Source organism: Panicum virgatum, chromosome 5N (genome assembly GCF_016808335.1).
Source record: "Panicum virgatum strain AP13 chromosome 5N, P.virgatum_v5, whole genome shotgun sequence".
Classification (NCBI taxonomy): Eukaryota; Viridiplantae; Streptophyta; class Magnoliopsida; order Poales; family Poaceae; genus Panicum; species Panicum virgatum.
This window is the reverse complement of record NC_053149.1, coordinates 72,178,943-72,233,470: the sequence shown is the minus strand read 5'-3', so window position 1 is coordinate 72,233,470 and position 54,528 is coordinate 72,178,943. Positions and strand designations below refer to the sequence as shown.

The 54,528-nt window shown below is 50.0% G+C and overlaps 3 protein-coding genes and 1 non-coding gene across 11 annotated transcripts; 2 read left to right on the top strand and 2 right to left on the bottom strand.

Moving 5' to 3' along the window:
* The first annotated feature begins 12,282 nt into the window (after positions 1–12,282).
* On the top strand, positions 12,283–16,198 carry LOC120673832 (dnaJ protein P58IPK homolog B). Of its 3 annotated transcripts, none has more exons than XM_039954853.1 (9): positions 12,283–12,450; positions 12,852–12,915; positions 13,576–13,777; positions 13,851–14,011; positions 14,093–14,186; positions 14,264–14,476; positions 14,879–14,959; positions 15,350–15,568; positions 15,782–16,198. In XM_039954853.1, exons 1-9 carry the CDS (start codon positions 12,360–12,362, stop codon positions 15,971–15,973), a joined length of 1,317 nt encoding a protein of 438 aa, XP_039810787.1. In that variant the 5' UTR covers positions 12,283–12,359; the 3' UTR covers positions 15,974–16,198. The 3 variants fall into 3 exon arrangements, with proteins under 3 accessions (XP_039810787.1, XP_039810786.1, XP_039810788.1); XM_039954852.1 differs by having other exon boundaries at positions 12,284–12,450; positions 12,852–13,017; XM_039954854.1 differs by lacking the exons at positions 12,283–12,450; positions 12,852–12,915 and adding an exon at positions 13,052–13,208.
* An 8,558-nt stretch (positions 16,199–24,756) lies between these two features.
* On the top strand, positions 24,757–45,257 carry LOC120674341 (uncharacterized protein At4g28440-like). Of its 6 annotated transcripts, none has more exons than XM_039955511.1 (4): positions 24,757–24,912; positions 25,129–25,257; positions 44,087–44,216; positions 44,983–45,257. In XM_039955511.1, the coding sequence occupies exons 2-4, from the start codon at positions 25,165–25,167 to the stop codon at positions 45,240–45,242; spliced, it is 483 nt and encodes a 160-aa protein (XP_039811445.1). In that variant the 5' UTR covers positions 24,757–24,912; positions 25,129–25,164; the 3' UTR covers positions 45,243–45,257. The 6 variants fall into 6 exon arrangements, with proteins under 6 accessions (XP_039811445.1, XP_039811446.1, XP_039811447.1 ...); XM_039955512.1 differs by having other exon boundaries at positions 25,123–25,257; XM_039955513.1 differs by having other exon boundaries at positions 25,030–25,257.
* Positions 45,258–45,872: 615 nt separating this feature from the next.
* LOC120674429 (tetraspanin-6-like) lies at positions 45,873–49,037 on the bottom strand. Its single transcript, XM_039955613.1, has 2 exons — positions 48,048–49,037; positions 45,873–46,142 (listed from the first exon to the last, which is right to left on the bottom strand). The coding sequence occupies exons 1-2, from the start codon at positions 48,908–48,910 to the stop codon at positions 46,064–46,066; spliced, it is 942 nt and encodes a 313-aa protein (XP_039811547.1). The 5' UTR covers positions 48,911–49,037; the 3' UTR covers positions 45,873–46,063.
* A 4,881-nt stretch (positions 49,038–53,918) lies between these two features.
* On the bottom strand, positions 53,919–54,025 carry LOC120677159. The gene has a single exon (XR_005676221.1). It is a non-coding gene; the product is annotated as a small nucleolar RNA R71 (small nucleolar RNA).
* Positions 54,026–54,528: the final 503 nt, after the last annotated feature.

The window sequence follows — 54,528 nt, the reverse complement described above, 5'->3', positions numbered from 1 at the left end:
TATCAACTTTGCAAACCTGTACCCCGTGTGCCAAAATGCATACCCGCACCCGTGCCCACAACCCGCAATGGATAGGAAATGATACTCGTACCCGCTATCCGCGGATACCCACATACCCGCGGGCAAGCCCATATACCTGCAAGCTTTAGAATATCAAGCACACAAACACATTTTAATAGCATGTGAATATTAATATATCGATGAATGCATCTATATATCTTAGCACTAATGAATTATAACCCAACAAGCAACATGTCAACACCATTTATTTGAGAAAACAAATAAGTCTAATCAAATAAATGAACTAGACTCATACATGATACATCACAAAAGTCAATGTTTGCAGGTTTGCGAATTGGGATATCAATTTTTCAAACCCGTTAGAAGATATTCATTGGGTTTAGAGTTGTACTTGCGGCCGTACCCGCGGGTACAAACTTAAACCCTTATCCGCGCCCATCGAGTTTGGTATCCGCATGTACGCGGATACTCCCGTTGCCATCCGTATCCGGTCACCCTGGGCACGAAAAACCGAAAACCGAACCGATTTTAGGTACCAAATTTACCGAGGTACTTTCGATTCTGGGCCTCGGTAAACCGAAGTACCGAGATATTACCAAAATTATCCAGCAGCCTAGCAGCCCACGAAGCCCATCAACAAAATAACAAGCCCACAGCCCACTCACTCGCTGACTGAAACCCTAGCCCCTCGCGTCTCTCACGGTCTCACCCAGTCACCCCACCCCCCGTAGTCCCGCACGGACGCACCATAGCCGCCGCCCACCGACGCCGCCTCTCTCGCGGACTCGCGCACGCGCAGGCACGCCGACCGACCAGCGACCACCCGGCGCCCGCCCCCCGCCCGCCCGTCTCCACCTCCATGGCTCCACGGTCTGCGGCGCGGCGTCCGCCCCTCTCCCAAGCGGCCAAGCCCCAAGCGGCCAGGTCCCAGCCCCAACGGGCCGCGCCGTCTGGCGTCCCCCACGCGGGCACGAGTCGTCCGGCATCCGGCGTCCCCGACACGGCCGCGCTGTCGTCGAGTTGCTGCCTGGTCGAGCAAGGACCCGCGAAGACGGCTGTAACACCCAGGTGTTAGTCCTCGGTAATTGAGATAATTATGGTCATTAATTTCAAACTCACACGGCAAAGCATAAAACCAAAACTCCTCCTTTCAGCCTGGGCCAGACCGGTCTGACCGGTAGTGGCGACCGGTCTGACCGGTCTAACTGGACTGAATTGGACTGAATTATGGACTGAATAGTGAATCCTAATAATTTAAATTATGATTCACTATGTATATGTTATCTATTACTTGTGCATTACGTATTAGGATTTGATTGAAACCCTAGCTGCATGATCCCTAGGTTTCCCTAAGTTTTTACTAGTATGTCTAGGTCGATAGTGGTGCTAGGCTAAAATAATCCGGTAGAAGTCGGGTGACTTAGTGTCACTCGCGTGACACAGGAAACTTTAGAAGCCGAGTAATTGCCGGTTACTCGTGAGATACATTATTATCTTTGTACATCAGTATTGTTGAAGTGGTTTGAAATGGTTATGGAGATGTGAGACCGGGCGGGGATGATGGTATTAGGTATGGCAGCAGGACAGGGTTCCTGGGTGTCTTAGCCCCGTCCATGTCGATTAAGGACCGGTCGTTGTGGCAGTGCTGATCGGGGATTGAATTGTACTAACTGCATGCCGGGAGTAGGAGGTAGTCGAAACCGGTAAGCCGAGTACTGCCTTGCTTCGAAAGTACAGGAACCCGCACCCAACTCCTGGGGCGAGTCAAGTAGTCGCGAAGAATTGGGATGCATATGTTTACTTTTGGTGGTCTCACGTTGAGCTCGGCTGACCATATGTCGTTGGGCTGGTTCCTGTAGTTCGAGGCGGGAAGGGGAATGGTTGGCATGTATAGTCCGACGGGGCAAATACGTGCCGTGTTGGTTAGGTCCACCTTGCAAGGTTAAATCGAATCGATTCGCCATGTCTCGCGGATATGAGGGCCTTGGTCTCTTTGTCACACCGTAGCGAATGAGTTAGGGTATTAGAGATATAAAAATGGATATAAATTCTGAATCTTATTGGATGCTCCACATGTGTGTGTAGACAGGCAAACTTTAGGGAGAGTCTAGCTATATAAAATATGCGGCTAAAATGTTGAAAGTAAGGATACACCTCTAGTTGCTATTTCTGCAAGAACAAACCACTAGCCAAAAGCCTTGCATGTCTAGATATGTGGGCTAAGTTATACTCACTGGACGGGTAAGCCTTGCGGAGTATTAGAATACTCAGGATTTGTTGCCACCTTTATTATTACAGGTCACCCGGACATCGATTTCAGCCCCTGTTGTGTCAAGTTCACCCGCCGGGATGCAGAGGGGTGGCAGGTCGAGGAGCGGGACCCTCAGGTTAGGACGCTGTCGGGTTGTGCACTTGTGGGCTGAGTGTGCAGCCCTTCTGTTTTGTGCAGACCGGTCTGACCGGTCCGTGGGATATCACGTAGACACTGATGAGAAGAAGCAGGCTTGCTTCAGGCAGGGGCTTAGTAGCAAGCTCCAGGATCGCCTGGCCATGATCAAGTTTGACACTTTCAGTGAGCTAGTCAATGGGGCTATCATTCAGGAGGACGCCCATCTGGCTCACAAGGCGGAGAAGAAGAGAAAGGCGCCGGCAGCGAGATCTTCTAGCAGCGCCCCTCAGAGGTTTCGCTTGGTGCAGTCGGGACCACAGCGAGCCCCCTTTCAGCACCAGCCACAGCAGCAGTGGGGATACAGGCCCCCTCAGTACACTCAGCCACAGGGGACAGTCAATCCTCCTGCTCCTCAGCAGAATGAGCAGAAGGGCTGGGTGCAGCAGCCGGGGGTACGCCCCAATTTGTTTCTGTGCTACAACTGTGGACAGCTTGGTCACTTTGCATGGAACTATCCAATGCCACCCAAGCAAGGCCAGCAATCGAGCCAGCAGGGTCAGAAGCAGCAAGTGGCCCACTTCAAGCCAGGACAGGTGCATTACACCACCCTCGAGGGTATTCCTGAGGGAGCTCCAGTGATGGCGGGTACGTTCTTAGTAAATGAACAACCCGTTACAGTGTTATTTGATTCAGGGGCGTCTCATACTTTTATTAGCAAGGGGTGTGTTGATAGACTGGGATTAAAAATAGAAAGCATGCCCAAGCCATACCATATTCATTCGCCTGGGGGAAAGTTAATCACCAATCAGTTTGTTAAGCAAGTACTCCTACAGTTGCAAGGAAAAAAATTTCCTACGGCCCTGATAATGTTACCGACCCAAAGGATAGATATTATATTGGGTATGAACTGGATGGAGGGCCAGGGAGTTAGTCTGGACACGACCCTCACAATCTGTGCACATCAAATCTTCCATTCATGGGTGTATGACTTTACATTTGAAAGATCATATGTCCTTGACATCTACGGTGAATCAGGTTGAGGGTAAAAAGCTAGCAGATATACCAGTGGTGTGTGAATATCCGGATGTCTTTCCGGATGAATTGCCTGGAATGCCGCCTGATCGTGACGTGGAGTTTACCATTGAATTACAACCGGGTACGGCACCGATTTCTAGGAGGCCTTACCGGATGCCACCTAATGAACTGGCGGAGTTAAAGAAACAACTGCAGGAATTGCTTGATAAGGGCTATATCCGTCCTAGCACGTCACCTTGGGGCTGTCCTGCACTCTTTGTGAAAAAGAAAGATGAAAGCCTCAGGTTGTGTGTGGACTATAGACTTTTGAATGCCGTCACCATCAAGAATAAGTACCCACTTCCCCGGATTGACATCCTGTTTGATCAGCTATTCGGGGCCAAAGTATTTTCCAAGATTGATCTCCGCTCTAGCTATTATCAGATAAAGATTAGAGCTGAGGATATTCCCAAGAAGGCTTTTTCCACCAGATACGGACTTTTTGAATATCTGGTCATGTCTTTCGGGCTAACGAATGCCCCTGCTCATTTCATGTATCTCATGAACTCGGTGTTCATGCCCGAGCTAGATAAGTTCGTCGTGATTTTCATTGACGACATCCTGATATTTTCCAGGAATGAAGAAGAACATGCAGAGCATCTCCGCATTGTGCTTCAGCGCCTGCGGGAGCACAAGCTGTATGCCAAATTCAGCAAGTGTGATTTCTGGCTCAAGGAAGTCCAGTTCCTGGGCCACATCATCTCAGATAAGGGGATTTCTGTTGATCCTAGCAAGATTCAGGATGTCCTGAATTGGAAGACTCCAGAGTATGTTTTAGAGATCCGGAGTTTCCTTGGGCTAGCACAGTATTACTGGCGGTTTGTTCCGGAATTCTCAAAAATTGCTAGACCCATGACTGAACTACTCAAGAAAGGGGTAAGATTTTATTGGAACGACAAATGTGAGCAGGCCTTTCAGACTTTGAGGAAACTTCTGACGTCTGCCCCTGTCCTTGCTCTGCCAGACATCACCCAGCCTTTTGATGTGTATTGTGATGCATCAGGTACGGGTCTTGGCTACGCTCTCATCCCTGTTTATCTTCGCCGAATTTTAATCGGTCATTAATACTTGTTGTAATGCATCAGGTACGGGCCTAGGCTGCGTCCTTATGCAGGATCAGCGTGTGATTGCTTATGCCTCCAGAGCCCTAAGACGGCACAAAGAAAATTATGCTACTCATGATCTGGAGCTGGCAGCAGTCGTGCATGCATTAAAGATCTGGTGCCATTACCTTCTGGGCAATCCTGTTCATATATACTCAGACCACAAGAGTCTTATGTATATTTTCACCTAGAATGAGTTGAATTTGCGCCAGATACGGTGGTTGGAGCTGATTAAAGATTATGATATGGAGATTCATTATCACCCGGGCAAGGCTAATGTTGTAGCCGATGCATTGAGTCATAAAGCCAGTTGCAGTTGCATCTCAGCTATAGCAGTGCATGACTCTTTGTGTCAAGAAATGGAGAAGATGAACTTGACTATGATGTCTGAGGGTACTCTTGCTAATCTCACTCTCACTCCAACACTGCGAGATTATATTATGGCGGCTCAGAAAAATGATATTGGCATGGAAAAGATTAGGCAAAGGCTAAGAGAAAGTGACCCTCGTGTGGCATGCTTCTAGCTGGATAGCGAGGGTGTTTTATGGTTTAAGAACCGGTTGGTAGTACCTAAGAATTGGGAACTTCGAAAACAAATTCTTAATGAAGCTCATCTCTCTAGGTACTCAATCCACCCGGGCAGTAATAAAATGTACCAAGACCTGAGGCAGCATTTCTGGTGGACAAGGATGAAGCGGGAGATTGCTAGGTATGTGTCCGAATGTGACACCTGTCGGAGGGTTAAGGCGAGCCACTTGAGACCAGCCGGCCCATTGCAGCCCCTGAGTATTCCCTCCTGGAAGTGGGAAGACATCAGTATGGATTTTATTGTCGGTTTACCCAGAACTTCTAAAGGATTTGACTCGATATGGGTTATTGTGGATCGTCTCACCAAGACCGCGCATTTTCTACTGGTAAAGACCACACATATGGCGAAGCAATACGCTCAGCTGTATATGGACCGTATTGTGAGTCTTCATGGAATTCCAAAGACAATCATTTCAGACCAGGGTGCTCAGTTCATTGCCCGGTTTTGGGAGCACTTTCACGCCGCCCTCGGCACTCAGCTCCTCCGCAGTTCGTCTTATCATCCCCAGACTAACGGCCAGACAGAAAGAATAAATCAAATCTTAGAAGACATGCTTCGTGCATGTGTACTCACCTATGGTCAAAAATGGGATGAGTGCGAAGCATGTGTACTCACCTATGGTCAAAAATGGGATGAGTGCTTGCCATTGGCCGAGTTTGCATATAACAATAGCTATCAAGAGAGCATCAGAATGGCTCCCTTTGAGGCCTTATATGGACGGAAATGCAGAATGCCGTTGAATTGATCCGAAGCGGGGGAGAGGACGTTCTTTGGACCCGATATGGTAAATGAAGCCGAAGAGCAGGTTTGGGTTATTCAAGAAAATTTGAAAATTTCCCAATCCAGACAAAAGAGTTACGCGGACCAGAAGCGTCAATCTATCCAGTTTCAAGTGGGGGATCATGTCTATCTACGGGTATCTCCAATGAAAGAGGTTCAACGATTCGGTGTGAAGGGAAAGCTTGCACCTCGCTATGTCGGGCCTTTTCTCATTGTTGAGCAATGTGGGCCTGTGGCATACCGCCTGGAACTTCCTGCTCACTTATCTGCGGTCCATAATATATTCCATGTCTCCTAGCTCCGGAAGTGCCTCCGTGTTCCAGAAAAGATAATTGACATTGAGAAATTGCAACTGGAGCCCGATCTTGTCTATCCGGAGCAACCAATAAAAATTATTGATTTCAAGACCCGGGTTACTCGCAATCAAACCAGCAATTTTTATAAGGTTCAGTGGAGCAATCACTCCGAGCGAGAAGCCACATGGGAAACCGAAGAGTTTCTTAAATCCAAATATCCGGAGTTGTTACAAACTTACCAAGGTACCTACCCTTCTATATTCCTTGCAATTTAACACCTCCATTAAATCTCGGGACGAGATTTCTTTTAGGGGGTAGGATTGTAACACCCAGGTGTTAGTCCTCGGTAATTGAGATAATTAAGGTCATTAATTTCAAACTCACACGGCAAAGCACAAAACCAAAACTCCTCCTTTCAGCCTGGGCCGGACCGGTCTGATCGGTAGTGGCGACCGGTCTGACCGGTCTAACTGGACTGAATTGGGTTGAGGGGCCCCACATCATTTAAACCTCTCTCTCTCCCTCACTAACTCCCTCAGTGTTACCCCGTCGCCCAGACCCTCTCCCTCACTCTCCCGTGCTCTCCCCACTCTCCCAAACCCTCCATCTCAAATCCCTCACCTCTAATCAAATCTAAGGCATGGGAAGCTTCGAATCGGAGTCAAGGAATCGACTCTGGCATGGACTTCTTCCCGGGGTGAGGTGGAATCCCAGTTCGTCGTGGGGGAGGGCTCACCTCAAGGTAAATAAGGATTTGGTTCGATCTCTCGTTCTAAATGGTTGTAGTCGATTTCCTCCGGTCAAATACATCCTAGTGTAACCCATGAACTAGTTACTAGTCAGGTTTTAGAGTTGGTGGGCGATTTTCGCCGCGCCAAGGTTTCTGGTTCCTGGCTGGGTAGGACCGGTCTGACCGGTCGGAGGGACCGGTCTGACCGGTGGCTCGCTGCGAGAAGTAGGACCGGTCTGACCGGTGTTATAGACCGGTCTGACCGGTGTAGCTGGGCTGAGCAGGGGTAAATAGGTGGTTGTTAATACAATTAGTTGGAAGTTTGATTGGGTATCGATTACTTGTAATTTTTATAAATCATGCATGCATTCTCATGTCATATGCATATGCATCCGTGTAGCAGCCGCGGCAGAGGAGGTCGTTTACACGGTGGTTGCGGAGCCACCGGAGCCACAGGGGCCAGCCCCGCAGCAGGAGGTCCGCGGGGAGTCGGCCCAAGGCCCAACTCACCCCAGTGCCGAGCAGCAGACACAAGGCAAGCCCCGGTGCATATCCTAATAATTTAAATTATGATTCACTATGTATATGTTATCTATTACTTGTGCATTACATATTAGGATTTGATTGAAACCCTAGCTGCATGATCCCTAGGTTTCTCTGAGTTTTTACTAGTATGTCTAGGTTGATAGTGGTGCTAGGCTAAAATAGTCCGGCAGAAGTCGGGTGACTTAGTGTCACTCGCGAGACACAGGAAACATTAGAAGCAGTGTAATTGCCGGTTACTCGCGAGATACATTATTATCTTTGTACATCAGTATTGTTGAAGTGGTTTGAAATGGTTATGGAGATGTGAGACCGGGCGGGGATGATGGTATTAGGTATGGCAGCAGGACAGGGTTCCTGGGTGTCTTAGCCCCGTCCGTGTCGATTAAGGACCGGTCGTTGTGGCAGTGCTGATCGGGGATTGAATTGTACTAACTGCATGCCGGGAGTAGGATGTAGTCGAAACCGGTAAGCCGAGTACTGCCTTGCTTCGAAAGTACAGGAACCCGCACCCAACTCCCGGGGCGAGTTGAGTAGTCGCGGAGAATTGGGATGCATATGTTTACTTTTGGTGGTCTCACGTTGAGCTCGGCTGACCATATGTCGTTGGGCTGGTTCCTGTAGTTCGAGGCAGGGAGGGGAATGGTTGGCATGTATAGTCCGACGGGGCAAATACGTGCCGTGTTGGTTAGGTCCACCTTGCAAGGTTAAATCGAATCGATTCGCCGTGTCTCGCGGATATGAGGGCCTTGGTCTCTTTGTCACACCGTAGCGAATGAGTTAGGGTATTAGAGATATAAAAATGGATATAAATTCTGAATCTTATTGGATGCTCCACATGTGTGTGTAGACAGGCAAAATTTAGGGAGAGTTTAGTTATATAAAATATGTGGCTAAAATGTTGAAAGTAAGGATACACCTCTAGTTGCTATTTCTGCAAGAACAAACCACTAGCCAAAAGCCTTGCATGTCTAGATATCTGGGCTAAGTTATACTCACTGGACGGGTAAGCCTTGCTGAGTATTAGAATACCCAGGGTTTGTTGCCACCTTTATTATTACAGGTCACCCGGACGTCGATTTCTGCCCCTGTTGTGTCAAGTTCATCCGCCGGGATGCAGAGGGGTGGCAGGTCGAGGAGCGGGACCCTTAGGTTAGGACGCTGTCGGGTTGTGCACTTGTGGGCTGAGTGTGCAGCCCTTCTGTTTTGTGCAGACCGGTCTGACCGGTCCGTGGGACCGGTCTGACCGATGGAGTCAGCAGGCAGTGCCGACCGGTCCGACCGGTTGGTAGAACCGGTTTGACCGGTCTTGAAGGAGCAGAACTGATGGAAGCTAAAGTAGATGTAGGATCTTTTATATTCGAACTTCAGGCACATCTATTGTAAAGTTTTGTAAATTATTTATGTATTTGAACTCAGCTTGTAAAACTTAATGTTCGTGTCGTGCTCGCTCTTGTATTTTCAAGTATTTTGTCGTGCTTGTACCATCTGCGCCCACCATCGTGTGGGACTACCGGTGTTGTTTCGATCGGACCGTGTGTTGAGAAAGGATCGTCAAATTAAGCCGTTAAGCTAATGCGCCCGATGTGTTCAAATGACGGCCATTAAGCTTAATTAGAGTTTTAATTTGGCGGTTCCGTCACAACGGCTACTTCCATTGATTCCTGCAATGTAAGTCAGATTTAGCAATTTCAGTGTTTGATTGATTTTTGACAGAGCAATTTGGTCCTCTTTATTTTGACTTCACTTCCAATATTCCACAGATGTCTCAGTCTGAGGAAGACAATGACCAAGTCATTGATTGGTCACTCGAGGTCGAGGAGCAAAGGAATCAAGACTGCAGTGATGGCGGGGCTGCAGGTGTTGATGGTGATGGGAAGGATTCGAAGGATGCTGCTGCTGATGGAGAGAAACATAAGGAGGTTATCGATGTAGATGCTGAGGAGGGGAAGAAGAGAAAGGAGATGGCAGCTAGATCAAAAATTTGGGAACACTTCATCAAAATCACAGAAAAGGGTGTGGTGGTTAAGGGAAAGTGCAAGTATTGCTCTGCTGAGATCAAAGCACATCCAGTGCTTAATGGTACGTCAGGTATGCATAAGCATTTTGGCATTTGTAGGCGTAATCCTCATAGATGTAGTGATGATGCATCACAAGGTGTTTTGCAAGTTACTGAAGGAAATAGTGTATCCACTTGGAAGTTTGATCCTAAGTTGCTTAGGTCTGCCTTTGCTGAAATGATAATAGAAGATGAGGAGCCTTTTGGATTTGGTGAAAAACCTGGTTTTAGGAAGTTCATGTCTGTTGCTTGCCCTCGTTTTGAAATACCATCTAGAAGGACATGTACTAGATACACTGTGCAATTATATTTTGAGCAGAAAGCTAAATTGAAAATGTTTTTTCAAGAACAATGCAATAGTGTTTGCCTCACAACCGATGGCTGGACATCAGAGCAACAAGATAGTTACGTGACTGTAACAGCCCATTTTATTGATAATGATTGGTGCTTGCATAAAAAAGATAATTAGTTTTTTCAAGGTAAAAGGGAAAAAGGGTGATGATATTGGGAAACACCTACAAGAAGTCTTGCTTGATTGGGGATAACATTGTGAAGAGAATGAAGCTGAATAGTGGAATGGGCAGTAGCAGTAGGGGCAACAGGACTGAATTGGATAGGTATTTGGCTGAAGAGTGTGAAGAAGATGCCAAAAGATTTGATATTCTTGCTTGGTGGAAGGGTCAGGCCTCTAGATTTCCCATACTTTCTAAATTAGCTCGTGATGTGCTCGCCATCCAAATCTTTACTGTTGCTAGTGAATCTGCCTTTAGCACTGGTGGGCGCGTACTGGACGATTTTAGGACTTCACTCACTCCATTTATGGTTGAAGCTCTTGTTTGTACTCAAGATTGGCTTAGAAGGGCAACTCCAATTGATCTTTCAGAAAATACATAACAGTTAGCTAAATATGAAGAAGGTGATAACTTCATAACTCTATCTCTATGTCATTTATTTTGCTTGCTGTTTTCATTACAGAACTAAAATTAATTACATCATCTTTTTTATTACATTTCAGAGTTAATTCAAGAGTTCAAGGACTTAGCCATTATTGACGGCCATGCTGCCAAGTCATCCATTCAAGGCAGCAAAAGCAGGATGGTTACCTCCACCAACATCAAGTCCCAACTAACAAAATCCTCCAACACCAAAGCAAGCAAGATCAAGTCGTCGTCCTCCAAGCCTACATCTACACCAAAGCCTGCATAATGTTTTGATGTTGCTTGCTGTGCATGTGCATGTGCTTGCTGTTGGCTGTGACCTGTGAGTGACCGAGTGAATGGAGACATGGAGTCTATGTTACACGGATACTGGTATGGGTATCAGATACGCGGATACACACTTTCCCAAAAAACACTGATACGGAGATACGGCTAGGATAATTAATAATTATATATAAATATCACATAGATATTCAGCAAGTGAGATTTTACTCTTGAGTAACTTCCCCTACACTCAGATGTGCAATACTTGCATGTCCATATAACATTACCTCTATAACTAGCATTCTCTAAAAGCACAACTGATTCCACAAGGGGTTCTTCAGTTGCTGCTCATCTAGTTCTACAGTTCTATTGCAGCAAGTTCATCATTTTGTATCATCTCTTACTACCAAAACAGCATTTGGGTGAGTTGATTACTGCTTTGGGCTGTATCCCATCTGGCCCAAAAGTATCAGATACGCGTATCCAAGCAAATACGTATCCGTTTTTTCAAGATACAGCTAGAAACGTATCCGAGGTGTATCCGGGGCGTATCCGTATCCGATACGTATCGGATACGGATACGCCACCTCCTAGGAGTATCCGCGTAACAGAGCATGGAGTGATGCTTCCTGTTGGCTGTTGGCCTGTTGCTTGCTGCGTACCTGTGTGGCTGTGCTGTTTTTTTCCTTGCTGTTGGCTTCCTGTGTGTGAGCTTGCCCACTTTTATTATTTGAATAACATGTTGTATTTGTGAGTTGTGACGTTTTTGTAGGAATCGATCGGTACCTACATGTTCAGAAACCGAATTTGTATGGGTACCGAAGAACCGAACCGATCGGTTCGGTAATACCGAATGCCCAGGGTGACTATCCGGCCGTCGGGACAACGGTGGTGCACAAGAGCGGAGCTCGGGCGATGCGGCGGAGAAGGACCTAGTCGGACGGGCACACGCATCGTCGGGAAGGCGGCAATCAGGAGCGGCGGCGGCGCACGCAAGCTCGGAGGGGAGAGGGGGCGAGGTGCTAAAGGAAGCAATGAAAGAATGGGCAGTGCATGGGAGTGGGCCCGTAGGTTGATTTTTTTTTTAAAGTTGGAGTGCTTTTTTTTTGGGCAAAACAGTCATGGCCAAACGACGGACGAATAAGTATTATTTTGAATATATCAAGTAGAAGAGAACCGCTTTAACAGCTCGTAACATGAATGTCAATTGAGGACAAGAAGATTAGACATAGTAGTAAAAAATAAAATTGTATATAATAATAAGGAAGTTCATTAAGAAATTCACTCTCTCTCCTCACAAGCACTTTTTTCTTTTTAAGAAATCTCTGATGCAAGTGATCCGGATTGAGTTTGGGCTGGAGTAGATTGGGTTGGACAGACAACATAATGCTGGCCCGGCCCGTTTGTGGCCGCGAGTCCACGCGTCGCCGCCGTATTGGCCAGGCTACGTGTTCCGTCCCAACACTGTGTCTGTTCCCTTAAAAAAAAACGCGGTGTCTGTCAAGAGCTAGGACGGAACGGAAACCAGGGGAGGAAGACGAGAAGCCTGCGCAGGGAGCGCGAGACGGAGACCATGGTGCGGGCATGGGGGCGGACGGCGCTGCCTCCGCTCCTCATCCTCTGCCTTCTCCACCTGCAGTACTCCCCGCTGGTCTTCGCTCAAGGTGCGCTTCCCTTCCGACTTCCCACCATCACAAGTTAACCGTAGCATTGCGTAGAGTTGGATTGGATCTCCGAACATCCCGCAAGGGGAAGCCTTCCCCTCTTCACATTGATTTGATTGGTTGGATCTCGGAGCGAGCGAGACCCAGTGCTCTTACTAAATCTTCAGTTGCACCTTGTTCTGTCACCCTCATAATATGTTTTAGCAGCATCTCATCAGATCAAGGGAATATGCAATCTATCTCCTGACTTGTGCTACGCATTTGCGGATTTCATCTTGGCTCTTTCTGGATACTGTTAGGCCAGCCATTTCCAGTCTATACAGCCACAGCACAATTGGGTCCACCGCTTTCGATACTACTAGTCACTAATCAAATATCGTCTTCTTTTTCTGTAATTCCAGAAGGTCAAGAAAAGGAACCTGCTACTCTGTTCGCACGAGCATCGGAGATGATGAACCTGAGGAGGTATGATGGGGCACTTGGCCTGCTAAATGCTGTGTTGGAAGTTGACCCAAATCATTCTGAAGCTTACAGGCAGCGTGCATCAGTGCTCCGCCATAAGTGCAGGTGAATTTTGCTCGTGGACTGATTGGCAACCCATTGTTTTTTCTCGAGAATATCGGGGGCGCGAGGACTCCCACCTAATGCATTAATCGAAAAGATTGACCGAGAATTACAGAGTACCGCGGGGGTGGGGTGGGGGGTTGTTAAGCTAAAGTGCATGGTAGGATGCAGCATGCAAGCTCATCAGGGATGAGGTGAGGTTACAAGCCTCAAAACAGATTTGCAATCCATTGTTTTTGTGTGTCACGCTCCTACTTGAATACAATGCTAAACCAGTATACTTTCAACTTCTTCTGTTTTCAAACTTGCAAGTAGCTGATTTTTTCATTTTGGTTTGACCTCATAAACAAGAAAAAAAATGGACTTGATACCTATTAAATATAATGGGTATTCTAATCCTGGTTTTGCATCATTGCCTCAATATCTGAAAGAGGAGTCCCATATAATGAAATGGCAAGAGAACATGGCTACTAAAATACTTGTCATCCTGCACATGATATCTTGTTTTGCTGTTCCTTATTCCTTGCTTGTCTTATGTGCATTATGTTTTTTCAAGTCCAGATACAAGGAAGCTGAGATCGACTATAACAAATACCTGGAGTTAAATCCTGGGACTGCTACAGTGGAAAAGGAATTATCTCAGCTTCTGCAGGCTCAAAGTTCATTACAGTCTGCTTATGGCCAGTTTGATTCCGGAGACTTTTCAAAAGTCCTGGAATACATCAACAAAATTGTACTTGTTTTTTCTCCAGGTTGCTTGAAGGTGTGACCACGGACAAGCAAATTCCTTATAATCCTGTCTCCTTGAGCTGTAGTACTAAGGATTAAATTTGCAGGCAAAGCTTCTCAAGGCTAAAGCATTGTTAGCACAGAAAGACTACTCAAGTGTTATTTCAGAGACAGGATTTATTCTAAAGGAAGATGAAGACAACTTGGATGCACTGCTACTACGTGGTCAGGCTTATTATTACCTTGCTGATCATGATGTGGCCTCCAGGTATTTTGGAAAAAGAGTGTGCATTTGCTTTATACGCACCCAAATGCCCTCTAGACAATATCCAATAATACCTTTTTTTAGGCACTACCAGAAAGGGCTTCGTCTTGACCCAGAGCATTCAGATTTGAAGAAAGCATATTTCGGGTTGAAGAATCTTTTGAAGAAGTCTAAGAGTGTGAGTGTCATTTCTTCTTATCGGTCAATTTGGAAGGTACAAAATTGTAACAGCTAAATCAAATGGTGTCCATGCAGGCTGAAGATAATGCTGCCAAGGGTAAGCTACGTTTGTCTGCTGAGGACTACAAGAAAGCTCTAGCAATGGATCCTGACCATACTGCATATAATGTACATCTTTATCTCGGGTTATGTAAAACTCTGGTTATACTTGGGAGAGGTAAGGAGGCCATCAGCAGTTGTACTGAAGCACTCAACATAGACAGTGATCTTGTTGATGCGCTTATACAGGTAACACTGCCTGTCTGGAATCACATCGAACATCAATGTGAATGCAGAAGGCATGTCTAGCATTTCGAAGACCTTACCTTACAACTTTGACACTGGTTTCTAAAAAACTAGGATTTCATTGTGTTTAGGTACCCCGCCATTAAGATTGGAATCAATGCTATAAACCAGCTGGCACTTATAATAAATATTGCAATGGTTCCGCATGTCTAAGATCTTCAGTTTAATATGCACTGTTAGTGTGTTTGAGTGCATGGCTAGGTTACATGGACATTGTAAGATTTATCTGCTAATTTCATAATAATTGAGTTGTGTGTTTGCACAAACTTTTTTCTAGCATAACAATCTTATCGGTTTGTTCATTTCTTGGCATATCTGGTGATATTTTCATTCTTCTTACCACAGAGAGGTGAAGCTAAACTTCTCTCAGAAGATTGGGAAGGAGCGGTTCAGGATCTAAAAGAGGCCGCCCAGAAATCCCCACAGGTAAAATCGTATTTGGTCTGAAAATGCAGAATTTGGATGGTGTAGATGGCAACAGTTCTTGCATTTTATCCACCTAAGGTTTCCCTGACACTATCACTCCCAAAGCAATACCCAAGGGCCCAACCCACCCATCCCTCTCCTGCTGGGACCTTAAATTCACTGATATGGTATCTAGGGTTGCTGTGTAAGCTGTTCTCTGTGTCCAGTTTCTGTGGATCCTGCAGTAGAATCCATAGTGAAAAGGTATATGCAATTGTAATTTGCAACATAAGGTTGATGCTCTAGTTTTGTCAGGACACAGAAACATTCTGTATCTATGGCCATGTAAATTTGGTAGACCACAACGTTTAATTTTAGCTTATGTGTTAACTTACTATCTTTGACAACCAGGACATGGGCATCCGTGAAGCACTTATGAGAGCCGAAAAGCAGCTTAAGTTGAGCAAAAGAAAAGACTGGTACAAAATCCTTGGTATTTCAAAGACAGCATCAGCTGCTGAGATAAAGCGTGCCTACAAAAAGCTGGCCTTGCAGTGGCATCCAGATAAAAACGTGGATAACCGGGAGGAAGCAGAAAACATGTTCCGAGAAATTGCTGCTGCTTATGAGGTATGGTGATAGAAAAAGGACAGGAGCCTGTATTGTTCTGTGGAATGCTTCTTCTCTTTAGGAAAACAGAACACACTCCAAAACTTTATTAAATAACCCCAGTTCTCGCATACATGGCACTGGGTCAATCTATCGATATCAGTTCTCTGAATGATTCATTGGAATGAGTTGTGCGATTGACATGTTGCACACATGCTCACTCTGCATCTTCAGGTGCTTGGTGATGAAGACAAACGTGTGAGATATGACCGAGGAGAGGATGTCGACGAGATGAACATGGGAGGAGGCGGGGGTGGCTTCAATCCTTTCGGGGGAGGAGGCCAGCAATACACGTTTCATTTCGATGGTGGATTCCCGGGTGGTGGCTTCCCTGGAGGTGGAGGCTTTCAGTTCAACTTTGGATGATATTGCCATACCCATGTGGAATCGTCATAGGAATTCTTAGCGGCAGCTGATAACTATTCATAGGAAAGGAAGAATGCTGAGACCATTCCTATTACTGTACAAGTGTTTAAGGGCAGCTACGATTTTTCCTTGGCATTTTCTTCCTGCATTGAACCTCACTCTATCATACAACAGTTTGATTGGGAAAATGGAAATAATAAAGTACGACATCTTTTCTCTGTGTGAGATGTCCGTGCTGCCCTCCTCAAATTTCAGCCACGTGAAAGCAGTTCGGATGTGCCACGCAGTTTTAAAATTTAAGATCGAAATATTTATAAATCGCTGTGTTCGCTTGACTTGTTAGCCAACAATACTATTCTCTCATACTAAATCAGCACTAGCCACCAGCTAGTCAGCAGTATTGTTCTTATAATAAATCAGCCATCAGCCACAGCCAAGCGAACACAGCGAATACATTGAATGAGAGGCATTTGACACCACGACATTTTAATATAGTGGCAATGAGGGATTGAGCAAGGGCTAGCTAAGGCTGATCCACAGCGGCAGGCATTTGACACCACGACATTTTAATATAGTGGCAATGAGGGATTGAGCTAGGGCTAGCTAAGGCTGATCCACAGCGGCCGAGGCTCTCGGCGCAGAGGAATTGGCGGAGGAAGAGGTGTGGCGGCGGGGCTCACCGTCGGGCTCGTGGACGACGGCCCTTAGTGCAGGGGGTCAGGTGGAGCTGTGGTGTGCAGCGCTGCAACGGCGAGTGGAGCTGTGGCGTGCAGCGCTGCAACGGCGAGGTCGACGGATCGAGGCATGTGGAGCTCCGGCGGCCTGGCGGCGTCCTCGCGGAGCTCCCCTTCTTCTTCTCCCTCCTTCGCTTCTCCCCTCTTCAACGAATTTGGCGGTGGCGGAAGGTGGATACCCCAATTGGGCTAGGGTTTCGACTGGGAGCTGCAGGGCTTTATAGGCGACAGCTAGGGCACCGCGTGGAGTTCGGATGTCGAGGCAGCGGTGTGGATTATAGATGGAAACGGGTAAAATCCGCGCGGATATCAACTTCAAAAACCCGTACCCGCGTGCTAAAATTCATACTCGCACCCGTGCCCACAACCAGCAACAAGTAGGAAACGATACTCATACCCGCTATCCGCGGATACCCGCATACCCGCAGGAAAACCCGTATACCCGCAAGCTTTAGAAAATCAAGCACACAAACACATTTTAACAGCATTTGAATATTAATATATCAATGAATGCATCTCTATATCTTAGCACTAATAAATTGTAACCCGACAAGCAACATGTCAACAGTATTTCTTTGAGAAAACAAATAAGTCTAATCAAATAAATGAACTAGTCTCATACATAATACATCACAAAAGTCAACCTTTGCGGGTTTGTGGGTTTGCGGATTCGAATATCAATTTTACAAACCCGTTAGAAGATATCCGTTGGGTTTAGAGTTGTACCGTGCCCGTACCCGCGGGCACAAACTTAAACCCGTATCTGCGCCCATAGTGTTTGGTATCCGCAGGTACGCGCATATATTGTACCCGTTGCCATCCGTAGTGTGGATGGGACGGCTGCAAGGCGCAGGGGGGGGGGTACGTGGTGTCCTTTCGGGGCGTCTCCGGCCCGGATTGGGGTCATGGCGCAGGTGGTGGCCGACTGGTGTGTAGGCGGCAAGTGGTGGTGTCAGCGGGGGCAGGCGGAGCCGGCGCAAAGCGCGGCGTGCTCGGTGGGGAGCGGCACGGGGCGCGTGAGTGAGAGCGGGAGGAAGGGGCAAGCCGATAGGTGGGGCCCACCTGTCAGCGGCTCGAGTGAGCGAAGGGAGCGGGCGAGCGGGCTAAGGGACACGACGTTGTTGGGCCGGCTTGGGCTGGTCGGGGCGCTGCGCGCGCGCGTTAGCGGGCTGGGCTGATCGGAGGGTTAGCGGGATAGGCTAGGTGCGTTGGGTTAGGTAGGTTAGCGGGTTTCGGCCGGGTTAGGTTTAGAGTTTAGGCTAGTTTTTTGTATTTGATTTGAATGGTTTATTCAAATCAAATACCACCCAATTTCAAACAAAACTTGCCCAAATAAATTTAAACAAGGTAGAAGCATAAATCCAAATAACATTCAAATTGTTTTCACTCTAGCATTTAAATCCTTATATTTAATTTGATTTTATCTCTTCTAAAAGAAGGGTGAGTAGCATTATCCTTAAATTGACCTAATTATTTGCACTCCACACAATTTTTTTGAAAATTGACATTTTTGCGCATATAAACACTATATAAAATTATGGGGTGTTACATTGGCGGTGCCCCAATCGGACATGCACCGGCTGTCGCAACCTATCAATCACAGGTCCACTGGAGCTCCCTTCACCCTGGAACTGTGGCGGGCACGACATCAGGTAACATTGGATCCAAAACCCTCCATGATCCCATGAAGGAAACAGAGAATCTGACGCCGGCGTCGCCCATGGCATGGTAGCATAGACCTTCTGTGGAGGGAACAGAGCTGTCACATCAGCCCTGCGCTTGCTGGACTCCCCTCTAGGAGATGATGGTGCGCCTTGCCACAGAGGTGACCTTGGTTTCTTTTTTAGCGGCCGATTGTTTCGAATGGCCTTTGAGTACTTGTTCAGCTGCTGGCCAAAGCTAGGTTTCTGAATTGCAAGTCGCCCTTGCACCTGTGCTGATTAGTCTTCCTGGTACCCACTTTTGGACGCTTTGGCTTGAATGTCCAAGACTGGCCACCAGACCGGTCTGACCGGTGAACAGATTCGGTCCGACCGGTCGAACCGGTCCGACCGGTGGTGGCAACCATTCTGACTGATCTTTCCTGATGTAAGCATCTAGGCCCTCTAGGTATGTTTCGGTGATTAATGACAACTATTATTGTGACTAATGAGTTTGTGCAGCTTAGTGAATTATTATCGCTCATTTGGTCATATGTCAAAGAGGCCCCTAAATCTCATTGTTCAAAAAGGCGATCTCGGTATTCAACTCAAGCATGTAACAAGACTAAGGATCTTTCTAGTCCTAAGTGTCACAAGGTTGAGAAGGACACTTAGGTTAGTATAGGTTTTATAGTTTTGTAAAGATCGCACTATTAAGAGGGGTTAAGGCCAAGTAACTTGAGCATGGACATGGTCAGTCAAAAATGGATGCACACTATGGTCACTCAGGTTCTAAAGAAGTTCAAATAAATGGTTTTCAACTTATATCTCAAGAATATTTGGATTTCATTCAAGACTCAAATCAGAAAAGGCAAAAATCAGAAAAAGTCTATACACCGCTTTAACTGACGACTCCAATTTTCTATACGTCGGTTAAACACAGTTAGCAGAGTCTGGACAAGTATATACACTGGTTAAACCGATGATATTTGAAATAAACGTCGGTGCAGTTGTCCAGAACATTGGTTTTTCTAGGGTATTTCAAGTTATATACACCGGTTAAACCGACGATGTTTGAAAATTAACGTCGGTGCATTTGTCCAGTGAGTTGGTTTTTCCAGGGATTTCAGAAGTTATATTCACCGGTTAAACCGACGATGGATTTGAGTTAACGTCGGTGCAGTTGTCCAGAGAGTTAGTTTTTCAGTTGATCAGTGGACAACTACACTCACCGGTTAAACCGATGATACGTCGGTTAATCTGCCCAAGTTGTAACGGCTAGTTTTCTAAATGGGCAGTTTACATTCATCGGTTAAACTGACGTTGACTATTGGACTTTCGACTTAGCGATGTTCGATCTCGTTTTTCTCCATGATCCGAGCTCCAAATCAACTTTCGCCCAAAAGCAAAGTTGTAGATCTTCTTTTCCTCTACAACTTTTATTTTGGCAAATTTCATGTTCCCTTATCAAATTTTGAGTTTTAGGTGGTCAAAATCGGGTCAAACTCGAGTCCAATTCATTCAATGGGTGCACTGCTCCTCTCCTGTGCTCTCATACGCCGCCCGTACTACCGCTCTGCCGCCGGCGAACGACTCCACGCATCGGCAATCGCGCCCCGGCGCCGCTCTTCTCCTCACGGACACCCTGGAAGCTTCCCAGCCAGTCTCCTTTCCTCTTCCTTCGAGCTCGCGTGCACGACGAGCCGAGCAGAGCGAGCAGAGCTCGTCGCGCCAGCCGTTCCTCGCCGTCCCGCCGCGAAACCTTCGCGCCCGAGCTCCTTAGCTTCACCCCGAAGATCCACCACCCTCCTCGAGTTCGATTTGAGCCGCCCCCCGGCCGAATCGACCTCCTGAGCGCCGACCACCATCGCCATCCCTGTCGAACTCCGCCCTCTCCGTCGAGCCGCTCCTCCGGCCATCCTCCAATCGATTCAAGCTCGTGGTGAGCATTCCCGCAAGCTACTCCCACTCCCCGGCCTCTTTTCCCCTTGATTCCGCGACCTCCGGCGTCGAAACATCGCCGCGCCACCGCGTGCCACCGCCGGCGCACGCGCGCGGGGCCCCCCTGCGCGCGCTCGCGGGGCGCCGCCGCGAGCCGCACGGCCGCCTAGGTCCCCTGGCCGCCACCCGCCCCGCCGCGCCGCCGGTCCGACCTCACCGGCAGGGAAGCGCCGCTCGCCGCCGCCCTAGCCATGGCGCCACCGTGGGCTGCCTCGTGCGCGCCTCTGGGCCGCGCCACGCGTGCTCCGCCCGGCCGCCGCCCGTCCCGCACCCCCCACCCCGGCCGCGTCTCGGCCCAGCCGCGTCGCCGGCCGGCCGCCGCCGGTGGGGGCTGGTGCCGCGCCGCCGCAGGCCCGCTTGGCCACGCGGCCGCCCGTGCGGGCGAAGCAGAGGAGGGGGCGAGCTGGGCCGGCGCCCACTGGCAAGTGGGGCCCGGCTGTCAGCCCCCCCCTTTTTATTATTTCTCCTTATTTATTTTAAATGGCTGAAACCTTCCAAACATTATAGAAATTCACAAAAAAATGCGAAAAATGCCAAACAAATTTTGTTAGGTTTCTAAAATCAAAATATTCTGAGGAAAAATACTTGTGCCTGTGAATTGTCACTTTTGCCCCTGTTAATATTTTGTTTTGTGGTTGATCCAGTTTAATTATTACGACTTGTTCTGTTGCTCTAAAAATTATGAAAAATTTGCAGTGGCTTAATTCTTGCATGTGTAGTTCACTGAAAAAGTTTCAGGTGCATGGTCTATGTGCTAGTGTGTGGATCTATTGTTGTTTAATTTCTTTTCTAGGATTAAAATGAATACTCTCGATCGTCGATAAATGTTGGAAAATTTTGGGTGGCATGCTTTACTGCTTTCACGTTAAGCTGATTAATTTTATTGATAGATCATGTATGCAAGTTAGGTTTTTGCTTTTATATTGCCCTAGCTATGCTCTTTTCCTTATTAATGTTGTTAGTTAATTGTTTCATGCATGTGTAACTTCAGCAAAGCTAGTTTTTTGTTTCACTCCATGCTGCTCTAAGCAAGTTTAGTAGTTGTTGTTTTGAAGGAAACACTTCAGGCTAAAATGAGTTGAACTTCTGAACCACATAGCGTTTCATCGTTTTGAAATGCATCGCATCATAAGCACTCATGCATCGCACTGTGTCCTAACGGTTGCATGGCATATTTTTATTCGTGTAGACGCCGCGAACGAAGTCGCCTACGAGTTGATCGCTGAGCCGGTCCAGGAGCCACAAGCAGAAGAGCAGCAGGAGGACGCCGTTGAGCCCGCTCCAGAAGATCTCGTTAACCCCGCTGACCTGCAAGGCAAGCCCCGGAGCATAACCTCTATTTTCAGTATTCAACGTTATTAGTTAAGTATTTGTGCATTTATGTTCTAGGAGTTGTATGGAACCATAGTATGCATGTTTTCCCTAGGTACTGTGGCTCTATACTAGTATACAGGTGTCGATAGAAATGCTCTGCTAAATAGGATTTCGGTAGAAGTCGAGTGATTACTGTCACTCGCAAGTTTAAGGATCTTGATTCCTTAGCTATGGCTTTGAAATGCGCTGATCAGTAAAAAGAATTGGAGATCGGGCGGGAATGAGTTGGAGTATTGCTGTGGAATAGATGAGAAAATGAACTCCCGCCTGTGTCGATTGAGGACCGTACAGTTGTTGGCCCTGATGACCGAGTTTGAATCGCGACCTGCTATTCTGGGAGTGGGATGATGGCGGGTGTTGGATTGTATGTCGCCTCCGGGTTCTCTGGGAGTTCGCCGTGAGGGACCCTTCACCCGGGTTTTGGCAGGCGTGATTCAGATGTCGGGGTGACGATGAGAACAGTTGACGTGTGTGGCCCGACGGGGTTTTCACGTGTCGTGTGAGTTAGGTCCACCTTGCAAGGTTAAATCGGATCGATTCGCCGTCTCTCTCGGTTAAGAGAACCTTGGTCACCGCGTCACATCGTAGTAAGAAGTGGAATAAGCTTTGAAAGGTGAAGTCGGAATGTTGTATCTGTTGTTTTGAAGAATTAATCTGATCTACCATGTGTGCTCTAGATGCTTAGGCGAATTTAGTTAATACTTGATATACTAAATGGAGCTAAAATATTGAAAGTAAGGATTCATTCCTAGCAGCATTTCAGCAAAAGAACTCCAGAGCCAAAAAGCCTGGCATGTCTAGGTAATGGGCTAAGTATACCCAAAGTCGGGTAAGCCTTGTTGAGTATTAGTATACTCAGGGTTGTTGTTGTAACCCTTTTAGCAGGTTGCGTTCCCGCTGACCTGTGTTGTAAATTAATTTGAAGTTTTCTGTATGCTGCTATCACCTGTTCTCATCTTCGTACGGGTCTACTAGTGCAATTGTGATCCTGGAGTACAGTAGTTTAATCGGGATTTACCCGACAGCCTGTCAAATTACACCATTTTAAGTGCACAGTAACTTGATTAAGTATTAAAATGATGGTTAACGCACTTAAGCCGGTTTAATTTGGGCGGTTCTGCTACAGGCGCGCCCCGCCCCGCACCGCACGTACTGGGCCACATCTCCCACGGCCAGCGGAAGACCCGCGCGCACGACCAGCAACCCCGCGCCGTCCGCGAGCCGTCACAGAATATTCCTACAGAGATTCCTTACCGTCGAAGGAAACCAATTTCGAGGCCTTATTGATCAGGGGTTCGAAGCCTGGCCCATCGAGGATTTGACATGCGCCCCGGATCACCATAGTCAAGGACTGCACGGATGTGTCGTACAAGCTACCCTCGAACGTGGAGTTTGAGACATCCTACGCAGTGTTCAAGGCCAGTCGAGGGTGCCTAGCAGGGGGATCCCATCGAGGGAGAGCACCGAGCCCTCGGACACTATCGAATGGGTCCGAGCCCCGCCTAGCGAACCCTTGCGAGTGCTTATGTGATGTGTCCATGGACCACAAGCCGACCCTTACCGAATGGGGCACAGAAGTCCACTTGAACCACCCGATAACAGCTCACTAAAGCAGCCATAGCTCGCGGCCCAGGCATGGGTAGCATGGCGTGTTTCACCCCTCCTCCCTGTGGAAGGGCGACAAGGGTCGTAACAAAAGTCGGGGTCCCCTGAACGCCTTCACACAGGCCAGGGCTCGGGGGCTCCTCGCACACCGCGGCTCAGGCCGCACCCTCGAATGGATCGGCAACCGTCGATTGCGGAATTCCACGTGTTTAATCAACCTCCCGCGCTTAACTTGCGCCTGCCGAATTGCTCAATCAAATCACGGGCCGCTACACCAGCACGAAAAATACCGAGGCCAGCTGAAAGGAACGCCGAAGCCGGCTGAAAATGACACTGGGCAGTCACCCCAATCAAGCAACCATGCAGGGCGACATTTATAGCCCTTGGACGAGTGCAAGCACTCCTCCAAGGCCTCGGGGGCTACACCCACGGGTGTGCTGACGCGTCCCCATGGAGGAATCTCACACATTCGAGGAGCAAAACCCTCCGCAGACAAGCTCGAACGCCCTCATCAGCACAATGGCGACATCCCCAGCGGCTACACCATGGTGCTCGAAGCGACTATGATCTGCATAGACAACTCGGAGTGGCCTCCCCATTGCTTCTCCAACAACGAACCCCTATCTTGGAATAATCTTCTCCGACAACGCTCGCCGAAGCACCATCGCTCCCCCACCGGGCAACCCAAAATCCCCATGGTCGGCACCTGAGTCGCGCCTTCGAGGGATCAAGCCCCTGCAGGGCTGATGCTCATCCCTACAAAGGCTCGGGGGCTACTGTCGGGTACCATGATTAGGGGCACCCTAACCAGAGGACTAAATCACCCTTAAAACGCAAAACATACATTAGGCAATTTGGCCCACAAAGGCCTACAGCCTCCATCCGACCCAAAGGAAAGGAAAGGACTCAAAGAAGCCCAATCCGCGGCCCAAGAACACAGTGCGGCCCATTCGAACCACCTCGAACCCGCGGTGCGGATTCCGCCTCGCTCGAGGGCTCCCCGCCGAAATCCTCGGCAACGCCCCGCATCTCCGCCTCGCTCGAGGGTAGCGAGCCTACCCTCGAGCAAGCGGATCGACTCCGCCTCGCTCGAGGCCACCCCTCGACGGAAAAGACAAACGACCATCCGTTTGTCTATTGTTTGTAAATAACTAAGATTCAAATACGACTATTATAGATAGGTTACGTTTTCAGAAAAAATTTTGGTACTGATTTCATATTTTTTGGATCTAAAATGAATTAGTTTTGATTTTTTAATCTAATTAAAATATTTTTTATTAAATATACAAACCACCTTGGAAACCAACCAAATTTGTTCGGTTTGGACAAGTGGATGATCTATGTTATCCGGTTTTGTAGTTGAAGATTGAAAATCATTGATAAGGCTCTTTTAGAAGTCATAAACTTGTTGGGCCGAACTGGGCCGCAGACAAAACACACACCGTCGAAGGAAGGGTAGAGAGAAGGCAGGCAGTACACAACACCTCCACCGTGTGGAGTCAGGAGTCCGTTCCTTCAACTCTGCTCTCCCCCTTCCTTCCCCTCCCCCCGTCCCCTGTCCGTCTCCGCCCAGATCCAGATCCAGGTACGGTACCTCCCTCAGATCGATCCCTCTTCAGATAGCCCTAGTTTGATTACTCCTACTTGGTTGGATTGGTGGTTCCCTCTGCCTCTTCTCTGATGAGATTCCTATACTAGACAGGCAACGCAGGCAGGGAGATTGATGTGGATGAAATCAATCATCCATATGCATCTTGACACCTAAAGACACTGTTGGTTGGTTTGCTCATTCATGTTTCAGGGTTCAATCACCACACCAGGATAAGCAACCGAGACAATGGCGGCAGACTCTAGCGCTCGTAGGCAGCCAACCTTCACCAAGGTTGACCAGCTGCGCCCGGGGACCCATGGCCACAACCTCATTGTCAAGGTCGTTGACTCCAAGATGGTCGTCCAGAGGGGCCGCGATGGAGGGCCGCAGGGCAGGCAGATGCGGATTGCTGAGTGCTTGGTCGGCGATGAAACCGGCATCATCGTCTTCACTGCAAGAAACGACCAAGGTACTCCTCCTGCCTTACTATTAGAGTTCTAAATAGCCAGCTATAGCTTCCGCTAAAGACGGCTAGCTTCCGCTAAAGACGGCTATAGCCTCTAGGAAGGACAACCGCTATGGCATTTAGCCCGCTAAAGCCAGCTATAGCCCGCTAAATGCCGGCTATAGCCCGCTAAACACCGTAACGGTGACCTTGCCGCTAAATGCCTTAGCCGGCGATTTAAAACCACGCTTACTATCCGTCTTATCTCGTTGCATGTTATCTACTGTCTCCATTTGCTGATAGAAGGAACCATATCCGACATCTTGCAATTGTCTGACCTGCTTGCTTCTAATCTGCTCAAATTTGCTGGATCTTTGGCCTTAATATACACATTATGTATTTTGTTATTGGAATGCTGCACGTCTCTGTTTGAAAATGATAGATAGATGTCATGTTATTCATTGCTAACCATTCAACGCATACAACTTTTTGTTTGTTCGTTGGTACTCCGCCAATCATCAATATCACAATTTGGAATCTCCTTGGTGACTATTATTGAGTTTATAAACCTTTGGGGATCCTCATGTTGACATATCTTCATGGTTGTCAAATCCAAATAACTGATTGGGTCATTTTCCCAACACCCTCATTATTTGATTCTTCACCTAAGCTTAGTTTTCCGATGTTCGAGTACGCCCCTGTGCATTGTGTTGCATATTGAAAGGTAAATGTAGAAATGATGGCTGAAAATTGTTTGGCTTGGCAAATTACAGGTCACCCTTTTCCCTAAAATAAAATAAACTAAAATTTGATGCTTGTGGCAAGCATGCTTTTGTCATGAGGGCTGTAATCGTTTTGCAACATCATATTCATGGCTACTTGCCCATATCCTGCCCATGCCAACAATCTGCTCCTAATCCAGAGGATTGGACCTGATTTACCTTCATCCAACTATAAACCTATAAGAGCAATAAATATTTCTTTGCCTTTTTTTGGCAGTGGATGTAATGAAGCCTGGAACAACTGTTGAACTGAGGAATGCAAAGATTGACATGTTCAAGGGTTCGATGCGGCTCGCCGTTGACAAGTGGGGAATTGTGAAAGCTGCAGAAAGCCCAGCTGAGTTTGCAGTCAAGGAGGACAACAACCTGTCCTTGATTGAGTTTGAGCTGGTGACCGTGGTGGAGTGAAAACCACCTTTTGTAGGAGGATGTTGCGTTATGTTATGTTGTTGAACCTATTGGGCACCACCAAAAAATAAACAAGACATGGTTGATGTTCTCGTATACATTGGAGGTTGGTTATGGTTAGTGATGTTTAGTTATCAAAATCAGCGAGAGTCGTCCATGGCATCTCCCACATACTAGATTGTAGTGTGGTGTAGCCCATCCTCGTTGGACCTGTCATAATGCGTTGTGAGCTGCCTATTGCGGTATCATGAGTTGACTGCATGGTTCCAAGTTCCAAGTTCCATCTTTTGCTGTGTGGTGTGGTAAATGTACTCTAGTATTGCCACATTACTGCAGCAGCGGCTGATAGAGCTTGCTGATACAGTTGGCACGCGTTGAAAAAATACTTCTGTTAGATTTAGAACACCATTTAAACTTAGGATCAGTTAGCCTAATTACATGAACACCTATTAACCGCAAATAATTAGAACTTAACTGAACTTAAAACTTACATTTGGATCTATAGATCCCCATAGGGACGCAGACGACCGCGTGCCTACGTGATGCAGGCGTGGTGTAGAGGTGAATTTTTTTTAATTTTAACCCTTTTTAATCTAAAATTTTAATAATAATCTGTCTGGATCTAAATTTTCAAAAACTAGCCCTTTTGGTCACGCCAAAACTCGTGGCGCGACTCACTGAAGGGTCGCGCCACATGCTTTGGCGCAACCAACCTGCCACGCTAGCAGCTCAGCTGACTTGGCAAGGCTGAGTCGCGCCACATGTTTTGGCGTGACTCTTCAGCGAGTCGTGCCATGCGGCGTGGCGCGACTCTTGAAGGAGTCGTGCCGTCTGGCGTGGCGTGACTTCAGGGAGTCGCGTCGTGCGGCGTGGCGCGACTCAACTAATGGTCAGTGACGATTCGCCCACCCGTACTGAATGCAGACTCGGCTGCAACAGTAGATGTTGTTACAGGCAATACATCACGGGCCATACTAGTTAGAATTGGATATTTTGGTGCATGCATCTTCTACCCGTGTAACATGTCAAAGCTATCATTATCACACATGAATAAATTGCCTTACGAGTGAATTTTTTCTCAACTTGCAATCTCACCTTCTTGGTCAGAAGAATTAAAAGACTCTCCCATTTCAAATGAGATGAGCATCCGTTGTACAAACTTCTTATAGTTGTACCTACTTAATCAATATGAAAACTAGCTATGTCTCCAAAAGCATTGTTTAATCGAAACTCAACAAATCCAAACTTGAATTGCTTAGTGTGCATTTTAGTTCATGTATCATACACAGGGTAGATTTCCTTGACATCGAGAACTGCTTTCTACATTCAATTTTTGTCCATGGTTTGATCTGCACAGATTACATGTATAGATTTAGTGGTAAAGAGGTTAGCAAACTGCTCTACAGAAGACAGTACAAGTGGGCAAAATATGTGGACTTAAAATTTTAATTATCTTTAAATCCATCTAACAACAAACACTTTCTCCATATCTCAGTTACCAATGGAGGCGAAGGTTCAAATGACCACGATGGCCTACTAACTCAGTCGGTAATGTAACATTACGACATCTCCAATAAGCGAAAAGCATATTACGCATTCAATATTTTTCAAGATATTTTGCCATCTGTACAATGAAGGTAATTGTTCTTAAGAAATGCAGAAATTCAGGTGGTACTTCGACATAATTGAATGATTTTTTTCTTAGAAAGTTTCTCTTCTAAAAAGTGGTGTTCATGAGCAGGCCGAATTAGATTTTTCACCATAAATTATGTTAAGTGATGGTTTAATATGCTTGCAAAAATATCCGCTATAGATAGAAAACTAGAGCCAGTTATCATTTTTCTTAGTTTCCCCTTCCAGCATGTAGGCTGAGAGCCACTAGCAGTTTTTCTTCAATGTGATTAGCCAAATGAATTTGGGCATCATGATTATCTTTAACATGTCAAGTGTGTTTTGGTCATAAAATTTTGTTATGGCGATTCTATTGGTTACCAGAGAAACTTATGATTTGATAATGAACATGAAATTTGCACAAAGGGAAAGAAAAAGAGGTCACGGCCTACGGTCTACACGCCGCTACACATGCGATTTCAATGTAAGCCTGACCAAGACCTCAACACATCGCATCAGGTTATCATGAGCTTGCTTGTTATATGTCAGTAGTTCTTTGATGATTTGGCAGCAACGAACACTGCCTTGGTGCCCAGCTGTCGGTGTTTTACCGTCGGGTTCTCCGAGGGGTATCCCGAGGAGAGTGATTATGAGTAGGGACTTGCCGAGATCAGAACACGATGGTGCAAGGAACACAAGAATTTAGACAGATTCAGGCCGGCGGAGCGTAATACCCTACGTCGTGTGTGGTGGTTTGTATTTCCTTAGGTGTTGTTCGATGTGTCTCGTCCCTTTTGAGGGAGTCCCTGATCGCCCTTATATAATCCGGGGGAACAGGGTTACATGGAAAGTCCTAGTCGAGTTCTGTTAGGATCCTAGTTCGAGGGGTTTGGCTGGTTTCCGAGTACGTCGACTAGTTCTACTCCTATTCAGGTAGATACAAAAAAGGTAGGGCATATTCATGTGATACTCCCTACTCTAGAATATTCCGTGCCCGTGGGCAGTCTCACTGTCCCGGGTCTGACAGGGTGTAACTATTCGCGATGAATCTAATGACGGTAATTAATTCATGATTTGCTACAGTGATGCTACAGTAACCATACTCCAATCGTGCGGTCAAAGGCCTTATTAGATTGGTCTCGCGAATTTACCAGGAGTCCTGAAGGTGGTTTTGTAATTAGACTTTATTTAATACTCTAAATTGGTGGTCAAAGGTGCAAAAAGTTTTTGCGAAATTTTTTGACCCCAAACCAAACAAGGCACATAATTCTTCTTTATGTTGAAAAGTTTATAATGCCAATGATCGTGCCATGGAGGTGGAGGATAGAGTAGATTTAGAAGGGGGGAGGGGCGGTGCCATGGAGAAGATGGGTGGGAGGGCCGGGCGAAGAAACGGAGGAGGAAGAAGAGTCGCGCCACGCCACACGGCGCGACTCCCTGAAGAGTCGCGCCACACCGGATGGCACGACTCCTTTAAGAATCATGCCACGCCGCATGGCACGACTCGCTGAGGAGTCACGCCAAAGCATGTGGCGCGAATCAGCCTTACCAGGTCAGCTGAGTTGCCAGCGTGGCAGGTTGGTTGCGCCAAAGCATGTGGCGCGACCCATCAGTGAGTCGCGCCACGAGTTTTAGCGTGACCAAAAGGGCTAGTTCTTGGAAATTTAGATCCACGTAGGTTATTATTAAAATTTTAGATTAAAAAGAATTAAAAAATTTAAAATTTTTTGTAGAGGTACACAGCGTGAAGAAAACACCATCATTGAACAGATGGTGGCCGGCGGTGGTCTTCAGTGCCACTCACGAGCTAACCTTATTAGAAAGGATTAGGGCAAGGGTTCTTTTTCTCATTACACAAAGAAGAGGTGGCTGCCTGTCGGTACCCTGTAGCAGGGATACCCACTCCTACTGCAGCAAGGCAGGACTCGCGTAGTCATCCATAACTACGCCATAAGGGGCGGAGTAGCCGGGCTCCACGGGTCAGGCTCTTACCTCACTGGGCCAACGGCCCCGGACCCGCTCCCTGCTCTGGGACGGGTCCGGTGATGCCACGTGTCCCTGAGGAGGGGAAGCTCCGCGCCAATAGCCGAGGGCTCGGACCCCCCATAGGGGTCCGAGACCTCCCCGCGTCCGTCCGGACCTCCCACGCGCGTAGAACCAACATACCGCCGGGGCGGGGCCTGGGGGCGCCACGTGTCCCGCAGGCGCAGGCGCGGGCGAGAGTCTTCCGCTGGAAGACTCGCCCACCCACCGCATTCAAGGCGAGTGGTTGAGGCGTGCTCTGCCGCCGCGGCACGCGGGGCAGCCTTTGTCAGGCCTCACTGTAGACCGTATATTACCGAGGTACACAGTGCAGCCGCATGCGCCGTATCCGCGCAGAGCACGTCTGCCGCATTAAATGGATATGACGGCACGACACCTTTTCATTATAACGCCTACGCCGCAAGCTACACGGCCCGTTCAGTTATGCTGCAGGCAACGCCGCAAGCTACACCCTGGCGCTGTTTCGACAAGACAGGGCATGACTATGTCGGATGGAACATTCCTACGGGCAGAGCAAGGAAATCCAGGAACGAGATCTCCGTCGCCTGCTATGCCATAATGTCTGTACAATATGTCATTTTATACTACATCATTAGGCCCACCTGTCGGGGACTCAACGGACATGTACGCGCCTTCCTTGAGATATAAAAGGGAGGCACTCGCTGCACACTTCAGACACGCCAAGACTCTCACAACACAAGCTCGGTTTCACTCTGAATCACCCTACTCTCAACCTCTTGAGAGCGCAAGCAATACAACACACAGTGGACGTAGGGTATTACGCTCCGGCGGCCCGAACCACTCTAAGCCTGCTGTGTTCATCGCGTTCTTCCACCGAGATTGGGCTAATCCTAGCTAACCCCCGAGTACTCACCCTCTGGAGTTTAGGTGGGTGCACTATGCCACCCGGCTGTGGGTTTGCACAACACGACATTTGGCGCGCCAGGTAGGGGTGCTTTAGCTAGTTTTAGCTCATCTCTTGCCCATCTCCATGGTTCGGGTGGTTGAGCACTCCCACCACGACGACGACGTGGAGATGAGGGAGGCTGTGGCGTCATCCGCGCCACAAGCCTCTCGCATTCCTGCGCCAGGGGCAACCGTGCCCGTGGAGCAGCCACCGCCGGTAGCGGCGCGTGCTGCACGTCGGCAAGGGTCAGGGCGCCAGTCAAGGGCCCCCTCACAAGCTGCGAGCGGCGGAGCGCTGGCGGCAGCGAGGGAGTTGCTTCACAACCCTCTGGCTGCTGCAGCCTCGCCAGGCGCCCTGAGGCAGTGGCGGGACGACGTTGACCGTCTCCTCCATCTGGCTCAGGCCTCCCCCAGTTCTGCAAGGACTGGGCAACGACCTCCGCCTGGCAATGCGGTGGTACCCTACCACCGGCGCCAGGGTGGTGCATCGGCGTCCGTGCGCTCCCCCACGGTAAGGGGTGCACGAACAGAAGACCTGCGAGCGGAGCTCAACCGCAGGCGCACGGGTGAGGACGCCCGCATCTCTGTGGAAAGGGCGCGAGAACGCCGCCTCAACATTGAGGGACGCAACCTCAACGCCAACTTGGATGCAGCGGCACCCAAGCCTCCGGGAAATGCCCGGATACAGGCGGGCACCCCGGTGGCTGGGGTGGGTTGCGCTGCACTGGCGGATCACCTCCGCGCGGTGGCATGGCCATCCAAGTTCCGCCCGCACCTGCCGGAGAAGTACGACGGTACCACTAATCCGTCGGAATTCCTGCAGGTGTACGTTACCGCCATCACAGCAGCTGGTGGTAACGACGCTGTCATGGCGAGCTACTTTCATGTAGCCTTGACTGGGCCAGCCCGGACTTGGCTCATGAACCTCACTCCTGGAACGATTCAGTCCTGGGAGGAGCTCTGTGCGAGGTTCACTGCGAACTTCGCCAGTGCGTACCAGCATCATGGTGTGGAGGCTCACCTCCATGATGTGAGGCAGAAACCCGGAGAGACGCTCCGGGCATTCATCTCGCGCTTCACCATGGTACGGGGTACCATTCCTCGTATCTCTGACGCATCTATCATTACTGCTTTCCGTCAGGGGGTACGTGATGAGAAGATGCTCGAGAAACTGGCGATGCACGAGGTGGAAAGCGTTACCACGCTTTTCTCCCTGGCTGACAAGTGTGGCAGGGCCGCTGAGGGCCGCGCACGGCGCTCAGCACCAGCTGCTGCGGTAGCGGCTGGGGGCCAGAATGCGCATGGCAAGCGTCCGTGCCCGCAAGGTGGCAATTGAGGTTCATGCCCAGTTCATCCCACCGCTCGCCAAAGCGCCGCTGACTGCCGCGAGATCCAAAAACTCACAAAGCGGGTCAGTGGGCGGCGTGAGCAGGCCTCCAAGGACGGGTCACCCCATCCTCGCCAGCGGTCTAGCAAGGAGAAAGCCTCCGACAGCGAGACCGCTGTCGGGGAGAAGGAGCTGGGGTACCAATCCCCCGCTCGGGAGCTGAAGGGCGTTTACAGCCGCGACAACTCCGACTCTGATAACGAGGACCACCGCAAGAAGTTGTACGTAATGTACGGCAGAAGCTGGGAACTTGTCTCCCGGCGGGACGTGAAGACCCTTCGCCGAGAGATCCTTTCGGTGAAGCCGGGGGTCTCGAAGGCGGCGCCGCACCACAGGTGGAGGAACACCACCATCTCTTTCGGGCCATCTGACTGCCGGAGAACATGGCCGGGGCTGGTGTACTACCTCTAGTCACCGCCCCTGTCATAGCCAACATCAGGCTCTATCACGTGCTGATAGACGGTGGGGCTGGCCTCAACGTCATCAGCTATGCAGCGTTCAAGCAGCTGCAGATCCCGGAGTCCAAGCTGACTCCCTCTCGCCCATTCTCCGGAGTGGGCCCACATCCGGTGTTCCCTTTGGGGAGCATCACTCTACCAGTCACGTTCGGGACCGAGGAGAACTTCCGCACAGAGAGCATCCAGTTCGATGTTGCGGAGGTGAACCTCCCGTTCAATGCCATCATTGGCAGGCCGGCTCTCTACCGCTTCATGGCCATTGCCCATTACGGGTATTTGGACTTGAAGATGCCTTCCCCTGCCGGTGTCCTCGCCGTGCGGGGTGACCGCACCGCTGTCGTCGCTGCAGTTGAGAAACTGCATGCTTTGGCGGCAGAGGCTGCACGTTCTGAGGAGGACCCATCCACCTCGTGGGCCAGGGCGCCCGCAAAGGCACCTAAGGTTCAGCCGTCCAATCCGGACAATGTTCCCGTGAAGACCGTGCAGATCGGAGCGGACTCCTCTAGGACCACCCGCATCGCGGGAAACCTGAAGGAGAAATAGGAAGATGCGCTCATCACTTTCCTCCAAGCAAATGTGGACATGTTCGCCTGGGAACCGTCACAGATGCCCGGGATCCCCAGGGAAGTGATTGAGCACCATCTGAGGATCTACCCCGACGCCACGCCGGTACGCCAGAAACCTCGGAAGCAGTCTGTAGAGCGGCAGAACTTCATCCGTGAAGAAGTCCGCAAGCTGCTACACGCTGGCTTTATTGAGGAGGTCCACCACCCCGAGTGGTTGGCCAACCCGGTCGTCGTCCCAAAGGCCAACGGGAAGCTTCGCATGTGCATCGACTACACCAGCCTCAACAAGGCATGTCCTAGAGACCCCTATCCCCTTCCACGTATCGATCAGATTGTGGACTCCACCTCCGGGTGCAACCTTTTATCTTTCCTAGATGCATACTCTGGTTTCCACCAGATTCAGATGTCTAGAGAGGATAGGAAACATACTGCTTTTGTAACAGTGGATGGACTTTATTGCTATATTGTCATGCCATATGGTCTGCGGAATGCCTTACCCACGTTTGTGCGAGCTATGAACAAAACTTTCTGTAAACTAAGGTAGGGTCAACACTATTTGAGGACATGTCCCTCGTCTTCGACCGACTGCGCGCCACGCGCACGAAGCTGAATCCCGAGAAGTGCATTTTCGGCGTCTCGGTAGGGAAGCTGCTGGGTTTCCTGGTCTCACATCGAGGCATCGAGGCAAACCCAGGCAAGATCAAGGCGATTGAGGCGATGAGGCCTCCCAGCCGCATCAAGGATGTCCAGAAGCTTACTGGATCTCTGGACGCTCTTAGCCGCTTCATTTCGAGGCTGGCTGAGAGGGCCCTCCCCTTCTTCAAGCTATTGAGGAGGTCCAGTCCATTCTCTTGGACTGAAGAGGCTGAACAAGCCTTCCAGGAGCTGAAGCAGCACCTCACCTCACTGCCAGTATTGGTGGCTCCAGAGCCAGGTGAGACGTTGTTTTTGTATCTTGCTGCGTCTGCAGAAGCGGTCAACATGGTGCTGGTCGCCGAGAGGATGGAGCAAGCTCGCCAGGGGGACACCAGGGTCTCCCCGACCAAGGATGGTGAGCCGGACCACGGACATGGGGATCCGGCAGCCACTCCTCTGTCTGAAGGTCCGGACCCCCGACAAGGGGGTCCGGAGGAGCCTCGATCCAGTGGGAACCCAGAACTGCTGGGGGCCCAAGGACCTGACGTGGTGGATAAGGGCGAGCCGGACCCGGTGGCCAGGGTCCGGACCATCCAGAAGCTAGTCTACTACGTTAGCGAAGTCCTCCACGAGGCAAAGGCCAGGTATCTTGAGACGCATAAGCTTATCTATGCCATACTTATTGCGTCCAGGAAACTGCGCCACTATTTTCAGGCACACAGAGTTGTCGTAGTGACCTCTTATCCATTGAGAGCGATCCTACACAACTCCAACGCCACGGGCAAAATCGCCAAGTAGGCAGCAGAGTTGGCTGAGTTCCAGCTGGACTTCCAGCCCCGCCATGCAGTCAAAAGCCAAATCCTGGCTGATTTCATAGCAGAATGGACTCCTTCCCCAAGCAATTCTGGGGGTCCGGACCACAACGCCGGACCCCCGGAGCCGGAAGTCAGGACACCAGTCTTCAACGAGCCCTACTGGACACTCTTCTTCGACGGGTCCGTCCGCAAGCAATGGGCTGGAGCTGGTGCGGTCCTCATCGACCCAAATGGAGATCAGCTGAAGTACATGGTGCACCTTGAGTTCAAGGCCACCAACAACATGGCAGAGTACGAAGCTTTGATCTTTGGCCTGACACAAGCCCTGTCTCTGGGGATCCGGCAGCTCCTTGTGAAGGGAGATTCTCAGCTAATCATCAAGCAGGTCCGAGGGGATTGCAGCTGCAACAATCCCCAGCTCGCGGCATACCTCATCCACGTGAGGAAGCTCGAGAAGGACTTCGACGCCTTGGAACTGCAACATGTTCCCCGCGAATTCAACTCAGCAGCATGTCCCAGTTCGGCATCTACCTGGGCATCCGTGCCCAAGGGCGTCTTTGAAAGACGGTTGCTGAGGCCTACCGCCGAGCCTGCCGAACTGGGTGAATGGGATCAAGCTAGCACCTCGAAGCTAGCGGTCCCGGCGGCATTCCATCCGTGGTGCCCGCCCAGGGTTGTGTGCGCTGTTGAGGACCCTAGAGACCTCATAGCACCACTCCCACATGCTCAGTGAGGTCCTGATGCATGGATCTCCGAGATCCGGGACTACCTGAAAGACAATATCCTTCCTGATGACGATGCGTTCGCTGAGCGCATAGTACGATTGGCTAAACGCTACATGGTGGTAGAAGGGGATCTCTACCACCCGTGGCGCCAATGGTATCCTCATGCGGTGCATTTCCCACGGAGAGGGCCGCGAGTTGCTCACGGAGATCCATGGAGGCGAGTGTGGAAGTCATTCCTCATCTCGCACGCTTGTTGGTAAGGCCTTTCGGCATGACTTCTACTGGCCGACAGCACTCCAGGATGCAGCTGAGCTGGTAAGGTCCTACAAAGCATGCCAGTTCCATGCAAAGCAAATACACACACTGGCTCAAGCTCTGCAAATGATCCCGCCCTCATGGCCATTCGCCGTATGGGGAGTGGATATCCTGGGGCCGTTCCCCCGGGCCGTCGGTGGGTACCGGTTCCTCTACGTCGCCATTGACAAATTCACAAAATGGCTGGAGGTTACCCCTGTGGTGAACATCACCAAAAAATCAGCAGTCACATTCCTCAAGTCCATTGTGTGCAGATTTGTCATCCCAAGCCGCATCATCGCGGACAACAGGACCCAATTCAAAAGCAGACTATTCCAAGAGTACTGCGAGGACATCGGCATCTAGCTATGCTTTGCGTCCGTGGCACATCCCCGCAGCAATGAACAGGTCGAGAGAGCGAATGCAGAGGTCCTTAGGGGACTCAAGACCCGCACCTATAACTGCTTGAAGAAGCATGGCGCAAAATGGGTTGATGAGCTTCCGTGCGTACTATGGGGCAACCGGACCACACCCAGCCGAGCCACCGGGGAGACTCCATTCTTCCTGGTCTACGGGGCTGAAGCATGCCTTCCCCCGGAAATTCACCTGGGCTCACCACGGGTCCAGGCTTTTGACAAATCCATGCAGGAACAACTGCGGCAAAACGATGTGGACTTCGTTGACGAACGAAGGTGGCGAGCAGCAATCCGAAATGCACGCTACAACCAGGCGCTCAGGCGCTATCATCAACGGTTCGTGCACAGTAGGTAGCTTCGGGCTGGGGACCTCGTCCTAAGGCGGATTCTGAACCGAGTAGGGCTCCACAAACTCTCCCCCAGCTGGGAGGGTCCCTTCAAGGTTACAGAAGTATGCCGACCCGGATGCGTTCGCCTTGCCACAGAAGAAGGGGTGCCGCTACCCAATCCATGGAACATAGAGCATCTGCGTAAGTTTTACACTTAAACAGAGCAGGAAAATGAATTTTTCCTTTGTAATAAGATAGAATTAGCGTGCGGTCCAGAGCTTTGGGGTCCGTCCTCGTAAACCCGGCCTCTAGCATCCATCGCACCATCGGCTAGTATTAACACGCGGCCCAGAGCGGTAGAGGTCCGCCCTCATAAACCCGGCCTCTGGCATCCATCGCGCAAGCCATGTATATCAAGTTGCAAAGGAAAGATTTTCCCCCAGTTTTGTCTTTGTGTCAAAATCTTATTTCGCATTTCAATTCTCGAGCTTTTGCCTTTCTAACCCCCGCGCGGACTTTCACTCTTGTCGCTATAGCTAAGATCTGTATTGAGTTGCCGGACTGCCGTACAGGTCCGGACCCCCTTGCTGCTGGGAGAGGGGTCTGGACCCCTAGGGACCTACTCTGGAGAGGGGGAGCTTGTTTCCTGGGGTGGTCCGGAGTCCTGTGTAGCCGATTAGCCGGTTCCGTACCCAAAGCCTACACGCTCCACCACCCTGTAACGAGTGCTCTAGTACCTGGAGCTGGGTAATTAGGGGCCCGGACCTCGTTCTAGCTCAAGGATTGGCTTCCTAAGTCCTACACGGCAGGTCCAGCTCCATATCTCAAAGGATCGAGTACGACAGAATGGCATTACCCACTGCTAGGGAGGGGTCCGGAACGTTGGAGCCTGGTCCGGTAAAGTCGTGTTTGTTTCTTGGAGTGGTCCGGAGCCCTGTGTAGCTCCTTAGCCTGGTTCCGTACCCGAAGCCTACACACTCCACCACTCTGTAACAAGCATTGAGCTGCCTGGACCGGCGTATTCGGAGCCCCGGACCTCGTACTAGCTTGGGGGCCGGTCCAGAATAAGTCTCGCGGGCCTGCTACTAAGCTTTGACTTTGAGTGGTATGCAGGTTAGGCCTTGACTGGTGGTAGCTAGCCTCAAACCATTGAGCCTACCTACCAGGGGGTCCCGGCATCCGCTTTAAGGCTTCATGCGGATCGAGGTCCAGTCTCAGTGGTAGACAGACTCAAAACAACTGAGCCTGTCTCCCAGGGGGCCCGGAGCGTTTGCTTTGAGCTAGACACCAAGGATCGATTCTGCATGCGTCAAATAGCTAAGTTGCAGTATCATTACTACCATCCCAGCGAGTTTGATTTTCCTCTCTGTAGTTTTTTCTGCTATACAGGGAATAAGTCACTCGTTCGACTTGCAATTTATACTACACCTATGCCCAAGGACACTTGCTCAACCTCATACGGGGGTCCGGAGCGTCTTCTTTGCCTCTGATGGTAGATAGGTTCTAACAACTGAACCTATCTACCAGGGGGCCAGGGCGCCGGGGTGCTGCATACCGCAAACCAGGGCAAAAAACAAGTACAAAGTTTTTACATAACACAAAAAACAAAAGTTCGCCTGCTGTGATGGTCCAGCTCAGGAATGTGTAGGCTCCCGCTTGAAATAGGCAGCTACGAAGTCGACGACATCCCGCACGCTTTCCCGAGCGGAGACCTCCATCTCCACCACTAGACCATCGACGACGGGGGCTAGCGAGATGGCAGGGTCGTGGCTCCGGAGGCAGGTCAAAATGTACTCCGCCATAATCCGGCACAGCTCGCGGCCCTCGGCTTCAAGGTGGCCAGCAAGGATCGGCTCCAGACGCCAGAGTCTATCTGAAGCAGAGTTCAGCACTGGGAGGGCGTCAGCAATTGAAGCTGGCGGCCCCGCCACTTGGATTGGACTCATTCCATGTGGCACCAGAGCTGAGCTTGCTTCGCTCGCCCAGTCGATGATTCACTGGGCCCCCATGCGCCGGTCCTCCTGCAACTTTCGGACTGCCTCTTGGACCGCCTCCTGCACCTGGGCATCTAGTGCCGCCTGAGCCGCCTCCAGCTGGCGGGCCTTCTCCTGGAGCGAGGCCTCTTTCCGCGCCGTTGACTCCTTCAGGGTCTTAAGACACTCGCGCTGGCGCGCAAGGGCCTGCTCCATGCTGGTGGTGAGGGCATCCGCAAATCGCTCCTCTCCCCCTCGAGCTCTATCTCGGCAACAGCCTGCTGGCTGGCGGTCTCCTACAGCTCCTGGCGCCATTGATGCAGGGACTCGGAGAGTTTGTCGAGCTCCAGCTTCCGGACCTCGAGTCCCTGGCCGCGAGACTCAAACTCGGATCACTGGGCCGCGAGGCTGGCCTCCTCCTTGGCAATAGCCTCCTCCCGCAGCGCCAGGGCTTTCTCCCATCCCGACGCCGCGAGCTCCCGGTCGAACACCTTCCGGAGCCCTTTCCTGTAGGACTCAAGGTCGGCCTCAAGCTCGGACCGGGCGGCGGCGGCACGGGAGGCTTCGGCCTTCGTGCGCTTCTCCAGGCGGATATGCCAGTCGCCGAGGCGCTGATGCTCGCTCTCTAGAGCTGCCCACTCCCGCCGGAATGCCGCCTCGGTGGTAGAGGTCGCCTCTTCTATCGTCCGCCGGACCCGGACCAGCACCCGTGGGAGGGGAACCGCATCCTCCTCTGGGGGACCCTGCAAGAGCCTCCTACCAGAGACCACCTCCAGCTCTTCCTCTGCTGCAGGTTGGGAGCTGGGGGAGGGGATATCCAGCACAGACGTCGGGACCTCGGGTACCGAGGTGCTCGCCATTGCCGCACCCGCTGCCGCTGTGCTCGCCGTCGCCAAGCCCGGTGTCGGCACGACTGCCGCCGTAGTCGGGGCCTCGGGGGCCACCGCGTCAGGCGTTGCTGCGCCTGGCACTGGCGCATCTGCCGCTGCCGCGTTGGGCGCCATCGGGTTAGCGGAGGTCGCCGCACCCGAGCTCCCCACATCCGCCGTCGCTTCCGCCGTTGCCGCCGAGGCGTCGGTCGCCTGGACCCCCGCTAACGAGCCAGTGGCGGTGGAAGAGCTGCCTAGGCGAGAGGCCCTGGCAAACAAAGAGAAGAAGCCCTTCAGCAAAAAGCAAAGCACCGGGAATAAGGGGAGTGAACGGAAGAACACTTACCCCGAAGCGGTGGTGGTGGAGGCTGCTGCTGCTGCTGCCGGGGAGAGGCACCTCCCGGCGGTGGTGGTGGCTGCCGTGGCGGCGGCGGAGGCGCACCTCGTGGCTGCTGCTGCTACTGTTGCTGCCGGGGGGAGGCACCTCCCGGCGGTGGGGGTGGGGCGCGGCTACTCCAGGGGTCCCGCATGAGCCTGGGGCCTGGGAGCTACCCTGGCTCGTGTCCTAAGCGGTCCTCTGACGCTTTGCGGCGGGCTCCATAACTCGGGTCCCATCGTTGCGGTGCAACCTGCGCCGACTCGCTTCCTCCGGCGATGCGCCGGAGCTGCTCCGGGCCTGGCTGGGACCGCTCGCGGCAGAGCTACCAGCCACGGCCTGCTTGCCCTTGGCAGAAGGGCCAGATCCCGCGGCGCTCGGCACGGCCTGTTCCCCGGACGCACCAGGGATCAGGATCCCACGGTCCGGGTCGCCCTCAGTTTGGCGCACTGCTAGCCCACCATCGTTGTGGGTCGACAGGGTGGCCAGCACCGCAGCCCTCAGGCTCCAGTCCTCGCAGAGGGGAACGACGCCCTGAGGGAGGATCAGGTGCTCCGGGACAAAGATCTCCCCCGTCACCGCCCGCACCAAGACCTCCAGGCTTTCCTAGGTCAGATCGCTGCCCTCCCCGCGGTGGGTCCTGCTGCAGTCTTGGAGTCCGGTGAAGCTCCAGGTAGGACGCGGCCGCTGCTTCAGAGGGGCGATCCGGCGCTTCAGGAAGTCCCCGAGCACGTGCAGCGAGGTGAGGCCGCTCTCCGCCAGCGCCCTAATCTTGCTCAGCACGGGGTCAAACTCCGACGGCAGGGACGGCTTGGCCCTCCAGGACTGGCGGTCAGAGGCGGGTCCCCCGGTCGACATGACGAGGTGCTCGATGGCTTCGGTGGTGGCGATCACCCACTCCTTGCGCCAATCCTCCCATTTCCCGCCAGTAAGCCCGGGAATGTAGGGCGTCCGCAAATCGCTCCTCGTCTGGAAGTAGTACGCCCCCACTTCATCCTTGCCCTTCCCGGACTTCACCAGGATGAAGAAGTGGCGGAAGAGAATGACGCAGGGCCGCACCCCCACGAACATCTCACATAGGTGGACAAAGACTGATGTCATGAGGATGGAGTGGGGTGTGAGATGCCGGAGCTAAAGGCCGAAATCCTCCAGCAGCAGCAGGAAGAACGAAGAGATCGGCAGCCCCAAGCCGGTGGAAATGTGCGAAATAAATAGCACAAATTCCCCGGCGTGTAGATCGCCAAGGGGAACTGAGCCTGCTCGAATCCTCCAGGCAGTCTCCTGTGGACTCCACCCAAGCAGGCGGCACACTGTGTTTAGTTCCTCCTCGGTTTGGAAATGATGGGGACGAACGAGGGATGCCATCTTGCTATGGAGGCGAGGAACAATCTGCGCAGAAGAGCAAGGGGCGAGGAGGCTCGAAGGCAAAGGGGCGCAAAGGTTTGGAAGGAAGAAGGCGAATGCAGAAAAGTAACCGCGGTATGCGGTTCGGCCCTTTATGAAGCCTGACCCATCCGGCGCGCCCCGGAACCGTCGCTGGAAGCCAATCGACGCTCACGCCTGGTGTTAGCCGCCCAGTCCATGACAAGGGGGCCTAGGCCCGCCTGTCAGGGAGGGCGGGTAACAAACAAATGTGTGAAAAGGCGAGATCTGAACCATCGCCCGAGCGCGAAGCGAGGCGGAAGCTGAGCTGACGTGCGCGCACAAAGTGCTGGCATGACCAGGCTTTTCGGGAACTGCGCTGGTGGTAAAAATTCCATTTACCCCGTCCGCAACAATACCGAGCGTCGCTCGTGTGACTAGGTGTACCACTGTATGTGGGGGCCACGAGTCAGTAAGCCGTTGCGATGTGACGAGGCAGTGAAAAACCCGATGGATGGTCAAAGCCGGACAAGACTCCTGCAGTGTGCATAGTCTAACACTAGAGGCTTCAAGTTATGCAGAGCCAAATAACAGTAGTGGCCCCACCTGCGGGTTCGTCGCCTCTCTAGAGATGGGCCCGGGGGCCACTGTCGGTACCCTGTAGCAGGGATACCCACTCCTACTGCAGCAAGGCAGGACTCGCGTAGTCATCCGTAACTACACCATAAGGGGCGGAGCAGCCGGGCCCCACGGGTCAGGCTCTTACCTCACCGGGCCAACGGCCCCAGACCCGCTCCCCGCTCTGGGATGGGTCTGGTGACGCCACGTGTCCCTGAGGAGGGGAAGCTCCGCGCCAACAGCCGAGGGCTCGGACCCCCCATAGGGGTCCGAGACCTCCCCGTGTCCGTCCGAACCTCCCACGCGCGTAGAACCAACATACCACCGGGGCGGGGTCCGGGGGCGCCACGTGTCCCGCAGGTGCAGGCGCGGGCGCGAGTCTTCCGCTGGAAGACTCGCCCACCCACCGCATTCAATTCGGGTGGTTGAGGCGTGCTCTGCCGCGGCGGCACGCGGGGCAGCCTTTGTCAGGCCTCACTGTAGACCGCATATTACCGAGTTACACAGTGCAGCCGCATGCGCCGCATCCGCGCAGAGCCCGTCTGCCGCATTAAATGGATACGACGGCATGACACCTTTTCATCATACCGCCTACGCCGCAAACTGCATGGCCCGTTCAGCTACGCTGCAGGCAACGCCGCAAGCTACACCCTGGCGCCGTTTTGACAAGACAGGGCATGGCTATGCTGGACGGAAGATTCCCACGGGCAGAGCAAGGAAATCCAGGAACGAGATCTCCGTCGCCTGCTATGCCATAATGTCTGTACAGTATGTCATTTTATACTACATCGTTGGGCCCACCTATCGGGGACTCAACGGAGATGTACGCGCCTTCCTTGAGATATAAAAGGGAGGCGCTCGCTGCACACTTCAGACACACCAAGACTCTCACAACACAAGCTCGGTTTCACTCCGAACCACCCTGCTCTCAACCTCTTGAGAGTGCAAGCAATACAACACACAGTGGACGTAGGGTATTACACTCCGGCGGCCCGAACCACTCTAAACCTGCTGTGTTCATCGCGTTCTTCCACCGAAATTAGGCTAATCCTAGCTAACCCCCGAGTACTCACCCTCTGGGTTTAGGCGGGTGCACTACGCCACCCGGCTGTGGGTTTGCACACCACGACACTGCCCTTACTTATAGCTCGTGGTAGGGGTTCTTTTTCTCATTACCCAGAGAAGGGGAGGCTGCCCTTACTTATAGCTCGTGGTGGCCTGGGACCTGGCCCACTTAGCTGTTGGATGGGCCCACTGATCATGGGCTAGGCTTGGTCCAATGTGGCCCAATTCTTATGGGCAATTAGTGCTCTCAGGACTAGGTCCTCTTTGATTAAGCCAAGATCAATTCCAACATTTTCTCCCTTGATCGTAAGGCTTATCATTATCAGTTTTACTCATGGTAGAAAAACATACGAGGTAACATGTCACAACGGTTAATAAGCACCATTGCTACTTCATTACCTACGATACGTCATCCTAGTCCAATTTCTCTTATATAATGGGAGATGACCTACTCACTTATGGTCCTAATGTGCAAATTGTTTTCAACTTCATCATGCACATTTATTGTGTTCGGAATCAAAGATTTGAGATCTCAATTGTCCTACAATTATAGGTTGTCTCAATTCATAAAGCCGGCATAATTTGAGACAAGCCATCAATTAGGAAAAACTTAACCTGAGTGATGATCAACCTTTAACACTTATATGTTGAGCATCGTCTTATACCATTAGAGCATGAGTTTAAACACTATGTATGATTCTGAATCTTTCTTTCACAATGTCAAGTGTATGGAAGTACCACTAGACATGTTACTCAAAACTAAACTGCACTATGGTGAATCTGGGATCGATTTCTTAATCTAAGTAACTCAAATTGGTTTCATGCTGAAGACTTAATTCTCAATCTTAATTTTTTATATGGATGAAAACATGCCACAACTAATAATTGTAATGCTTTCTTAGTGAGCTTGGTTGGAGCCTTCTACAATATAGCTCCCCCAGACTCGAGCAAGAGTGAAGACTCATGTGGAATTCTAATATCAACACTCTTTGCAAAATTAGCACCTGAGTAACCAGCAACCTTATGGCTATCAGATTCTTAATTCGTGTGCATGTAATCCCTTAGGGCTATGCTCATTGTCAAGGTCGTTGACTCCAAGATGGTCGTCCAGAGGGGCCGCGATGGAGGGCCGCAGGGCAGGCAGATGCAGATTGCTGAGTGCTTGGTCGGCGATGAAACCGGCATCATCGTCTTCACTGCAAGAAACGACCAAGGTACTCCTCCTGCCTTACTATCCGTCTTATCTCGTTCATGTTATCTACTGTCTCCATTTGCTGATAGAAGCAACCATATCCGACATCTTGCAATTGTCTGACCTGCTTGCTTCTAATCTGCTCAAATTTGCTGGATCTTTGGCCTGAATATACACATTATGTATTTTGTTATTGGAATGCTGCACGTCTCTGTTTGAAAATGATACATAGATGTCATGTTATTCATTGCTAACCATTCAACCCATACAACTTCTTTTTGTTTGTTAGTTGGTACTCCGCCAATCATCAATATCACAATTTGGAATCTCCTTGGTGACTATTATTGAGTTTAAAAACCTTTGGGGATCCTCATGTTGACATATCTTCATGGTTGCCAAATCCAAATAACTGATTGGGTCATTTTCCCAACACCCTCATTATTTGATTCTTCACCTAAGCTTAGTTTTCCGATGTTCGAGTACGCCCCCGTGCATTGTGTTGCATATTGAAAGGTAAATGTAAAAATGATGGCTGAAAATTGTTTGGCTTGGCAAATTACAGGTCACCCTTTTCCCTAAAATAAAATAAACTAAAATTTGATGCTTGTGGCAAGCATGCTTTTGTCATGAGGGCTGTAATCGTTTTGCAACATCATATTCATGGCTACTTGCCCATATCCTGCCCATGCCAACAATCTGCTCCTAATCCAGAGGATTGGACCTGATTTACCTTCATCCAACTATAAACCTATAAGAGCAATAAATATTTCTTTGCCTTTTTTTGGCAGTGGATGTAATGAAGCCTGGAACAACTGTTGAACTGAGGAATGCAAAGATTGACATGTTCAAGGGTTCGATGCAGCTCGCCGTTGACAAGTGGGGAATTGTGAAAGCTGCAGAAAGCCCAGCTGAGTTTGCAGTCAAGGAGGACAACAACCTGTCCTTGATTGAGTTTGAGCTGAGTTCGGCCCAGAGCATCGTCGATATTAATCATTTTGACGATCGTTCGTGCGTTCTATCATATTCAAGTGTGTTTGATGCAAATTAGTGTCAACACAGTCCTGGCACCATCGCGGCCGTCGAGCTCGATTATTCTTTTGCATGCATCGTGCATGGCCTGAGCGTCGGTCGAGCTGGCCGCCGCCGGCGTCGTCAAAGTTCAGGCTAAATAAAACAAAATTAATTTGTCGGGCAGATATCATTCGATCGCGGATATAGTATATGTATAGCCTAACTGGGGACCAGTAGTTTTTTTTTAAGGAAAAACTGTGGGGGAGATCCCCACAGTATCAAAAACCTTTAATTAAAAAAAGTCCAGCAAAAAAGTACTTACAAGCTAACAGATTGTTAATAAATTAGTGCAAACAATAAGAGCTAGCAAAAGTAAAAGCATACAAAGGTAGAAAAGTGGTGGGGGTGATTGTGCATCAATCCCTTTATTCACATGATGAGACCGCCATCAGCTGGGTGCACTAGCTAGCTCCGTCGTTCCGACGACCAAATCTATATCAATTACTAAAGCGAGTAAGGTTTCCATCTAAATTTTTGGTTTGATCCGTCTTGTATCGTTGACATATGGATCTTAGTCCGTCCCATATGCAAGTCAGACTAACCTTTCGTCAATCAGAATCCTAATTGGAATCTGGATAAATCAATCAGAATCATAATTGTACCCAGATAAATCAATCGGAATCCCATTCGAATCCCGAACAATCAATGTCTCACGTGATCACAACATGGCCTGTACACGGAGAACAAGCAAAAAGTTGATGATATTATGTACATTTATTATACTACCCGTAGGATCGCACGAATATGATAGTAAAATGTGAAATTCAGTCCCCCAATATGTATATAGGAAGCACTGATCTATACTATCACTAGATCATACCCTCCCTCCCTAGTACTGTAGTACAGCTGCTCTCTTTGGCCATTCCACCACCTTGAGCTGCGCCAACAAGATCACAAAAGCAAAATTAAATGCTCATTCGTTCACGCATGCATGTTCTGATTAAGCAATGCAAATTATACTATATATACCCATATGATATACTACACTTTAGGTGTAGCAGTTTATTCTATACCAAAAGCTAAACTATTCAGAATTACTGAATATTTTTTCAATAACTATTTGAACTAAATTTACCAATTTACTGAACAATATTCGGTACGTAATAGTTCGTCAGTTACTGAATTACTGAAAAAATGTTCAATAATTCTGGTCAGTTTAGCTGTTGTTGTAGAATAAACTGCTACACCTAAAGTGTAGAATAATAGATGTGTGTGTAAAATTAATCAAATTAAGTGAAAGTAAGTAGTACTGAAAGTGATCGGGTGCTCTAGCCTAAGAGGGGGAGGGGGTGAATTAGGCACTAATAAAAACTTAGACCTATGGCTCCAACTAGTTTGCACAAAGCTTAAACTAAAACAAGCTATCTAGATGTGCAACTAGGTTGTTCTAGTGTAAAACCCCTATCCCAAAAGAGTTTAGCAACCTATAGCCTTTCCTATCAAGAAACTATTCTATGAAAGTAAAGGCATACAAATTACTAGAATGAAATGCGGAAGCTTAAAGAGCGGGATAGGAGATAGCAAACTCTTGACGCGGGTGTTTATCCCGTGGTTCGGTTAGCCACAAAGGCACACCTACATCCACGTTGTTGTAGCACTCACTAAGAGTATTGCTACTCGGCCACCAAGTCTCTTCCGTGAACACAATCACGGTCACCTTGGCCCCGGGTTCCACTAAGGAGCTTCTCCACAAAGGATGGGGGTCTCCACGTCCCCCGCACAAAGGTGTCGTCGCCGCTCCACACCAAGTCGGAGGGTCGATGACGTTGCCGGCGAGCTTCACGCTCCAAGGTGCCGGCGCACCAAGCTCTTGTTTTGGTTCACTAATGAACCACAGCACAAAGGCTCTAAGCCTTGCAAACTCACTCACTAAGAGCTAATCCTTTACACAACACTCTCAAAGTGTGCTAAGGGCTAAGGATATGATCTTGATGCTTTTGTATGGCTTGGAGATGTTCTTGGGTGTGTGTGGGATGTCCAGCAACTCCTGCAATCTTCAAATGGCCGGGGTGAGGCGTATATATAGGCCACCAAGTCTTGTAGCCGTTGCTCCAACGGTTAGCTGAAAATCTGCGTACCACCGGAAGAACCGATGCCTCTTGGCAGGGTAGCGTCGGTTCATCCGGTCACTCATAACACGAAGTAGCCGTTGGACTCCTGATGTCTGACGCAGAGACCACCGGTTGAACCGATGCTTTGTACCGATGCCTCACCGGTTCAACCGGTGCTGAAGGAATCTTCTCCTGGACGCTGACGTCATTACACCGGTGGTATGCACCGATGCACCGTCGGTTGAACCGGTGCTGAAGAAACTTCTTCTGGGCACTTGACATCGTCTCTGGTACAAAGGACGGCCATTGCACCGATGCCCTATTTTAGACCGTCGGTTCAACCGGTGCCTATAGGCTGACTTGGCTTCGATTCCCTTCTGCACCAAAGTATCAAGGCGTCGGTTCTTCCGACTACCATCGGATGCTCCGATGCCCTGGCGTCGGTTCTTCCGGTGCTCCTGAATCGAAGAGCTTTCAGGGCGCTGCCCTGAGACCCGCGAGGGGCGGCTCCCCCTCGACCCCCGTCCGCTAACCGGGTAGCGGAACCCCCGTAGGGGCTGCCCTTCGGGACTTGCTACGCCTATTTTCTCTTTCTCTTTGTCATCACTTGAACCTAAAAGCCTGAGAATGATCATCTTAACAATCATATTAGTCCAAGTGTTGTGTTGTCATTCGATCACCAAAATCACTCGAAATGGCATCAATGGTGCCATGTTCGTTACAAGTACTACCAGAAGTAATCCCATCGTGGATTCATCTTTGACATGCGGTTGGTGGGGTACTCGGCACGGCGGGCATTGCGGAAAGCACAGCAGCCACAGGAGTAGATGGTGATGAGCACAACGAGGACGATGGCGTTGAGGATGGTGATGTTGTGCCAACCTCGCCGCACCTGCTCCAGCACTCCGGCCTTGCACGAGTCGCACTGGTAGCACAGGATGCCGGGGGCGTTGTTCCACCGGTAGCAGTCCTCGTCCAGTGCCTCCACGGGCACGCCGCCTTGGTCGTACGTGCAAGACGTCGGTGGCTTGCAGCACCCCGACTGTATTGGCGTCAGGCTATGCTGCAGGTAATCCATGGGCGTCCAAGCCGCGATCCTGGGGCACGCTCCGGACCCAACCACGCATGCCAGCGCCGGCCGCCAGTAGCGGTCGACCTGGACGCGCTTCTGCAGCCAGGCCGAGTAATCTCTGATCCGGAACTCCTGGTAGGGCCTGCCAGGCACTTGCCTGCCGCCGCCCCCCGCCGTGACGGTCATGCCGAAGACGGTGATCCCCAGCAGGGCGACAATGAGCAGCAGCATGGCCAGGAGGTACAGCCACAGCGCCCATGTCACATGGTAGCAGGCGCCGATGAAGCCGGCTAGGGAGACGAGGAGGACGACGAATCCGATGGCCAGGAGCGGCGCCTGCAGCGCGGATTCGCATGTCGCCGCCGAGCCGTGCGCCAGCCACAGCCCTGCGCCGATGATGGGGATGGAGGCAAGGAGCGTCACCAGGTTGAGGTACCCGATGACTGTGTTGCTCAGGCGGTGCGGGTATGGGTGGTGTGAGTGCGAGTGCGAGTGCAAGTGCGAGTGCGAGTGAATCGTCATCAGCTGCTGCTTCTTCTTCCTCCTCTCTCGATTTCTCTCTCGATGCTATCTAACTACTAGTCTACTACTGCTACCAGTATATGCTGGCAATACCTTAGCTACTTGCTGCTTATATATATCGTGCTCATCCTATATAGCTAAGCTACTAGCTAGCTGTGTTGCCGGCCTCATGCTTTTCTTTAGTGCTTTTTGGCTGGCGTGAACCCGGGGCCTCTGCTATAGCGATGTCTGTGCATGTGAGCTGGAAATCGATCTAGTATCTAGTAAGGCAGCTTTTCCCAACCAAAATCTCACCTTATCTCTAGTTAGTAACACCGATCAGTACTAAAACAATTTTGCACCCAAAAAATAAAGAAAAAAAAGGAACACTTGAGAGCCCCCCGCACACTCACGTGAAATTCGCGTGTGCATGGTTCCTAACTCATGACCTCCGACGTATCGTGATCCTTTCTTACTATCACACCAATGCATCACATGTAATTAGATGAGAGATGCATTTCCTTTGAAGTAATCCCCGGAGGACCATGCATTTAGTACCGAGCCAAGACACCGGCCGGTATTAATTGACGCATTTTAGTACCAGCTAGTGTTTTGGCCCGGTACTAAAATGGTTCGAAGACTTTCAAGTTTGAACCTCGGTACTAAAATGACCCGCGACAATTTTAGTACTGATCAAATTACGATATATAGGTACTAACATGCACGGATGAAAGGTCATTTCTCTTGTACCGTATATAACGCATGCACGTCAGCAGGAAATAAATAATGTTCCAATATTTTCAGCCTTGGCTGCGCTGCATACATGAGTTCTGAAAAACATACATGCATGCATGCAATCCTTTCTACCTGCAATCGCGGGATTTATTAATTGATTCTTAATCATTAAGGAATGCGGCTGGCCTGGGATCAGGATCTGGGCAATGGGCTCATCGGATCCTAGGGAGCCCAGATCCCTTCTTAATCATTAAAGATAAAACATTAGACACTACGGGCCATCGGCTAGCCATTCGATGAGAATGACGCCAGCAATCGGTTATTGTACAACCGATTATAGGGAGGTGTTGACACCAGAGTTTGACGCGTGTCAAGGAGGAGTGTTGTAAAGGAGAAAAAGTTCTGTATGGTACGATCGGTGGGCTTGGAGGGGTGATCGTGCATCACCGTTGAAAATCTTGTTGACCGAGGAAGAGGAGATTGACCAAATATTTTGACTTTGGTTTGGCAAGAGTTATCTTATTTTAGAATTAGTTTTGTTTTATAGAATAGAATCGTGCTTTGCCGTAATCGGCTAGGATTGTGTTAGCGTGGGGTATAAATATGAACCCCCGGCTATTGTAAAGATTAATATACATCCAACAAACACAAATTTACTCTACTTGCACTTTAGTTTTTCGTCGGCGACTTCACCATCCTTTTTCTTTTCCGCGAGTTCTTTCAAGCTGATCAAGCACGCCTCACATTCGAGCGATCTGGTTTGCTGGTAAGTCTTTATTTACCGAGTAAATCTGAGCTTTAGCTTCCGGGCGCATCGCTGTGGCTTCGTTCAGATTTATTCAAAATTTACCGAATTTATCTAAGCTTTGATCTCGGGTGCATCGCTGTTTTCTCGTTTAGATCTATTCACAAACTACCCGGCTTAGTGATCTGTTTAATCGGCTGTAAGCTTCTTGTTTATCATGATAAACCTTGTAAAGCTGATTAGATCGGTTACAAGTTTAGTTTTGTTCAAATTCATACATTTGTGGGTTTGTACATTGTTATTTGGCACGTGTCGGCTTTAGATCTAGCCGTCTAGTTGCATATCGGTATTGACAGCTCATTGCCAATTCCCTGTTGATCGCTTTTATTACACACTCTTTATACCCGATCTGCTGCCGTTTTCTGTATCGGTTAAGCGCGTGAGAGTGATTCGGAAATCTAGCCGATACACTCTTGATTTTGACTATTTGTTGTTTCCTTATCAATTTACTGGTCAAATTGACTGGCATGCCTTGGTTTTAATCAAGTGCAGTCCGAGCTTGGCTTACGGGGCTCTTGGGCTTGGTGTGTGATCATTTCTCGTCAACACATCTTTTGGCACGTCTAGTGGGACAGAAAACATCAAGATGTCGACCGAAGGGAAGGATAAGGTTTCTACAGGAAACCAGATCCCGATCGACAAGGATAAGCTGAAGGAGGAACATAAGGCGGAACTCAAGGCAGCCACTGAAACTTATGAGCAGCGGTGCCTTATATCCTTCAGCACCAACAGAAGTGGAGAGGTAATCAAAAAGTATGATTTTCCTACTCTTCCACCCTATGATGAGTCACAGAAGGAGGACAGGATGGTGCATCTGATGAATCAAGCGATCGGGCAAGCTTTCATAAGTCATGCTCCGATCACGGCCAATTTCTTTTCACAATGCTGTGCTCAAGACGTTGCAAGATAGGGGGATGCTTGGTTTTGTGGGACCGGCCTATCAGCAGGCTAGTCAGATGGTTTTCTCCCCTACTGGATCGGCTACTGAGACATCACCGATTGACCCTCAGGCTAAGGCAGATGGGAATATCGGGGATACACAGCCGATTAGTACTGCAGCACCAACTCAGTTTCCTCCTGTGTACACCAGTTCCACGCCGATGGCTACACATGCACAGGGAAACTACATGACAGGGTTCCCAGTTGGGTGGAATCTTGCTACTGGATTTGGTATGCCCCCAGAGTACATGGTGTCATCTACAGCAGGGCAACCAAGCTCATCGGCTTCGCAGCCGATGAATCAGCAAGTTAATGTGTCAGCTCCACAGCCGGCCCAGTCTCAAGACGCCACACCGGCTCCATGTTGACAGTCGTTAAGTGCGAAATATGACCATCAACTATACTCATAAAAAAAGAAAAACTATACCTCTCACTCACATATTTGTATCACTAACCTAGCTCCATAGTTATTTTCGAAGATTTATATTTTCAGGAGCACAAGTCCGGAATAAGAAGAAAACACGACGAATACGCAGACAAAGTCACAGACTATCACGTCCTGCGTAACACATGCAAAGGAAGCCCACAAACCAGACTAAACCGACCAACCAAGCCCCGGCACCGACCATCTGACATCAGGACCCATCAGGCAGTAACCCAGACGAAGGCAGTGGCCAGAGGAGCCACAGGGGGGGTCGGTCGACCCCACCTGGAAGCCTCTCCCGGTGAATTTTGGCGGGAAGGCTGATCTTATCCTCCTAATGGCGGTTTGGCATGTTTCCATACAAGGAGATGGCGGGAACCGACCTCTCAAGCTATAAAAGGGGCCTCTCCTCTCTCACACCACACACACCACTTAAAGTCCTATATCTCACACTCTCTTGTGACTTGTACTCCTTAGGGTAGTGGAGCTAGGCTAGTACTTCATCTCTTAGTGAATCCAGTCGTCTTCGGGGTCGGCGAGCAATCCTCGGCCTCTGGTGTGACTTTGTATTCTGACATTCGTTATGCTATTCATATTGAGTTCGTTCTTGGTTATCTTGCTATGTTCTTAGCATGCTTAGCCTTGATCTATACTTTATCCAGTTATACTAGTTGCTTGCTTAGACCAGATGATCTGGGTAAGGATATCGGTTCGTTGTGCTTTCGGGCTTGCCTTAGCATCTTACCTGTCCATCCGAAGGGTGAGGGACCCGAGGGTGCTAGGGTAGTGACCACATATGTGGGCATGGTGCCTGGGTGTACGGGATCCTTCGGATATGACGGTACTCCACGGTGTGACTGGGGTAGACCGCAGGTGGTGACAGTCCTGTCGGTCCGCCGGGAAGTTGCTTCTCGGTTAGCGTACTCCCCGATGTTCGGGTATAGTGTAGGAGTTCATGCAAAGATGAAACGGGACTGGATGTTCTCCAGTGCGGGTTATTCTCCCTGATGTCCCTAATTTCCCGGCACCTGCAGCTCTAAGCATGTGGCTAACGTAGCTTATCTGCTAACATGAATAGTATACTAAGAATCTGTGCATATGCTCCAACTAACCTTAGGTGTGCTTGTTTATTCTTTATTCATGAGAGTTGGCTGTTCTGTGTGTGTCACATTACCCTTGATTATCCTTTATTTATCACTTGCCCTTACAAAATCAGTAGTCTGCATCTTACTTCATAAGTGTCATGGTTATGGAACTAGTAAATATCTTTACACAACCTAGCCATTCCTTGGGAAAATATAAATAACAATACCCTGAATACTTCCGGGTGAAATACTACAACGGTATATCCGTGCGCTTGCGGATCTTTTTGTAAATGTTAACACATACCAACACTGCATTACCTTGGCAGCGGTGCTAGGAACTAACCCCACCTAGTGGCGACGCTAAGAAATGCCAACAAGCATTTCTGGCACCGTTGCCGGGGATGGCACTAGGTGTAAAGATTTTACTAAGCACATAAATATAGCAATACGAGTAAGAGGTAGCTACTGCTTATACAGGCTAATGTGTTTATCTTTTTGTTTTCTCCTGATTGGATGAAAACAGGGTAGTGTATGTCTGGTTTCTCCTTGCCGACAAACTTTGTTGAAAATCCCGAGAAGCTCGTGAGAAGGGTCTGACCTCGCGTCGTCCCTCCTCCGCTCTCACAGTCGACAAGCGAGCCAGCTTTCCAAGCACCATCAACAATCACCGAACCCATGGCTGAGAAGACTCTCCGTGACTTCTCCGTCCCCTCAGCTGCCAATGTGGCAATTGGACCCAACGTTGATGTTGGGGACGTGAACTTTGAGCTGAAGTCCAGCCTCATTAACATGGTGCAGGCTAGCCCATTCTGTGGCAAGCCAAATGAGGACGCCAACGCCCATCTGCAGAACTTTATGGAGTTATGCAAGACCGTAACTATACGGGGCATTACGGCTAACGCCATCAGGTTCCGCCTGTTTCCTTTCTCCCTCCTGGGGAAGGCAAAACAGTGGTTTTATTAGAACAAGAAAGCCGTCAGCACATGGGACAAATGTTCCACGACGTTCCTCGCCAAATTCTTCCCGTTGGGCAAAACAAATGCCCTACGTGGAAGAATTACAAGTTTCCAGCAGACAGGGATGGAATCCATCCCAGAAGCTTGGGAGAGACTGCAAGAATACATACTCGCCTGTCCTCATCATGGGATGGATGAGTGGCTCATGCTTCAAAGCTTCTACAATGGGCTAACGACAACATCCAGAGCCCATCTCGATGCTGCTGCTGGAGGAGCCTATTTGGACCTTACAATTGCTATGGCTACGGCCTTAATTGAAAAGATGATCTCCAACCAGGGCTGGAACGAGGAGCGTTCCCAGCCCAGAACCAAGGGCGTAATGCACACCGTCAAGGAGACGGTCATGCTTGCCGCCAAGCTGGACCTCCTACTAAAGAAACTCGATGAAGGGAACCGGCAACAGATGCTTGTTCCCGTCCATGCCATGAACTCATACTTAACGTGCGAGGTTTGTGGTGACGGTGAACACTCGGGGAATGACTGCCCCAAAACCCGTGAAAACGCAGCCTACATCAACAACAACAACACCGGGTTCCGTCCACAAGGAGGCCAGGGGTGGGGTCAGGCACGCCCACCATTCCAAGGAGGAGGTAAAAACTTTAACTCAAATTTCAATTCGAATTTCAATTCGAACC

Excerpts from the sequence above, each read along its gene's own strand:
- LOC120674429 (XM_039955613.1), bottom strand. The coding sequence starts at position 48,910 with ATGACGATTCACTCGCACTCGCACTTGCACTCGCACTCGCACTCACAC. Across the intron at positions 46,143-48,047 it reads CCACGATGGGATTACTTCTG|CTCAAGGTGGTGGAATGGCC; the intron begins GTAGTACTTGTA and ends TTGTTGGCGCAG.
- LOC120673832 (XM_039954852.1), top strand. The coding sequence starts at position 12,360 with ATGGTGCGGGCATGGGGGCGGACGGCGCTGCCTCCGCTCCTCATCCTC. Across the intron at positions 12,451-12,851 it reads CCCGCTGGTCTTCGCTCAAG|AAGGTCAAGAAAAGGAACCT; the intron begins GTGCGCTTCCCT and ends CTGTAATTCCAG. Across the intron at positions 14,012-14,092 it reads GATCATGATGTGGCCTCCAG|GCACTACCAGAAAGGGCTTC; the intron begins GTATTTTGGAAA and ends ACCTTTTTTTAG.
- LOC120674341 (XM_039955511.1), top strand. The coding sequence starts at position 25,165 with ATGGCGGCAGACTCTAGCGCTCGTAGGCAGCCAACCTTCACCAAGGTT. Across the intron at positions 25,258-44,086 it reads GCCACAACCTCATTGTCAAG|GTCGTTGACTCCAAGATGGT; the intron begins GTCGTTGACTCC and ends CTCATTGTCAAG. Across the intron at positions 44,217-44,982 it reads CACTGCAAGAAACGACCAAG|TGGATGTAATGAAGCCTGGA; the intron begins GTACTCCTCCTG and ends TTTTTTTGGCAG.